The 72,089-nt window shown below is 39.9% G+C and overlaps 1 protein-coding gene and 1 non-coding gene across 2 annotated transcripts; one reads left to right on the forward strand and one right to left on the reverse strand.

Annotated features, from left to right (window-relative positions):
* The first annotated feature begins 18,723 nt into the window (after nt 1-18,723).
* On the forward strand, nt 18,724-18,796 carry TRNAK-CUU (transfer RNA lysine (anticodon CUU)). The gene has a single exon. It is a non-coding gene; the product is annotated as a tRNA-Lys (tRNA).
* A 1,650-nt stretch (nt 18,797-20,446) lies between these two features.
* Nucleotides 20,447-35,531, reverse strand: LOC147616909 (ubiquitin receptor RAD23c-like). The gene is made up of 12 exons (XM_086776547.1): nt 35,341-35,531; nt 34,429-34,590; nt 34,205-34,261; nt 33,896-34,080; nt 33,744-33,782; nt 33,380-33,554; nt 33,099-33,290; nt 32,895-32,957; nt 21,428-21,475; nt 21,230-21,342; nt 21,065-21,143; nt 20,447-20,811 (listed from the first exon to the last, which is right to left on the reverse strand). Exons 1-12 carry the CDS (start codon nt 35,404-35,406, stop codon nt 20,695-20,697), a joined length of 1,296 nt encoding a protein of 431 aa, XP_086632673.1. The 5' UTR covers nt 35,407-35,531; the 3' UTR covers nt 20,447-20,694.
* Between the last annotated feature and the right edge of the window lie 36,558 nt (nt 35,532-72,089).

Raw genomic sequence — 72,089 nt, forward strand, 5'->3', positions numbered from 1 at the left:
ATACTAGAAGAAGCACACTCAGGAATAGCCGAAGGACACTTCACAGGAGAAGTTGTAACTCGCAAAGTGCTTCAAGTGGGACTATGGTGGCCTACATGATTTGGGTACACCATAGAGTTGACATGATGCCGCTCACCCCTGTGATATTGTAAGACAACCCTTTGAGAAGTGGGGAATTGACTTTGTTGGACCCATTAGTCCAGCAACGCATCCGTCCGTAAGCCCGATATCGTGGCCATAGATTATTTCACAAAGTAACTAGAGGCAAGAGCCTCTAAGCGAGCTGATGCACGAACTTCGACCAAGTTCCTATATGAACAGATCATTTCTAGATTTGGCTACTTGCTTGAATTATTCAATGATCAGAGTTTGCATTTCATTAATGAGGTGATTGAACACTTACTGGCCGAATTCCTTGTAGTCCATCGAAAGTCATCACCTCATTATCCACAAGAAAATGGTCAAGCAGAGAGCACAAACAAGATTTTATGTGCCATCTTGACTAAAACATTAGAAGCCAGTCGCACGGATTGGGAACATAAGCTGACAGCTCTAAGTCATATTGTACATCGTATAAGGTGGCAACGGGTTATACTCCCTTCCGTTTAGCTTATGGCATTGATACGGTAATGCCTATGGAGTACTTAGTTCCAAGCCTGTGAATTGCAGTATATGAGAGGCTTACTAAAAATGCATTAGCCGAAAGATTGATTGATTTAGAAAAACTTGTGATGAAACCCGACTAATTGCATCACATAGGCTTATGGTCGAGAAATTGCGAAGAAAGTGTTGGTTTGACCATAACCTGAAACAAAAGGAACTAGAAATGGGGGGGACCTCATCCTCATGTATGGTGTCGGAAGCACCAAGAAAAAGAAACTCAAATACAGAGGTTTAGGACCTTTTAGAGTGTCCAAAATCACCCCTCAAGGGTCGGTCCAAGTTGAAACCATCAAGGGAACACAAGTGGAAGGATACATCAATGGGATCAAACTCAAGAAGTATTACGAACCATTGACCCAGGAGATGCTCACACATGAGCAGTTACTGAAACAAAAGAAAGTGCTGGCTAAAGAAAGAATCAAACAAGCTCAAGAAGAAGCCAAGGCAAGGGAAGCCAAGGCCAAACAGAGACTCCATGAGAGAATATTGCATGTGAACATGGCTTCACACACACTTCTTAATGAGGATGACCTGGACATTGAGCCGGGTACGACTCAGTGTAAAAGTCTCTACAAAAGAGAGTCATGCCAAGAGAATTGCATTGGTTGATATGGTATCAAGTTATAACTTGATTCTTATGAAACATGGGCAACTCTAGACAAACCTCACCTGGAAGCCACCAATGTTCAAGTCCGAAGTGTGCATCCAACTACAAAAGCCGTGGGATTTTTAAAAGTTAATATTTCTATCAGAAATAATCCCTTGGTGGGGGGAAGGTGTTTGTCATGCCTACAGGATCCATGGAAGAAGACATGATTCTTGGACGATCATGGGTTTGCGTCACCAGTAAAATTGTTATATCCAATGGGGAGAAAGAGCAACACAACTGAGTGATCGCAATGATACCATTATTGTGCCATTATGGAGCCCCTTAAACAAAGGAAAATAGGCAATATCATGGGACATGGAACCACCAACACCACAGAAAGCAGCAGTCATACCAGAGAAGGCATCCATGTCACAACCTCACCCCCATATGAGAAAGGCAATATCATGGGACATGGAACCACCAACACCACAGAAAGCAGCAGTCATACCAGAGAAGGCATCCATGTCACAACCTCACCCCCATATGAGAAAACCATAGAAATAACATCAAAAGTATCAAGTACGTGAACAGTGGGTTCCCAAAACCCAACTTCAAGCACAAGGATACTATGATACAAACAAGGTCTCATGGGGATTAAAGCAAAAAATTCAGACTATAGGCATGGGACCAAGAAAGCTAACCAAAGACAGAAAGCATTATTCCAATCAGGACCGCCATCCTCAAAGTATTCAAAAGCAATGGTTTCGAAAAAATTTACTAACTGCACAAGCTTATTATCAAGGAAATACAATAGTATGGGTACCCAAGTTCAACCCAAGATCCAATATTGTATGTACCTTCAAGAGAAACGAAAAGAACCATAAACAAAAACATGACCAATATCCATGTATAGGATGGTACAAAATTCGGTCTGGAGAAAGAAGCTTGTTCAACCAAGTGAACAGAAAAGTGTGACATTGCCAATGTTATCCACCAAGGAGAAAAAGCCAACCAAAGTGTTGGATAAGGGAATGGAAGACGTGCACTCATAGGAAACAAAACAAATTCCACAAGTTTCGGTGGATGCACTCTTCAATTGGATGGAGGGAAAAATCAGAAGCTCCCACTTTGAACTGAAGAAGCAATTGAAACAAGAAATTCCCACAAGTTCCAAATCACCACATTAGTTTGTGTGGCAATAAACAGAGAAGAATAAAAAGAGGTATCCATTCCCCAAAAATCGGGTACAAGGTAAAAAGTGTGATTTTCATATTATGAAGCATGTTCATTCGTTTCATGTGTATTCAATCCTTCTCTGAATGCATAACTTGTGGCTTTGGGTGTTTGATCATATAGGCAAGCATAAGGTATCAAAATTTGCATGCATTAAGGATCGGATAGTTTCACGTCATGAACAACCTTAGCGCTTCACGTCGTGAAATGTGCCGAAACGGTTCACGTTGTGAACAATCTTAGTGCTTCACGCCATGAAACATTTCAAAATGGTTCACATCGTGAACCACCCTATCACTTCATGCCATGAAACGGTCACAAATCATGGACCAACCGTGTGCTAACACGTGGGTTGCCCATTTAAGTTAGCCACCGGGACCGGCGGGGCTAGAACATAAAAGCTTCTTTTCCCCTTTTTTATGGATTTGCCTTCGTCATGCTCGCCTGCTTCTGATTCTTCATCGCTTGCATTTGTGTTTGTCGCCAATGGTATTGCGCTCAGAGGTCCACCATTTATCATTGCTTTTTGCAATCTTTGCTCAGGTAGGAGCTTGCCCCCTAACTTGGATTGTTTCCTTTATTTTCTTGTTCCCTAACATGAAAACAATCGAATGCATTATTATCCTGCTAGTCTGCATATGATCATCGTTCTATTTTAAAGTCACCCCGTAACTTGTATATATTCTACTTACATGCTATGTGTATCATCACCCTTAATCTCCTCACAAGGGCAAGGGTTTCATAAATCTCCTCACAAGGGCAAGGGTTTCATAAACCCATGAAATAGCAGTCTACTATTTCATGGAATTTAGACGAACCCTTGGGTAGCACTAACCAATGCATTTAATCGCACTCTGATGTTTCTGACATGTTATAAATACACACTTACACTGATTTTCACTCAAAAACATCATACATAAAACTCTGATAGTTTACGGATTTATCACCTAAGCTTTCACGGGCACACTTGAACTTTCACGGATTAAGAACTTTGATGGGGTAAGCCTTCCACAACTTAAGCCCCACACCTGAACTTTCACGACTTAAGCCCCACTCCTGAACTTTCACGCATTAAGACTTTCACAGCTTAAAACTTTCATGGCTTAAGACTTTCATGACTTAAGCCCCTATTATGGGCTACTACACCTCCCAAGAAGGAACTCCAAGCATTCATCATTGGAAGAAGAAATAGATCACAACCGTTGTAGGGAACTACTTACCAATGCTTCGAGCTCGTGTCCCTTGAGGTCTCCAAGCTCACTTTGAGAAGCTCCAATCCTCCACCTCCATTCTATCACTGTAGAGTCGCTCGCACCACCACACAAGGTGATCTCTCTCTCTCTCTCTCTCTCTCTCTCTCTCTCTCTCTCTCTCTCTCTCTCTCTCTCCTCTACACAAGCATACAAGCATAGAGAAGGCACATGTTCTAGAGTACACTCACACTCTCTCAAGACAAGGCAAGAGCTCTCATAGCACAAAGGGGGATTGTGTCCATTCATTATGAGAAAATGACTTATATACAATTGGCCCTTATTTAAACTCATCCATGGAAATACCATTTTTAAACACAATGTGCCCTAAGATTACACCATGTTTGACCTAGAATTGGCATTTCAAAGGATATACAATACAATCGACATCACTCAAACACCTTTCTCAACAAACAAGCCAAATTTTCAGTCCAATGAGAGTGTGCACACAGATCATCAATGAATACCTCCAGCCACTTTTGCAAGTAGTCCTTGAAGGCTGTGCACATCAACCATTGGAAGGTTGTTGGGGCATTGGTGAGTCCAAAAGGCATAATCTTATAAGCATATATTCCCCACATCGTATTGAAGGTTGTTTTATGCTAGTCTTCTGGTGCCATGACACCTGATTATGGCCTAAAAACCCGTCTACGAAGCTGTAAGCTTCTTCACCTGCTACCCATTCCAACACATGTTCGGTATATGGCAGTGGTGAGTAGTGGCCTTTCCTAGTGGCTGCATTAACCTTTTTGAGATCAACACAGACCCTCAATTTCCCATTCTTCTTTGGCACAATTTCATTTGGGGAGAGCCAATATGTGTGCTCAATCTCATAGATAAAATCTCCAGTGACGATGAGTTTGTCAATTTTCTCCTTTACAATCATTGCATATTTCAGATTCATCTGGGTACGGCTTCTGCCTTGATGGCCTTGATCCTTCCATGATCAAAATTGTGTGTTGTACAACTTCGGGTGGTACACCCTTCATTTATGTGTATTTCTAGGCAAAGCAATCCTTGAATTCCTTGAGAAGAGCTATGAGTTATTCTTCCTCATCCTGTAGTTAATCCTTAGCGCAATAAAGATTTGTTTGGTTTCCTTCCCTGGCTCTGCAATATCAATTTCCTTAACTTCGGCTTGATCATCATATAATGTGGATAGACCATCTTCCTTTACTCTTTCTGCCATCGATTGGACCACTTTTTGTTTGTCAATTGTGTATGTTTTGAAATGGTCCAACATTGAGAGTAGGTATGTTTTATCTTCATCCTCTTTTTTTGTCTGAGTTGTTGCCTTCTAAGCCTCGCGTTCAGCTTCAACTAGATCCTTGTTTTGTTTTTGACGCCCTACTTTCGTGAGTTTAGGCGTTTCTGACTCTTGAGGCATAATTTCCTCCTCTTGTTTTCCTTCCAAGGATATCTTACTCAACTCTCCACCCTAATTCTTAGAAAACTCCTTGTGTACCTCAATGGCTTCAAGATACCTCAGCCATTGGGCATCCGCCCGCGGGTTTATTTCGTAACAGTGCATTTTTTTTGTTGAGTGATATACCTTTTTTGCTTTCACCATTTTTTGAGGCATTGGGTACTAGTGTGCGACCTTGAGATCCAGACCCTTCCGTGTGGGAGGCTTCATCCTCCGTATCCTCTTCTCTTGGTTACATGTTTACTATGCACATTGAGGTGGTAGGAAACATTCCCTAATTCAACATATTGGGTTCCTCTAGGCTGCAACACATCTATAGTGACAAGCACATGCATCCATTTTTCACTAAAATCTGGAGGTGGAAGCGACGCATACATTGCAGCCTCTTTATCTTCCTGTGTATTTTCTACCATTGGTTGGCAAACTTGTAGGGACGCAGTTCGTTCAGTGGTGACAGAACCTTTTCCAAAAAATTACCCTTCCATTGGTGGGTGTGCCTTCCACATTTGTAGATCAATCTTTAGAATTTGCAAATCCTTTCAAACATACACGTGATCTAATGCCCAATCATGCACCAATTTGGAATCCCTCATGAAAGACATGCCCAAGATGATATCATATGAATCCGGTTGGTGCAGAAAGTTCATTACAATAAATGTATGATGGTAGCGAAACAAAAAGATCTTAAGTCTTACGTTTTTCAACAGCCCCATAGGTCTTGAAGATGTTCCGTCTGCCATTTTAACAATTAGATCCGCTCTTTCCAAATATGGTTTACCCTAGTTCTCCCAACAGCATTTTGTAATGATGCTAACCCCAGCTCCTCCATCCAGGATAGCGAGTGTTTTGTACCCATTATGATGTATTGGAATTGTAGCATTTGTGTCATCACTCTCATAATACCGGTCTAGTTGATTGACAGGTATTTTGACGAATTTGCGAGTTCTCACCTCAGCATGCTCTAGGTTTTTCTCTGCTAGAGGCGACTAGGTCTCCTCTGCAGTGGACATTGGGTTTAATATTCCCTCTACCCAATCCTTTATATCTACCCACAATGTCGGTGTATTGCGTAACAATGGTCCCAATGGCATTTGGACAGTGGTGGATAGTATGGCTGCAAGACTGCCTATGTCTCTTGGTTCCCTGGCAAGTGAAGGCTCCTTCCATGTGTTTGTTGCATACTCACCCCTAGGGAATGAATGAGAGGACAAATCTTGCTCTGCTTCTTTTAACATTCTTGCCATAAACTCATTGCTGTGAGTCCCTCCCTCAGCCTCTTCTAGAATTGGAGTAAGCATATCCAATTTCCTTTCCTTTATCATCTCAGTTCTTGGATACATTGTATCCCTAACCCTGTTAGACCTCAGTTTGGCTTCGTGAACTTGTTGGCACTCCCCAACCCAAGGCCTAAGCTTCTTCAAGCTTCCTTATCTCTTCTTCAGCATTTGGATATTCGCCAATCCCCTTAGGGGTTACTGGTCTCTCTCTCTTTGTATGCTCATCTAGTTTTGGCGCTTGGTCACTCCCTTCCTTTGATTGGGTGGATCTAGTGTTAATGGTATCTTCTTCGTCCTGGATTGTGACCATGGTGTCACCCTTACCCACTTTTTTCACTCTTCTCCTTCTCCTCGCTTTAGAGGTTGTAACAAACGGGAAGCTTTTTCCCTTTGTCCACTTGTTTTGCTTATGCTCATGTCAGAACATTTAGTGGCGTGATATTCTCGAGTTGCACACTTAAGGTCCTGATAGTAGCATGGTTAGAAGTGAAAGTAGAACCTTTGGCGCGATATGGGAAATCTTTGATCAAATGATCAACCCCACACTTAACACAAGTAAGTGTTGGCATGTCATTAGGATGTCATTAGGATGTGCTGCCATTGGTTGAGCTTGGTGCGCATGAACCACATTCTTATTGAACAGTCTGCTATTCGATGAGGCCCACCATAACCAAAACACTGTAGTGGACCCCTTCTCATAGTTGAGTTTATATCTTTACCTTTCCATTGTACCGTGGTTTGGAACACTGGAACTAGCGTGTTATTCTGTAAGACATAAAACTTCGGTGCAATCTCTGTGGGCTCTTCATATAGTGATCATTATTGATTTCTACCTCACGCATGACTTCTCCCTTGTCCAAGGGTTCCTCAATCAATACCTGGTTGATTTTAGCTTGTGAAGGTAGAACAGGTGGTGGAAAAGACGATGTATCATGTATCCAAAACATCCCTCTTGGTAAGTAGAATGGGCTTGGCTGCCCAGCCACCACAGTGGTTTGCACTGGTGGTGCTGGTAAGGCTAGTGGCACTTTGGGTGCCGGTACTTATGCTACAGGCTAGAGCCTCAGATACTTGCACATGGAAGTGTCATGGTTCCCTAATCTCACACAATGAGCACAATAGAGTAACTGCCTCTCTTAATTGAGGGCATTCGGTAGTGGTATGATTCACTCTGCAAAGGGAGCACCAAACTAAATCTCTCCAGGGGGTAGAGATGAGCATGCCATGATCCTTCTCTCCCATCCTTGACTTTTAATTTATCCAGTATGGCATTATTGAGCTCATCCACAGTCATATTTCCAACTTGCTTGCTCCGGGCTCCTATGTCCTAGTGACTTGAGACTCGCGATGTTGATGCTACTAAAGCTGCCTTGGCATCTTCAGGTTGTGGCAATTCAAGCATATTGTCTTCATATTCTATTGCTAGCTTACAGCATGCATATCTAAGGTAGCCAGTCGGGCTAATACTAGATAATCATGTATTTTATGATCTCGAACTCCTGTCCGAAAGCATGGCAATAACTGATCATCGGCGGTTAGCCTCTCCTGTAACTTGCATCATGAATTCTGAAAGATCCCTGCCCCCTCCGTGCAACGGATTCGGGGGTGCTAGCAGCGGAAATAGCACTTCTTGCACGGGGCAAGATCCCTCACTCGGGGCCTCGCCCACGGATATCCGGACAAGAGACTAATCCCTTGGTTCTTCAAAAACCAAACCCGAAAAAACTTCCCCGTACCGGAAAGCACGGGCGATTCCCCCAGGAAATTTATACTCTAACGTAGTCAGGGTCATTACTGACCAAACTGATCCGACCGAACCTGTGAGTCACTTGGTCAAATCAAGGAAGAAACTTGCACTTGGATCATAGAAACCAACGCTTTTTCCCCCATCGAGAGCGAGGCACAGCCGCCGTTGATTCTTTTTCTATAGAACAATTACTATCCGGGATTTACTTCATCTATCATACTATATCTGTCCACATTACTTAATCCATATCCAATTCATATGTATTCCTATTCTCATCCAATCACATCATTTTTCATTTCATCACATCTTTCCTCATTTATCCCCTCATCACATCTCATCCACTCGCATCTACCCGTATTCACATCCCATCACACCTCATTCATTTACATCACATATCATTCATTCACATCTATCTCAATTTGCATCACATTCATTTCACATCTCATCTCATTCATTCTTATCCCGATTCACATATCATTCATTCACACGTATCTCAATTTACATCACATCTCATCACATTCATTTCACATCTCATTCACATCTTATCGCATCCTATTTACATCTTATCACATCCATTTCACATGCTACTCCCATTTAGTAGCTTTTTCTAGTTTGATTCCGATAATGGGACTTTTTCTAAATTTCTACCAATTGCTTGGCCTAATTAAAGGTTCCTTTTCTCGAACGACTATTTCTATATTCCTTCTCAATTTCTCAATTGGATTATATTCAATATTTCTCTTTTGAATAAAATAATTTATGAAATTTACAAAAATCAATTCTACCCATATTTTCACTTTTGATAAATAATCATAAATTGAATTATACTGAAAATTCCTCTTCTTTCCATTTAATTTCTTGGATCTCAATTACCATGGGAATTCCTCTTTTTGCATTTAATTATTTGCATTTCAATGTCATGGGAATTCCTCTTTTATCATCAAATATTTCTCATAAAATAAATTCATCTAAAATAAAATTATCCATTATTTCAATATGCTAGGAATTTCTCTTTTCCCATCTAAATGATGGAATTCCAAATGTCATAGGAATTCCTCTTTTACCATTTAAATATTTCTCATAGATAAAATAAATTTATTTAAAATTTATCTTTGAATTTAAATAAAATACCCATTAATTTCAATATACTAGGAATTTCCCTTTTCCCATCTAAATGATGGAATTCCAAATGTCATAGGAATTCCTCTTTTACCATTTAAATATTTCTCATAGATAAAATAAATTTATCTAAAATTCATCTTTGAATTTAAATAAAATACCCATTAATTTTAATATACTAAAAATTACACTTTTCTCATTTAAATATTTGAATTCCAATATGGTGAAAATTCCTCTTTCATCATTTAAATTTATCTATGCAAAAAGATAAATTTAACTAAAATTCTTCTTTGATTTTTAAATAAAATATATATTCTTTTAGCATCCCAATTTTTCTCTTACTTCATTGGAATACATGGATTCCCATTGTCATGGGGATTACTCTTTTAATATAAAAATGAATTACTAGAAATTCCTCTTTTTTCTAATTAACTATTTATGCATAAACATAAAAATCAAAATTTCCATGATTATAATGAGAATCATTCAATTAATCTAGGATGATTAATCCTAGAATATGGTAGGAAGTCCTCTTTTCATATCATGAATGAAAATGATTTATGTGTTAATTTTTTAAAAATTTTACCATATCTTCACTGCTATTACTGATAATTCTTAATAATTTTAAAAGCATAAAGTTTAGTAATATCATATGATAGAATAATGATTAATTGGATCAATATCCAATTATGGACTTGATTCCTAATTTTTCCATGAATTGAATAGCATAAAAGCATTAAAAAGCCACTTATTTAGCCTCAATTTGACAAGCATAGAAATTACTTTTAGATTAGAGAATTGCTTCATGAGAAGCTTCATTTGAATATAGAATGGGTAGGAATGACCATTCTTTGGGGGAGAGAGAGACATGCTTTAAAAAACATTTAATTTAAGCATAAATGAAAATTTATGTGTTTTATCACTACAATTCATTAAAGAACTTCAATTGTATTAAAAAGCCATTCAATTGAATGCTTCTCAAGCTTGAGTGGGGTTGAGAAGAGAGAACATTTGGAGATTTTTTATTTAAAAAAAGACCATAAACCACACTTTACCTCCTAGATTGCTTGATTCTTTAATCAATGTAGAGGCCCCCAACCAATCAATTGGTTTGGTATGTTGATGAAGACTCCAAGGAGGATTGAAGAGAGAGAGAGAAGCTCCAATCTCTTCAATTTGTAGAGGATTTTTAGAGGATAATAGAAAATATCATTATTTAAGTATAATACTGGCATGGTATAGTTCTCATATTTTTTTACAAAGGGCTAAGGATCCATTTATAGGTGAGGGAGGCCTCTAACCAAGTCCAACTAGTTTCTAGAATTTTCCAGGTTCAGTTTGGCTGAATTTGGACAAGATTTGGACCTAGTTTGGCTCCCTTTTGATTTGGTTTGATCTAGGAGAGAGGAGAGATAAAAATATCACAATATTTTTGAGTTTAAAACTCCACTACACATGTGAAATAGGTGCCTCCTTGAAGAGCCCCCTTCTCCTTACCAAGGTGTCAAAATTGAATCATTATACCCAAAATATCTCATTTTTTTAGTAATATTCATAGTTTTTTACTAATAAACCTTGTACTTAGACAACTCTTCATCTTAAGTGGACATTTACTCATTTTTGGGTATTTTTCTTTTATAAATTGGATTTATCTCCTCCTCCCCACACTTGGATTGATCCTATTGGCCCATAGGAACCTTAATTGGACCATAATCCAAAAATTTCTGAAAATCTAGACCCTTAGGCTAAGGTCCTTTATACTTATCTTCAATTAATTCCAAATGCACATTGGAAAGTTCTTTTTGAATTTTTGTTTAGGGGAAACCATTTTTGACACTAGGAGGATTTTTATATCCAAAAATGTCTCAATTTTGGATTATCTCTCTCGACATTTTCTCTCTCTAGATGAAAACAGGGTAAAATAGAATCTTTCTTTTATTTCAAAGAGGGGAATAATTACAAGATCAGAAGGGGAGGTTCTTACACCTGTAAAACACCTCAAAAGCTGGAGAGAGAAATCTTACAAATTCAAGTGCTTGAGTCAAGATACATAATCTCACATGGACTCATTTTCTTTTTGCTTAATATTATGAAGCTGAGCCACATGACTCCATCTATCACCACTTCGAGCAAAGCTTGGTACAAACACATTCTAAAGCCTAGTGAAGTTGACTTTATCCTCTGGCTTCTTTAGGGTACAATACCATTGATGAGATACATAATCTCACGTGTACTCATTTTCTTTTTGCTTAATATTATGAACCTGAGCCAAAGGACTCCATCTGTCACCACTTCGAGCAAAGCTTGGTACAAACACATTCTTAAGCCTAGTGAAGTTGACTTTATCCTCTGGCTTTAGGGTTCGATACCATCATTGATGAGCCTTTCCTTCTAGGATCAGTGCGAGAAAGCATGGATCATGGTCACATCACTCACTGGCCCCCACAGGTTTTGTAGGTTGACTCAAAGATCTCAATATGTTGGATCGGGTCCCCATCCCCCGAGAACTTTTGTACAAGCTCGGAAATGATATATGGCTTCATCTGGGATAGTCTGGATTCTAGAGCGGTGCCTAGATCCCTAACCATCCCTCGGCCCATTTTCGCAACCATATTCAGTAAATCAACCCTTGTGACTATGTTAAGATCTGCATTTAGATCCACAATTGGTCTTTGAGGAGCTACTCCCCCCTACCTAGACCTCGTCCTCTTCTTGCATTTCTTCTAGGCAATTTCGATCTATGGCTAGCTACGGCCAACTCCTCATGGCTTGGCTCATTTTATTAGTAGCTTCAGCCCGCCTTTGTTGGGTTAAGAGCTCCATGCTTTGCAAGAATGTGGAATCATCGATCATTTATTGTATGTCCACTTGTATAGAGACGATCCTCACCTTTAGCAAATTCCCTATGTAAATTCTCCTCCTCATTTTGCTTATCAAGGCCTTCCTCTACCCTTGACTCTTCATTTATGGGAGAGTTGGTATTGCTCCTTCAGTCATGCCCATCCACATGATATTCGTGGCATTTCTAGACGTTTTTGGTTCCTTGCCACGTGATTGAAATGGATTTACATTCTCCATTTCCCTTTGTTCTGCCCTTATTCATCGAGTATCAAGCTCTTGTTTTCTTAAGCTCAATAATCGCAGTTGTCGCTCCACCTCAACCCTCTTTAAGTCCATTTCTATTTCCTCCGATGTAGGGAAAAAAACTTGACCTGTCCTGGCCGCACTTTCCTTATCCCTTCTAACCCTGGGGGTTGTTTCATTGATCCTCACAATAATGTTAGTCTGCTTGGAACCCGAAGGTCGGGTTGGTAATTTTGGTCTTGAACCGTAGATTATGCGTCTTCTTCTCTGTGCTATGTTGGAGACCAAAAAATCCCCTGGCTATATCACAGATTCCACTGGATCTTGTAGGGGAAGATGGTTTTTCTTCCTCTCCTAAACCAGAGAGTCGTAAGCCTTCCTCCATGCCCTTAGTTCGTGAATTAGATGCGTAACTGACAGTTCATGTTGTGAAACCGCAGACAGTTCACGTCGTGAAGTAGTAAGCAAGGATTCACACTGTGAAAGAGGAAATGGTTCATGTCATGAAGTTTTGAATGGTTCACGCCGTGAAACCTGAAATGGTTCACATCATGAAGTAGTCAACAAATCATGCCGTGAAACAAGGAATATTTCACGTCGTGAATTATCTCACTGCTAATTCACGATAAGATTTCTTCATATTCATTGTGTTAGAGGTGTCAGGATAAGGTACCCTATTTTTGGCAAGGTAATCCCAAAACTTGCGGCACTGATTGCGGAAGGCGGTTCACGCCGTGAAATAGCAAGAAATGGTTCACGTCGTGAATTGTTTTCTACACTTTCACGTGTTAAGTCTCCATGTCGACAAAATGAAGTTTGGAGTGTAATTTACCTATCCAAGTATTCCAGAATGGTTGTGCTAAGGGTTAAGAATGTAATGCAAGTTATAAGCACAGCCATTGGCTCCTTGTTTTTGTAATTTTTATGAATTTTTTAGAAAAAACAAAAAACAAAGTATCACACCTGCTCACTCACGGTCGCAAGTTTTGTGATGAAAACATCAAAATTAAAAGAACAAACAGTGCATCTTTCCTCTAAGCTAAACTGAATACTCACACACACACTCTAAAATACACGATTTCTCACAATTCTTCTCTTCCACTCAAACCTTATCTATACATTTTCTTCAAAATGCACTTCCCAAATGCAAAAGCAATCATGAGTCTTACATAGTGGGAGCTGAAGCTCAAGGAGGATAGAATAAATAATGGTGTTTCCCTGACAGCGGTGCAAAAAATGTTATGGGCTACCATACCTCCCAAGAAGGAACTCCACACAAACACCAATGGGAGAAGCAATAGACGCAACATCGTTGGGTATTTACCAATGCTTGGAGCTCATGTCCCTTGAAGCTCCCCAAGCTCACTTTGAAAGCTCCACTCCTCCAAACACCACCTCCACGCTGTCACCGTGAAGTCGCTCACACCACGTATGCAAGGCAACCACCTCTCACTCTTTCACACATACATGCATTGAGAAGGAACATACACTAGAGTACACTCTCACTCTCATACTCTTTCACACATACATGCATTGAAAAGGAACATACACTAGAGTATACTCTCACTCTCTCTCACACACACACACAAGACAAAGCAAGACCTCTCATAGCACAAAGGGGGATTGTATCTTTCCATTATGAGAAATTACCTTATATACAACTGGCCCTTATTCACACTTGGACGCCCAAAACTTACTAACTAAGGCCTTGGGTGGCCAGTATCTCATAATGTACAACTTTTATAATGCCTTTGCATAACACTTATTAATGTCCTCAAATGGAGGAGCATATTTGTTAATCCAAAATGGGATTAACATGATCACGGATCACGATCTGTGATTTTTTTGCCTGTGAGTGATTAAAAAACATCACGCCCATAATTGCCATAATAGCATTTATCACAACATGATTTCGGTCACACCGTGATTGACATGTCACCCATCATGGTGACAGAACTTAACAATCTGATATAACAATGTTACATGTAACATTGTAAGTCATAACCTCTATGGAGACACTCATTATTTTATCGAGGATACTTCAAGAATATTTTATTTTGGATGCGCCTTTTATTTATATCATTTTTAGGATTAATCTGTTTAACTAGATGTGTGCGCTCATATGATATAGTCAGGATTAATGTCTTTAATTGACTTTATGTACTGAGTAATACTATTTTGGATGCAAGCGATGATTAAGTGGTGGATTATTTATTAATTACGGGTGAAACATTTGTTGGACCAAAATGAGATATTTTAGAAGACGTGTAATCATCTATTATGGTTATATATTTTGGCATTAATATTTTTGGAAGGCTAAGGTCTCAAACCTTTGTATATACCAATTAGTATTTATACTTTTGGTCGGCCCAAGACTTGATAATTATAGCTTGCTATATTTTTGGAAGAGCTTTTATGCTCAAAAACTTAAAAATCTATTATGCTCTGTTTTTGGAGTTGTCTTTTTGAAAAGCAAGCTTTAATACATATGAACATGGGTAAGTGGTATGACGAGCCACACTCATCCAGGGGAGACTGAACCCAATCTTGTGTCGACCCGCGATGATTATCTCTCTCTTATTTTCAAGCTCTCTTGTTTATTTTATTTTGTTTATGTAAGGTTAATGCTTTTAATTTATTCCAACTCTATGGTTTGCTCTAATTTTCATGTTTGAGAAATAGAATTCTTCTCCAAGTATCATATAAAGGTCTTGATAGTAGTATCAGAGCTTTGGGAAGCACTCAAGGAAAAGAATTTTTGGAGAAAAATTCAAATCAAACTCTTAACACAAGATTTTGGAGCAAAGGAGGCCAAGAAAATAATTTTTGAAAATTCTTAAGGCTTCAACAAAACAAGAATCATTTCACGAGAAGAAGCAAAACGCTGCAAGGCACTGTCAGAAGCACTTGTGAATTGAAAAGGTTAATTTACATGTTTTTGGAGACCTTTGGATAATAGCAAAAGGGTTTTTTACCATTGGACAGAGCTTCTCTTCACCACCTTCAAGAAAACCACCTTCCAAAACCATGCAAGCTCAAAAGCCACCTTCCTCATCCCTTAAAATCAGAGGCCATGGATGCAATTAGCAAGATTTGAGCATCAATCTTCTATTATCAAATTTGCAAGAGCTTCACAACAAAGATCTAAGCAAATTCAACATCCTCATGAAATTTTTCTCTTCAATGTTTCTTCAAAAAAAATGGACTTCTTTCCTTTGCACATTGCTACCGCCGCCGACAAATCCTCTTTTCTTTTTGTTTGTTGTGCTGACTGCCCGACTGCCACCTTTGCTTTGACTAGCCAAAGCTATTAGCTAAGCCTAGCTAGCCTATAAGCTTTCTTTACTAAAGCTTAAAAGCTTTATCATTTCAAAGCTTTCAAGCTTACACTCTAAAGCTTATGCTTTAAAAATCTTTAAAAGCTTTACATTTCAAAGCTTTTTAACCTTCTATAAGGCTTAACACCTTAGCTCTAGAAAAATTTTATAAAATTCATAAGCTTCGTAATCAAAGCTTGCTTTTCAAAAAGACAACTCCAAAAGAAAGACATAATAGCTTTTTACGTTTTGTAGTATAAAAGCTTGTTCAAAAATATAGCACGCTATAATATTCAAGTCTTAGGCCTACCAAAAGTATAAATAATTGGTATGTACAAAGGTTTGAGGCCTTAGCCTTCCAAAAATATTAATGCCAAAATATATAACCATAATAGATGTTCACATGTCTTCGAAAATATCTCATTATGGTGGTCCAACAAATGTCCCACCCGCTAAATAAATAATCCACCACTCAATCATCATCGCCTACATCCAAAATACTATTAGTCAGTGTGTACAAAGCTGATTATACACATTAATCCTGACTATATCATACCAGTGCACACAGTGGATTAAACACATTAATCCTAAAAAATGATATAAATAAAAGGTGCATCCAAAATAAAATATCCCTAAAATATCCTCTTACGGGGATACCCATTATATTTTATCAAGAATATTTTGAGGATATTTTATTTTGGATGCACCTTTTATTTATATCATTTTCTAGGATTAATGTATTTAATCAGCTGTGTGCGCTGGTATGATATAGTCAGGATTGATGTGTTTAATCGACTTTATGCAAGCACTGATGACTAATAATATTTTGGATGTAAGCGTTATTATTTGTTAATCACACAGATGGAACATTTGTTGGACCACAATGAGATATTTTAGAGGATATGTGAACCTCTATTATGGTTATATATATTTTGACATTAATATTTTTGGAAGGCTAAGGCCTGAAATCTTTATAAATACCAATTAGTATTTATACTTTTGATAGACCTTTGATAGACCCAAGACTTGATAATTGTAGCTTGCTATATTTTTGGAAGAGCTTTTACGCTCAAAAAGCTATTATGCTTTGTTTTAGGAGTTTTTTTGAAAAGCAAGCTTCAATATGTATAAATATGGGTGAGTGGTACGATGGGCCACACTCATCCAAGGGAGATTGAACCCAATCTTGAGTCGATGGTGATCTCTCTCTTATTTTCAAGCTCTCTTCTTTATTTTATTTTGTTTATGTAAGGTTCATGCTTTTAATTTGTTCCAAGTCTATGGTTTGCTTTAATTTTTTTGGTTGAGAAATAGAATTATTCTCCACGTGTCATAAAGGTCCTGACAAATATCCATCACGGTGATTGATAGTGTAACCACATACATATCAATTACAATATATAAGCTTGATGTTTGTCTCATTGGATAGAGATTATCATGGATGTATTATGCCTTTGAATAAAGGCCCCTGGTAAATATTGCAAAGCTAATATTTCAATGATTCACTGTTGGATTGACTTGAAAGATAAAATGAATAACTCCTTGTTCTATATCTTTGCTACTAGGAGCTTGCATATATATGAAATATATCTCACGATAATAAGGTTCATATAAAAGCCGATTTAAAAAAGTAGGATCTACCCACCTCAGTTTGGCGAGCTTCTACAACCAATTATAATCATTGGTGGATGAAGATGATGTCTTCTAAAAAGTTTTGTATATAAGTTTGTTCCTACCTCACTTGTTGTTGGCAAGCTTCTAGAGCCAAATCTATCCATTGGGACGAAGATGATGATGTCTTGTACAAAGGATTATACACATAACGATCTATGATCTGGCAGTGGGGATTAGCCAAATTATCTCATATGTATTCGCCAACAACCTAATAAGTTAGCTCCTATATAGCAGAAGCTAGTAAGATAGATTAGGTTCTATATATAAGAGCTAGAGCTCTTTATATAGAGTACATAGTAGTTTTATGATCAGACTTCATCATAATTACTCTTTATATAGGACCTGAAAAATCAGCTCCTATATAGAAGAAATTAGTTAGATAGACTAGGTTCTATATAAGAGCTAGAGCTCTTTATATGGATCATCGTAGTACATGTTATTAATGTCTTTCATCATTGATTAGTTGATTAAGCTTAGATTAACCTATAATTCCCCTCTTATGTTCATTTTGTCATTCTATTGTATCATTGCTTTATTGGTGAATACACATTTTTCACAATTCACACTACGCAACGAGTATAATTTCCAAGTTTTATTGTTTTTATCGTACTCCTTTTTTTGTCTATGCTTTCTCGTCACCTTTAAAAAATCGGCTTTTGCATATATTTTACTTATGGCATTCCTATCTGTGTCTACTTTGGGTTTAGGGGGAGGGGTGTTACTTTGCATAGACATTAGAGCTATATTATCACAATTTGACAAACCACACTCACCATAAATTCATGGGTAAGGATCTAGAGGATGAATTCATGACCTTCAAGATTAGCACTTTCCCCATTTTCAACACAATTCATCAAGAAAATACAAATAATCGACATACGTTAGCAAGCTATAGGAGCATTGATGATTGTTTTTCAACAACAAATAAAGCTAGACTAGGAAACATTTTCAAGCTTGGTGATCTCTAGAAGCTAGTTTTCTCCTTGAATTGTTTCAATCAAATATATAGCCTACCTTCATTTGGATTCCCAAGGGGAAACTTGCCTAATTCCACAAAGGACCTAGCCAAAGATAAATAAAAACAAAAATGCCTTTATGACGGAATGCAATAATTATGGGTTTGTAAGTTATGATGAATTTAAGGGTGTAATAAGCTACATTTTATACACGTGTAATTGAATTGATTTGGTCTTGGTCATATATTTTGAAAGTATACGATGAATGGCAAAGACCTTGCTTATTTTCGCATAGCTAGTGTGCACAAAAAGTACCAACGTTGAAGGAAAAGGCATTTACACATAAATGGGCATGAAAATTGCTCTCAGTAACGTTTGCATGCGAGCCGCCGGCCTAGCTCAGTTGGTAGAGCGCAAGGCTCTTAACCTTGTGGTCATGGGTTCGAGCCCCATGGCCGGCGCTTATATATAGGTTTCCGTTTTCGTAACTAATTTTAGTTGCTTAAAAACGAGATCTTGGAACAGATGCGTGTCGGTCTTTACTATTTTTTTCCTAGTTCAGATGCGTGGAGCAAATGCAAGCACGCTCTATATCATAATCCAGTGTTCCAAATCATAACAGCCAAGTCACTGTGGAAGGTGGATAGTGCATTATGACTTTTACGTTCTCAGGCACATGACATGACTTGCATTGAAGAAAGTAGTGGTATCTGTTCCATGGCAAGAGCCACAAGCATGCACATACAGCTTGAAATCCCCGCACATAATAGCCTACCACAAGTTTGCCAAACCTAACTCCTAGGCCATATCTGATGTGATTGGGGTAATCACCACCCCAATATGGTATGGGTCTTCTTGAGGTTCAGTGCACTTGAGTGGTTGAGCTGCAGCCTTTGGTCCAGGCACTCTGAGAATCAAGGTGGAAGGTGGTGTGCGAATTGGATTAAAAAGGTGCCCCAACGTTGATGTACCGTTTCTCAAAACTAAGCCTCCCACTCTCCGACTCTCTACGTGCCAGCCCCATGTCCTCTTAATACCCCACCAAGTGATTCTTCTACCTTCAAGATACCCACTCCATCTCACTGCAACAGATTAGTGCAGACCCCTCACCACGATAGCTACACACCAGCATATCCCCTAACAAATACACGGGGCACCTAAGTGTAGACATGTTAACCTCAAAAAGCTCCAGCATGGTTGATCATAGCCAACCTGTCATGATGATTCATTAAGCTTCAGCCGCAACAAAGGGGTCTACTTCAGCAATTTTTGCCCAAGTCAAAGGTTTGTGTCATGCTGTCTCCCATACGTTGAGTACTATGGAGGCCACAGAATAGTACTCGCACACAAAAACACGCACACAGTACACACATGCTTTCAATCTCCCTTCTTGAAGAGAACCCTTACAAGCTTGTAAATTGAGGGAAGTGAGACAAATTGGATGTTTCGAGGCTCTTACACACTATGCTTTCTTCTGCTGTCTAAGTAGGACCGTCACCTTGATTCACTTCCCAATGCCCAATTGAATACGATGCAATATTCAAAACCAAACCTTATCAAGTTGCAAAATACTCAAACTTTCAAGATTTCGTATGGATGATTGTAAGGCAAAGTGACAACGATACTAGTGCAATTCAAACGCGTAAGATACAGCATCCTTTCCGGGCTTCAAAGAACCATAAACTCTTGGATCACGAAGTCTCAGGCCAAGAGCAGAAGAGTTTAGACCCCAGAATTCTGTCAGTTACTCATGCCTTCACATTTGATCTACCTCACTTCTTCTCTCAACGAAGCTAGTTGCTTGAATAGAAACAGTAAGAAAAGAAACAGTAACAAGGATGCTAAGTGGAGCACCAACGCATCAGACCAACTATAGAATCAGTAGTCATAGTGATTAACCAAAAATGATCTGAATCTACACAGGAAACTGGAAGCAAGCACAAAGAAATTAAAGACTGCAAGCAAACCAGTTGATATCTCCACAAATGACCACTTGGGCACTCTTAAATCCTCAAAAGCATCAAGCAAAATACAAAATACCCACTAAACAAGAATTACCTAAGTTGAATCATGGACACAATCTATACCATACAGAAAGCAACAATAACAGGTTCAGGCTGACACGGTCTCTTCTATAAAGTGTGGCCAAATGAATTGCCTCTTGTGAAATCAGATCTTCAGAGGTAAAGCACATTGAAGTTGTTCCTCTCAACACAATAGTTTTCAGGATATACCCTGTGTATAAGGTGATGAATGGAGCAACCATTGTCATTCACACCTTCATTTCCAATCAATGTGACTCTTAATCTGGACTACATTCAAATACCCTTGAGACTCCCCCATGCATCCTCAATCCTCCTCATTCTTCATTCTCACCAGGATTCTCCAAAAGATAGTTGGCAGCAAGAAGCTCATTTCTGTCACACGCCAAAAAAGCTTCTATAACACGGGCTCTATCAAATCCCAAGGCTTCAAGCTGCACAAACGCAAATCCAAAAAAAAAACATCAGATTTTATTCCTTCAAAGAAAACCTGTACTGAGGCTGGATGCACATAAAGGTCGCCCATCCATGGGAGGGACCCATCATGATCGCCCTGAGGCTCGGACACAGTCTTGCCAATCCAAGCCCCAGCCTGTTGCACACAGGTTGGGATCAATCTGTTTCCATCCTGAGCCAAAGTACATTGCATGAACTCAAAGGTTCACACAATTGAATAAGGATAATTACCCGCTGAATGGCTTCTCTCTCTTCAGGTGTAACATTGATTGCCTGGGGCATTGCTTCTGCTATCTGCCCAAGAAGATCCCTGCAAAAATCAGAAAAATGCATCAGATGCAAGGCATGCATGCTTGCAAGCTTTGCATACTAATTGATGAAGACTTTCAGACATACCCTTCTGCTCCTCCTGCACCCGGTTCATTTATCAGCCTAAGAAATTCAGGCTGGTTGTCACTGATTAAACGTAACAATTGCGGGTTTTGCTTCCCAAGCTCCAGCAGCATAGGCTGTACCACGCCAAATCATTAGTAAATAGGAGTAGAAAAATGAGCTGCCTTCTAAAGCCTGGCAAAACGTGGCAAGAAAGCCAACCTGTAAAATCTGGGGGTTTGCTTGAACCATACTTCTTAGAGCTTGAAACTGTCACAAAAAAGGCAATCACAAGTGTTAGAAGTTCTTATCCCCAACAATCATAAATGGGCAAACCCTTAATGAGGCTAATGCCTTGGAAGACATATGGTTGAGCTAAACGTGTCTGTCATGACTCAACGCAAAATGAAAGAAAGAATTCTTTGTATCCTTTGTATAATAATTATACTTTCTTCTATGTTTTCCATGTTTTCCTTTGAATTTAGATAAGCCAGAAAATCCATTCATTTGGATAGATTCGTGCATAGGAGCTGGCTACTGGTGAGTGGCCATAGGTCATGGTGGGTCCACGCAGTGGGCTAGAACATGGATAGTGCACACTTCCACCTATATGACCTGATTGGGCGCCTATGGCCAGAACTCAAGCATACTAGGTCACACACAGAAAGGATTGATGCCTGGTAGTGTGGGCTAGATCCGCCAGAACAGACAGTTACAATCGATAAGATGGCATGACCAATTAAAGTCTATGTTAGAGTGATTGCTTGATTTTCATTTGACATGAGTTAGATGCATCAGATTGAAAAAAAACCATTACTGTTTTGTGAATGTGGATGGAAAGAGCTTTTATTTGACTCCCATATTGGGGGGTCCTTAAAATCTAGGGTCGGGTCCTAAAAAATAGGAACCTCAGTTTGCCCTAAGAAGGCTAACCCTAAAAAATAGAGATTTTCTAAAATTTAGGAATCACTTACTATATTTAGTAATCTTTGTATCCTGTGCTTGCTAAATTTGGAGGTTTCTATTTTTTTTTAGCAGTTGACCTCTCACCACAGAAAGTTCTAGAAGAATGGACAAGTGTCCCAACACTTGTCACTTGAGCTCCAAGTGTTCTAGAAAAATGGACAAGTGTCCCAACACTTGTCCCACCTGACATGTCGCTAGACACTTGTCTTTTTCAGCCTTACTTCCCTCTTAAGCCTTGAAGCTCTCTTTTCCTAAATACAACCCTTTCCTCTCATTCTACACACAACTCCCTTGCTATAAATCAGTCCCTACTCACCCTAAAGCAACCCACACCACTTGAGTACAACCCCTACCTCTCCATCAACGCTTCCACATGATGTAACTACTCCATCTTCCACCTTTTCCCATGCTGTCCATTATTGCAGCAAGTTTGTGAATGGGGTTTCAACTCTCTTATTACTCCAATTTCAGCTTTATAAAGTCTCTTTTCCCTTCATCTTTGGATCAAGTATGCATTTGCATACTTGCTTGTTTTTGTATGTTCATTAGCATAGACTTTTGCATGGTCTCTGAGAGTGAAGATTACTTCTTCAATCTCAGGTTGATTGTAACTGAACTCAATCCTAAAGTACTTGGATTGAGTAGAAATAAATTCCCATCTTGGGGCGGGCGCGCGGGGGGGGGGGGGGGGGGGGGGGTTGGGGCCCATCTTCAACCCTCAATCTGGCTCCATCATATGTCTCTCAACTTTACTTCCAATATGTATTGCTATCTTATGCACATGTGTTGTAATTAATTTCAGCATTGAGTTATTTGGAGTTAGTTTTATTATTCATCTATTTTTAAGTGTGGAATAACCATCGAAAATAAACGGGAACATTAATTGCTAAGCATACCACGTTGTACGCGGCGCTTACAATGGTATCAGAGCTTTGGCTCGATCTTATACCCCCTACACTGGTAGTGCTTGCAATTAGTATTTTCTTTAGTTACATGTGTAGTGTAACTTTACTCTTTGCATTTGCTTGTTTTCATAATCATACTCATCCACATGGAGACTCAAGCTACCCACGAAAACCATGTGGGAGAGCAGAGCACTCTTTTGATGAAAGCAATAGAAAGCCTTCGGGAGGAAAATCAATTGATTCGTCAGCAACTCTCAAATATGGAGGCTACTAAGAAGAATAGTGTGAAGAAGAAAAGAGGCAGATTAGTCTCAAAACAATCAAAGAGGCGTCATCAAAGTTCTTCTTCATCAAGAACGTTTTCTTCTTCTTCTTTCTCTTCTTCATTCAAACGGGAGTTCACACCATTCTCGCGGGTGAAGCTATCAAAGGCAGTCTCATCAACATCCTCGCAAACATCGTCGATCACCATCTTCTTCTCCATCTTCCTCTTCGACTTCTTCAGTATCAAGTTCTAGGCATAGAAGAAGGCAATCAAAGAAGACCAAATCCTTATCCCAGCTTGAAAAGAAGATAAAATTCAGTACGTATGATGGTTCTCATAACACCGATCTTCTTCTTAAGTTTATTCGTCAATTTCAAATTTTATATGGTCGTGATAACTATAAAGAAAAAGAAAAGATCAAGTTTGCGGCTCTTCATTTGACCGACTTAGCTCACACTTGGTGGACGGGGTTGGAGTGCAACCATGCTACCCCAAAATCTTGGAGGCCTTTTATTCGAATGCTGAAGGCCCAGTTTCTTCCCATTCATTTCAAAAGAAATGTGAAGACGGAGTGGGATAGGTTTTGGCAAAGAAAGATTGAGTCTCTTGATGATTATACGAAGAGATTTCGGGAGCTACTCTAAAAAGTTCAACACTTCAAGAAAATCAGCAACTCTGAAAAGATGAGGAAGTTCCAAGGTGCCCTACACTTCAAACTTCATACTGCTCTCAATCATTATCGCTGCTCCAATTTGAGAGAACTCATAGACCATGCAGAGACATGGGAAATGGAGCATGGCAACAACAAGGTGCTTCAAAAGAATGAAAAGAAGAGGTCCTTTGACAAGGAGGATAATTCAGCCACTAAAGAAGGGAGAAAACAGCAGCAAAGGCAGCCACCAACTCAAAAGAATATGAGGCCTTATGGACCTTCCAATGCCCCTCAATTCCGCTCCAATATATATTCCCAAACAAAGCAAATCTCTAAAGAAGAAAAGCAACGCTACATGAAAGAAGGGAAGTGCTTCAAGTGTGGACAGCCAGGTCACATCTCCAAACATTGTCCCAACAAAGGACAAAACAAACCCTCCAACAACTCCATACCACAAGTCACAATCAATGTGATAGGAGATGTGGTGGAGAACACAACTCACACCCCAAAGATGCGCCAACTATTGAAGGCTTGGGATCAAATGCAAGGAAAGCAAGCTCTTTTCCTAATAGACCCTGCAGCCAATGAGAACTTCATCTCTTGGCAATTAGCAAAAGAGCTTGGCCTAAGGAATGAAGATATGGATACTCCAATGGAACTACACCAAGCTGTTCATCCTGATGATGGAGATGCAGAGAAGACAGTTGTACCTTACATCGGCAAGCTGAAATTCCAGCTACAAGGCTACAGTGATCAAGATACCTTTTGCATCACCGATCTTGATGGTTCTGATGTGATTCTCCGCATGCCTTGGAATCACAGGGTAGATTCAGCTCTCTACTCCTGTCACGTGCATCCCGCACTTGGATGCCACGTAGACATTTCTGTACAGAAGGTGCAAGACCTGGGATGGTGAACTGGTCCCATGTGAGCCCAGTCCGGGACGAGTCAGCCAGGGATCCATCTCAATCGTCCAAGGTCAGGTGTGCATTGTCCTGCACATGAGTCCAAGGTCAGGTGTGCACTGTCCTGCACATGAAGCAGTGCCAGTCCGCGCTGTGAGTCTCCCTCTGGAATGATGTCAGATGTTCTGTGTATCTGGTTTGCAACTGGATGCCAGACCTCTGTAGGCATGTAGGTTTGCATGTAGAGATGGGGCCAGCCCATAGGGCTACCCCAATGCGAAGGTTTGCACTTGTAGTGTGGGCATGGGGGAGGTGTAGAACCACCCCCAAGGGGCCAGGAGGGCCCAAGCTGTGCACACGAGCCATGGCTTGGGCTGGAAGGGCTGTCGGCCAGCCCTAGGGCTGCTGGACAGGCAGCCGACAGGGTTAGAAACCCTACCCAGCAAGTCGGCCAGGTGTAGGGGGCAGTCCCACACCCATGCGCATGGTGCCCAGCAGCCTGGAAACTGTCCAGCAGGCAGGCGTAGAGTGGCCAGCATGTTATAGAATGTGAAAGCATTTTATTTAAAAAAAACCTAGTCGTGGGGCTTCATGAAGCTGGCCGACTGGATGATAGAGGGAGTATAAATACTCCAGCCAATAATCATTGAAGTCATCTCATAATTCACCAAGTGCATCAAGCAAACAAGGGCCAGGACAGCCAAGAGGTTGCTAACGCAAAGGGGTGAAGGACTGAAGGTCAAGGGCAGGTTTTCCAGCCAAGAAAAGGTCAAGTTTCTGTATTTGTTTTCAGATTTACGTCATTCTAATAAAGCAAATACACCATCCGTGGTGGGGGCCCTACAGAGGGTAATTGGGACCCAATACTGTCCTCTCCATCTCCCCTTTCTCTCTCTATTTTCTGCACATCTCCTTTTCAGTTTGTGCGTTAATTCCGTCGCGAAAAGAGTGCTGATTTTTCTGAGTTTTGAAGTACCGATCCTTCTCCGAAGCTTCCGCATATTACAGTGGTATCAGAGCCTACTTCAAGGACAAAGATTCAGCAAAGAAAACCAGAAAATTTTTTCGCTCGTGTGGTTGGTTTTTAGACGCCGGTGGACTACCCCTTTCGGAGTGACTCCTGTCCCTCGAAGGACGGTTGGTTTTTAGCCTCCGGAAGTCTCCCACACAGATAGTGGATGGTCAGATTGCGTTCCGGAAAGGAATTGCATTTTCCCGCTATGGCGAGTTTCGGCGACGAGAGAGAACCAGAACCATGGGACCAGAGTGCACCAGGCAGCCCAGCTAGGACACCCGGCTTGAGTGTCACAGACATGTTCCAGCAGATGATGCGAGCAATCGCAGACCAAACAACCAAGTTGGATGAGCAGAAGGCGCGGATTTTGGCTCTGGAGGAGCATTCTCGCTCTCCAGCGTCGCGTTTTCCATCTCCTCCTCCCTCTCCTTCCGTATCCCAGATACCAGATCCTCGTCACAGGGACCCTCTCGCGGGGTCACAGCCGCAGCCAAGCTCCTTGCTTGAGATGCAGATGCGTGCATTGGAGATTCGACAACGAGAAGACAACGCCATGCGACGAGTGGAACACGAGCGTTACCTCAGAGCTTTGGATGCCAGATTGACACCGGCGGCGCCCTCGAATCATTTTCCCGAGAAAATGAATTTCAGTAAGTATAATGGTAAACTCGATCCCACTACTCTGTATTCATGGTTACATCAATTTGAAGCTTACTTTGCCGCAGTTAGGAAAACAGATATTGACAAAGTGATCTTAGCTAGTTGGTACTTGGAAGGTGAGGCCATTCCTTGGTGGACTCAGTGGGCTCATGCCTACACCAGAGCAGGTATGGCAGCTTATGTGTGGGACGAGTTCGTCCGCGACCTTAAGCAGCAGTTTCTACTGCCCCATTACCTTGAGCGACTCGAAGACGAGTTCAGGGGAGCGCGTCAGAACGCGCAACCAGTCCTTCAGTTTGCCAATAAAATTTCGACTTTGTGTCTACAATTAGGCTTATCTGATTCGGACAAGAAAGGGCAGTTTTTGTATGGCCTGGACACGCAAGTCCAATGGGAGGTGCGTATGTTTAGGCCAGCCACCTTTGAGGACGCACTCTCGCTTGCGCAGAGTGCAGAAATGAAACACAATGGTGGCAAGCCCAAGACTTCCCAGCCGGCTTCTCCCAAGGCTAACGCCTCGGGGGGCAAAAGCCAGAACCAGACGGGGTTTTTCCCATGACAGAGCCCGGGAGCCTCTGGCTCCAAGAACTCGAACAAAGCGTCTAAGCTTACTCCAGACCAGAAAGCGAAGGCAGGCAAGACAGGTGGCAAGTTGAGTGCTGAGGAGCTTTCTCAGTTCAGGAAGGAGGGTAGATGTTTCTTTTGTCACACAAAAGGACATACTTCTCGGGATTGTCCGAAGAAGCCTCCAAAGGCCGCTGCCGCCTCCACAGCTTCCGTGGTGGTGAGCACAGCTCCCACACAGACCCCAGCGGCTACCCCTAGTTCTTCAACCCCCGGTGCTTCAGTTGGAGCAATTATTAGCCGGGAGCTCGAAGATAAGCAGAAGGGCGCCCATGACCAGGAGTATGAGCGCAACGAATTGCTCAAGTCCTTTGGCTACATAGGTGGCCAGAGAGTCGTTGTCTTGTTTGACAGCGGCAGCACGGAGGATGTGATCAGGGAACAGGCCGCTAGGCGTGCCCGTTTCGAGCTGACTCTGGTGGACAAACAAGTTGAGGGTTTTAGCACAGGTATGACAACGAGCGTCAAGTATGAAGCTCTAGGTGCTAAGTTAGTGATTCAGGGCATAGAGTTTGTGCGTGACTTTATGGTTGCCCCTCTTGTAGGAGCAGACATAATTTTGGGTATCCAGTGGTTTCACAAGTTTCTTCCTAATGTCAAGTGGGACAAGCACACGTTCCAAATCGATCGGAATGTGTCAAACACCCCGGTGACCATTAAGTGTGAGCCAGGTATTCCAAACTTTCCGCTCAGAAGCCACTTGCAGGCTAAGCGAGCAGTTAGAAAAGGCGCACAGTGTGCAATGATTTACATCCAGACAGCCCAGACGGTGGCCAGTGCTTCCAAGAAGTACTCGGTTCTCCATGAAAAGTTCCAGAAGATTTTTCTTCGGGACAGTCTCCCTCCCCAGCTCCCCCCGTCCAGACCAGAGGATCACAAGATTGACCTCCTCCCAGGCTCGGAACCCCCGAGCATGTTTCCGTATCGCCTTTCTAAGGCAATGGAATCGGAGTTGGACCACCAACTCCAAGAATTGTTGCAAGCTGGCTTCATCCGCCCCAGCATGTCACCATTTGCAGCACCGATCTTGTTTGTCAAGAAGAAAGATGGGTCTTCTCGGTAGTGTGTCGATTATCGTGCACTCAACAAGCTGACTATCAAGAGCAGATTCCCGATGCCACGAATTGACTATATTCTCGAGAGGCTGAATGGAGCTAAGGTGTTCTCCAAACTGGATTTAAAGAGTGGGTACCACCAGATACGGATTGTAGAGGGGGACATCCCCAAGACAACCTTCCGTACAGAACGGGCCCACTATGAATTTGTGGTTATGCCATTTGGATTGACAAACGCCCCAGCTACATTTAACCGCATGATGATGCGTATTTTCCGGGAGTTCATTGGCAAGTGTGTGTTCATATTTCTAGACGACATACTCATATTTTCAGCTATAGTTGAGCAGCATGACATTGATGTGGAGAAAGACCTTAAGTTGCTGGAAAGCAACGAGCTCTATGTCAATGAAAAGAAGTCAGAATTTTATCTGTTCCAGGTACATTACTTGGGATATATAATTAGTGCTGAAGGCATTCGACTTGATCCGGCTAAAGTGGCCGAGATTGTTAACTGGGAAGTACCTCAGACCGCTTATGACATTAGATCATTTGTGGGTATATGCCAGGCATATTCCACCCACATTGACAAGTTTTCTGATCTCTCTGCAGACCTCACCGATCTGCTAAAGGGAGTGAAAACAAGAAGGCAAAAGATTCGAATGACTCCACGAGCGTTGGAGGCATTCCAGAACCTCAAGGTGGCTTTATCAGAAGCGCCTTGTTTAGCCCTTGCCTCGTGGGACGAACCATTTCAAGTGATCACCGATGCGAGTAACATCGCAATTGGAGGTGTATTGCAACAAAATGGTCATCCGGTAGCTTACATGTCTCGTAAGTTACTTCCCACCGAAAAGAACTACTCGGTCTATGATTGTGAACTCCTAGCAGTTATACAGGCCTTGAAACAATGGAAAAATTTCCTGTATGGCCGTGACTTCGAGGTTCGCACTGACCATCAGGCATTGCGCTGGATTCAGACGATGCCAAGTGCATAGTGGAGTGATCGACAACACCGTTGGAGTCAGATATTCCAGCAGTTCGGTGGCATGATTGAGTACCTTCCAGGAAAGGCCAATCCAGTGGCCGATGCTTTGAGCAGGAAGGGACAAGTATCAGCGATTCAGACCACTAGACTTGACCTTGTTGGTACAGGACTAGAAGACATGAAGCACACGTACGCGGATTCCGAGGAATGCTATCGCATACTTGCTGCAGTGCGAGCAGGCAGAGGTCCATGTGCAGGCCACCAGGCAGCCACAGGAAAGCAAGGTAGGCGGCAGCAGCACAAGAAAAGCGGCAGCCAGAAAAAAGCTGGCCACCAAGATAAGCGCTACCAAGAAAACAAAAAAAAACCGGGGAAGCCTAGCAAAAGAAAGCATTGTTTTTTTTAAGGTTCGTTTTTATTCTTTTTTTTTGTAAAAATCAATATTTGCGATTTCAAAAAAAAAGAGCCGAAATTAGCATGCTGTTTTTTTTAAGAAACAGGTATGTTTTTTTTTAATGAAAAAAAAAACACCTACCTTCCCGAAGCTGATGGTGCGCGTGGGGGTTCCTTACCTGGTCGCCTGTGCTATAGACATGGGAAGGACTATCGATGGCACTGTCGGCGGTTGCAGGGATTGTCGGGGCTCGATGGGGCTTCTAGCAGCCCACATGGGACTGTACCTTGTTGGCGGGCACCCCTTTGGGGTGAGGAAGCCCAAGTTTTTGGGGCTGTTTCCCACGCAGCCACGCATGACGTGTGCACACACTCATGCAGATGCAGGGAAGTCTAGCAGAGCCACACATGCCATGGCCATCCGTGTTACCCGAAGTCTACATCACGCCGCCAAAGGTTGTGGACAGCCACATATAGGTTGTCCGGATAGAGGCGTACGATCGTCAGTGGGCTGCTCTACAGCAGCAAGTGATGGCGACATGTTTTTCTACGATCTCTCTTCAGATTCTTCTCTCTCCAAAATGTCTAGGTTGTGTACAGGACTGTGTGGTGTACTTGTGAGGTTCGGATGCACGTGCTTCATTCTATCTCAGTTTTGGATTAGTGTGTTATGAGGTATGTGTTTATTTTTTCACATGCAAGGAACATGCAAGATAGAGTTTAACAATAAAAGCAAAGTGTACAATAAAAGCACAGTGTTATACCGTGTTATGCAAGTACACATGTTTGTTCTGGGATACACCTGGGAGTTTTTACTCCAAGAACTTCACGGACACAGAGTTAGTCATGGCCTTGTACCATGCAAGACATAGACCTAATACCCTACAGATATTGGAATGACCATTGTTTTCATTGTTGGGCTTTGATAGGCAAGACTTATCTACATATGTAGGATTGAGGAATAGTTGACCACACATTGATACTGTGGCTACACAGATATTTGATAGAGGGCATCTAGATTAAATTTACGTGTTGGGATTCGTTGTCAGATTGCATGACAAGACGGTTATGCGACAATACCCAATATGTACGTTTTCAGCCTTCCAGTCCTTAAGGTTTTGATGGTCCTCTACATAGCAAGAGTGTGTACAGATATTCACGCTATTCGAAGTATACCCGCCTATTCTTATACCAAGACTATTGAATCATGGTTATTCAAGAATTTGCGTGATGCGGATAAGTTTTTGGAAGCAAGTTTTGGTTTCCAAGATTTTCTAGGTTTAGACAGATGCTTTGACTGGGACGCTGGTCAAGGTTGTTCTTCTTTGTGTACACAGATGTTGTCTAATCCCTGGACCGAGTTATGATCACTAGTCTCGTTTGGAGTTCTTCCTTTCGAGAACTTGTTTCAGTTTGTGGCACATGGTCAGCCATTGGCATTTATTGTTTCTAATAGATCGCGACAGATCCACAAACTAGTGTTTTGTAGTAATCGTAGCACAGGTATGGGGTGTATCATGGTGGTATGGGACGCCATGATCCATCGCATGTTACGGGGCTACGCCAGATTGTCAAGACTTTATTCAGACTCTGCGCCTACAAACACAAGGCTATCTCAATATTTTTGAGGGATAGATGCTTTACTTTTGATACAGACAGTTATGATAGATGCTAGCTTGAAGCATAACCAGGTCTATTGGAACAGTTGTTCCTTTCATGTCCAACGTACTCACAGACTTTCTGAGGTCTGTTTGGGAAGTTAGACTTCCGAGGTGACGGAGGACAGATTGATGATCTTTTCTAAAAGATCGGTTCTTCTCTTGTTTGGGAAGAGACTACTGTTGTGTTCCACTTGGTTCAGGCTTCAGTTGTAAGTTCTAGGATTTCCCAGTTTTGTGGTTTTTTACAGACCAGATTTACAGAGGACATCAAGATGAAAGCATGGTGGTCAAATGGAAGATACTTTTGGTTTCGGGATAACTTTTTAGGATAGTGGTTGCTTACTTCTGGTACTGGTAGCATTGTGAACTTAGAGTTACCCAGATGATCCATATGCTCCGGATTAGGCTTTTGTGACTAGGAATTGACGCTCATGTGATGTTACTTGAGCAGGTCGATCTCTTAGTCAGATTGTCCTTGAGAGTATTGGTTTCGACCAATAGAGGGTGTTTCTCTAGTGTTGCGAGTGTGACAACTTCTCCTTGAGTTCTTTTTCTTGAGCTCAAGAGTGAGCTCTTTTGAGGAAGGGGAGTATGTCATGTGCACACTAGGGGCAGGCAGATTGGCGAGCTAGAGTATGATATGTTGTGGGCGGACATGTGTTTTTTGGTCCGCTATTGATAGCGTGTGCTTTTTGGGCGTTCCTTCCCTATTTATTGGGGGGAGGGGTACCAGTTGGGCACACACCGAAGGATGGAGCATAGTAGTGCAAAGCGCGCGGAGCAGGTGCACCATCGCGCAAGAGGCCGACGTCCTTGGGGGACAACCCCAGGTGGTAGAGGACACCGGACGAGGACGATGGCATGGCACTCACGAGAGCATGACGCTCTAGCTCGTGGCTCAGTGGGGACAGCCAAGTCTTGTGGGCTTGCCCACGGCTGTCATGGTTGGGTGGCGAGTATGCCTGCACCCAGATATGTTTCTTCCGCTTTGCCTTCTAGGGTTAGGGATCGTTGCTTTGTCTTGCTTTTCAGGGCTGTTTTGCAGATTTCCCTCGGAGTGATCTCGGGATTTCACACTTGGGTCCTCATCCCCTAAGGAGTCCTCCGTAGTGGAGATACGCACTTATGAGCTATAAACTCACTTATATAGGGCTTGGGCTATGAATAAAGAAGGAAAGCACACTTATTGGTAATAAGCCCTTTCACACTAACCCATGCCATAAGCATCTATACGTCACTTATTACCCATTCAAGGCCGCCCCTAGGTTTAAGACTAGCCTCAAATTATATGTCAGCCAAGTTATAACTTTTAGGGTCATAACACCAGCTCTCCCAAATAAAGTACTTGTGTAGGATTTGCAAGCCAAAACTGGTTGCCACACTCTAGTTATGGGACTGTGACCCTAATCATTTTGTACTTGTCTGACACTTTCACATTCATAATCAGTTTTTTTTTTTAAGCAAGGCCAAAAACGATGTCTCTCTTCCCAAAGATTACATACAAGCCCTTGAGTCCTTTGGGAATGACACCATGTCAGACCAAACTAAATTTGAATGGCTAATGAGCTTTCCAATAATAGCTGTCGTTTCATAGCATAAGTACCTGAGGATTGTTTCTCAAAAAATCCAGAGCCCCTGGAGCAGCACCACCGAGACCAGGCATGCCCTGAAAGCAATATCACAAACTGGATAAGAAGACCACATTGTGGCAGGACATAATCTTCCAATGGAGGCAAATTAACTTGTAAATGAAGAGAAAATACTACTGCCACTAATCCAAAAAATACATGTCCATAGTGCTCGCAACCTGAGGAAAGAGGTCCAACGGTGCTGCATTCGGTCCTCTGCCAGGGGCAGGCTGGGTCACGGCTGCAGGAGCTGGTGCAGGAGCTGGAGCCGGAGCCGGAGCCGGAGCCGGTGCCCGTGCCAGTGTCGGAGCCACAACCCCTGTAGCTGCTGGAGCCACCGAAGGAGCAACCTCTGCTGAATTTGGTATACCCTGAACAAAGACAAACAAAGACACAATGAATTGTAAATGGACCTTAATACTCAGGTTTGTACATATAATGTTGTAGCTAGAAGGCATACACTATAGAGATATTCCACAGCTCTCTCTGGATTGTTGAAAGCAGCACGCAAAGCTCGTAGAACTGTTTCCCGCTCCCAGCTCCCGCCACCCATGTCCATGATCCATTCAACTGTTTGCTCAAGGTTTGTTCCAGCAACAAGATTGGAGGCAGCCTGCCCATACAAATCTGCAGGCCTGCAATTTACCTCTTATCAGCCTTTAAAAAAACTATTTGATTCAATAACCTACTCAACTTAGCAAACCAGCCTAGATTCTTGAAGACTGCAGGAGCTTCAGTACTTAAAAACCCTTGCAGATGGTAAATGTAGTTATTATTTTTGCACAGAGCTTGAAGACGTATGATATCAACATGGATATACTTACTGCAAGGATGAAGCTGCCACAGGGGTCGCAACTGTCGATCTGTATAGAGCGCAATACACTGACATAAATGCAATGTACTTACAGTAGCTCCGCTATGTCCACAGTACTTTGATAAACAATAAAATAAATCCAATCATAAATTGAAGACGCACAGAGTAGGGGCCAGGGCAGGGGCAGGGGCAGGAGCAGGAGCAGGGGCAGGGGCAGGGGCTGGAGCAGGAGCAGGGGCAGGAGCAGGAGCAGGAGCAGAAGCAGGAGATGGAGATGGGGCTGCTGCTGGTGATGCAGGTGCAGCCGGGCTAGGAGCCGGGGCAGGGGGGAATGATGTTGCAGAGACCTGCAAAACTCATAAGCAATCCTGAGTCAGCATCAAACAACATCCCTTCTACACTGTAACACCAAACCATGCTACCTGAGTCCAACATCTAGATCCAGGAAAAACTTATTGAGCTTGCACTAACCTGAGCCACTCCACTTGCTGAGGGAGTTGCTGACGGTGTGGATGTTGCTGCTTTGGTCTGGAAAAGAACCAACAAGGGGTAGTGCGTTGGTTAGAAATGCAGCATAGAAAAAGAGAAGGTTAAATGCAGCAAGTATGTGTCTCTGTTTGTGCTGATGGTGGGTTGGATAGTGTGATGTGTCTGTATGTTTGTGCTGATGGTTTGGGGGGGAGGGGGGCACGTACCTTTGTGAGCATTATAACTAAAAAACTGTTCTCCACCACGCTGTTCTCCTCCATGGTAGTCTCGTCTTTCATCACTTTCCCTTTATAGATAAGCAGCTGCTGAGAACGAGGAAACGCATCCTTCCCCTGAATATCTTCGATTCTCTCTTTGATAGCAAGAACCTGCAACGACACACAGCTGGGTTACACGTCCTATTGAGGATCTGTAAGGTAGCCAGCCCAATGCCGTAATTGGACACCCAAGCTCCTGGTGGCTGATCAGAGTGTTCCCAATGGGCATTCCTGTTCCTAAGTCTTTGGCCAATTCTATTACCACAAGGATACTCCACATGGCTGTACTCATATCGCCCAATATAGGTGCAGTTTTCCATACAAATGTATGTACTAACTTATGAGTTAAGTCAATAACGTATGTGCTTTGTCTGCTGAATAAGACAACAGGACCAATCCTATTCGCTTTGCGCCTTCAAGATGACAGGGCCTGCCCTTACCCTGACAAAAACACATTGCCGGGGGACTGACTACTGACAGCTCTGATGATATCTCACCACATGGTAAATATCGTATACATAATGATCAAAAACTGCACACAACAAGTACATGCTATCATGCTTTGGGTCATGAATCATGCAATGTTCAACTGCGTAGCACTTATTTCCACGTGTCTCAGATGTAGTACACTGTTCTGTAACCCTACACTATGTGAATAGTGCATCATACATACATAAGTGATCTAGGGAAGAGATCAAACCGATGCTTTATCTTCCCCGTTTTATTTTCCCTTACTCAGCCCTAATCCTATACGCACAAACATGCATCAAAACTTGGGTTAAAGTTTTCCTGTTTCTGAACCTAGCCCTAACCCTAAACTTCAGCCTAACCCCAACCCGAGGTGAAGAGAAAAGGACTAACCGTATCTGTGCTGTTGACGTCTATGTCGAAGTGATTGCCTTTCAGGGTTTTGACAGAAACCTTCATCGCTGCTGCAACTGCTGCTTACGACGACTATGACTGGTGATCTCCCACTGAGACTGAGAGAGAGAGAGAGAGACGGCGAGAAAAAAAAAAATAGTGAAAAAACTGTGATAAATCGGAAGAAAAGCAACTTATATGATGATCAATTACGTAGCACCATTCACACGGGGCGTAGTACAGATCGATTCTAACGGCGCCGTCAAAGTAAAGCTGTCGGCCTCCGGACGCCGTCGAGACTCGAGTATATCGTAGTGTTTATGGATTTTAAGATTATAGTTGTATTAAGATTAATCTAGTAGCCTCCTAGACTATATCACACATGTTTTTGTTTTTCCAACCAGGGTCTAACATGGCTTCAGAGTGCCGCCCTTAGACTCGAATAGAGAAACGATTTTGCCATTAGCTTCATCGCCTCCCAACGTGAAGGTACTTGGTTCAACGCTATATCCTAATGGCATCCAAATGTTGTACCACTCTATCATTTCATTTTTTTAAACTAATTCAGTAGTTCTTGGTATATGTGGGGGTGACAACTCACGAAATTGCACTCAATAACCCATTGAGAACGCAACACTTGCATATATTGCCAATCCCTCTACTGCTACTACATCATATATGCCATCTCCGTCAATATGATATCCCCTAATCGTTGCTTCGTAAGTGCTTAAATGCTACCTTGGGTTGATTGGTGAATATGCGATGCATGAAGGGTAGCCTAAACTATGTGCTAGCATTGAATGCAAAGACACAATATCAGCTGAAATTGCATTCTCCAAGTCGATCAGACTAGGGCAAAATCTTAGCCCAATCTTTTTTATAGTCTTCTCCCAATTATAATTGCATCATTACAATTGATTAAACTAGGGCAAGGAGTGGGTGTCATGTCATATTGAGTTTTTTCTTTTCAAAAAACTCGATGTGCGAGATATACATCTAACAGTTCTATGTGCATGAAGTTCTCTTATGTATTGCCTATAAAAACTCAAAAGCAATGAATGTGAACAATGCCAATGGTTGCAAGTTTTTAGTAAACACTACTTAGGGCCATGTTGCATGTAAATGCTAAAATGGAGATAAATATGGTGGGTTTTCAACCGTGGCCAAGAAAGGTGAGTCCCCTTTATGTTTATCATGCTATACTCAAGTGTAAGAGAACTCCCCTAATGCACATGTGTATGCTACTCAAGTGTAAGAGAACCCACCCTAATGCACACATGTATGTGCATGTGCCTATTACGCTTGGTGTTATGGACTCTCACTTGATGGGGGGAAGTATGGGTCCCATATTCGATGAAATGCCACTCGAACCCAAAGCTAGCTAGTTCTCCTCAAAATATGTTGAGGTGTAGTAGTTAACTAGACTATCTAGGGGTTAAACACTAGTGCATGTGCATGCACACACACACAAGACAAAGTGGAGTATCCTAGTTATACATGGTTAGGGAAATATAAAGACAAATGTGGCAAACCCAATAATTAGCACCTTTATCTTCAATTGTAGTGGTGATTGTGTGAGTAGCAATCATGACTTGAAGCTATTTTACACTAGTCTTAGAAAAAGGAGAGTATCCTAATTGTAAAAGTTTGGGAAATAGAAAGACAATTGTGGTAGTTATTGTATGAGTAGTAATTATGACTTGAAGCTATTTTACATTAGTCTTGGGACCACCCACATTAGAGGAGTGCTTTAACAAAAAGAGTAGCATGCAACCTTTTCAGTTATTATTCAAAAACTATTGCAACTTACAAATGACACAGATAAGAGTTATATGTATTAAGTAACCAAAGTACTCAATGTTCTTACAATGTATATTTTCATGTGAGTGATATATATGTCCAACATGGCCTTGATATTTACCACCAACAACCATGTTAACCTTGGGTAGAAATAAGAAGGCAAGTAGCCTCATGTTAACTCAATGTTCAGGGCTTAACAATTGTTTCGCCTAGCATTTACTACACAAGCATGAGTCTATGGGGAATTCGTGAGCAAATCTCACCCTTGGATTGCATAATAATTTGCCATTAAAGTTTTTAGGGTGAGTATCATATATCCTCCTCATGATTTTATTTCTTTTAACTTTTCTTTTCACTCGACTGAAAGTCTTGAGTACTATTAGTCATATAGCCACGTGGCTTTACACAATTAAATTAATAAGAAAATAATCGAATTAGTGATAAAGCAAGTACATGGATCTAGCTTACACGTCAAAAGTGTAGCTCACACACAATCAACAATATAACAACAACACATTATAACAATGAACACATGTCTAAAGTAGGTGTCACACTATCAAGGTAAACAATGTGTCATTATCAAAAAATGTATCAAAAGAACAAGTCAAGTCAAATATGATTGCTATGTACATATCAAAAGAACAAGTAAAATATGATTGCCAAATAGGTGGGTGGTGCAAAGGCAACAAAATGATACAAACAATTTAGCTAAGTATACTAATGTTAAAGACCACCACTTAAAATAAGCTACCTCTCTAAGGTTCTTACCCATAGCTAGTGTGCTTTGCTTTTTGCTACTATGTTTTGCTTTTCACAATTGAAATGTGTGGTAAGAGATAATGATTGTTTTAAGCTTAGCAAACTAGTGTGAAGGTTTACTCATAATAGATGCTGGCATAATCTTTTGCTACCAATTTGGCTTTATCCTTCTGATAGTTCCATAACCTTTTAAGTTTCACGTTGTGGATCCACTTATTTCTAGTAGGAAAGTTAAGCTAATCTCCCAAGTTAATAAAGAAGTCCAAGTCTATGTAAAAGAACTAGAACTAGCAAACAACGAGGCTGCCCTTTGGACGGCGGTCTAGTGAGAAATGACTTATGGAGTATTTAAGTCAATTTTACCATGTTGTCTTAGAATATTTCCATTTGTGCGATAGAATTTAGCGTTCTCTCTCTCCTGCCTTACAACCCTTCTTTATGCTCTCTGTCCCTCCTTGCAACCTTTCTTTAGGCTCTATGTCCCTCCTTGTAACCCTTCTCCCCCCTTTCTCTGAGTGTTCTCTCATCCACACTCTCTCTCCCCGCTTTTAACCCTTTGTGAGTGTTTATGAGAGCATGTTATTGCTTATGGTTTGGGAGGCAATGCCCTCCTCTATGTTCTTGCAATCGCTTCTTGTCCCCTTTACTATGTTCTTGCAAGTCTAGGCATTGTGGGCATGGGATTTGGAGCTCTTGGTGACTACTCAAATCATTTACTTCACTCTACGATACTTGAAGTTGGGTGCAATAACAAGCATGTTAAAGCAACTTTCAACATATGAATGTAAAGCTCCATCATTGTAAGCATGGCAATTTTGTAAGTCCCTTGCACAACAACACTGAATATCTTTAGCTCTATTGTTGGGGATTACCTTATTACTTGCAAGTGGTGGATTTCATTCCACAGTGCATAGAGTCTACCATTACTCAGTATGAAAAAGCAATGGATTGTGAAACATGTTTAGTTTTAATTGGATGTGGATGTGGTAAGACTAAAAACATAACACTCACTGACACATACTCTCACAAAGTGGAGTGCACTTACCTTTCACGTGTCGTTGGGAACTTGGATGCTTACTGACCATCTTGGAGAAGAGGTAACACATAGAAGCAAGCTAGCACTTGCTCTTTGTGTCACCTAAGGAGCTTCCTTGTTGAGCTTGGGACTTCTGTGGCTTGAAGATCTCCAAGATAGCATCAATACAATGGCTTTCTCCTCACACCCACTCTCACAATCTCACTAACAATCATGGCAAGGCATATGGGAGAGAAGAAGAGACATACACACTCTTGCACTCACACACACAAGCATAGCACTGCCAAGAGGCAAGATAGCATAGAGCTAGAGAGCAAGAGCACGCAAGATCTTAGTTCTTAATCCAACCCACAAGAAATTCCCTTTGTCATTAGACAAGTTCACTCATATAAAAGTTCACTCAAGTCACTTATTAGTTTTGGGTGTTTAGATTTCATTGACTTTTGGGTGTGCCCAACAAGACCTTAGTTTTGTGTCTAATGTAAACACGAGTGTGGGTGCATGGGATGTCGGCTTCACATAAGGCCTAGCCATCCCTTAAGTTATTACAATTTGAAGTGTAATTTATGCAAGATTACAACATAATAGAGTTGATCTGATCTTGTTTAGGCAAGCATGTACACATGAGGTATGCCACCTTGAGTCCATAGCTACTTCATATCCTACATGACCTTGATTGCTTAGGTTTGTTTGGCTTTGTCCATTATTGCTTGATGATGGCTTCTTTCGCTTTCTTTGCTTAGTGTTGATGTGACATGGGATCTCAAATCCTTTTTGAAGAATAATACAAAACTCACATATACAACAAAGACTAAACCATAGAATTGAATTTAAATTGACAAGATGAGCATAAAATAACATAAAAACAAGAGATAGAATAGATATCACCTTCAACACAATATTCGGTGCAATTTCCTCTCCCGCAAGAAGTGTCGGCATCCTCCCACTTCTTAGGTATTTATGTCTTTATTCATCAAAATAGCCCACATGCCAAAAATAGTTGCACTCTTATGCATGCTCTTGCACGCTTATGCATGGGCTTGCACTTTACAAAAATAGGAGTTGCTTTTACCAAAAGCTTAGATAAATCCATCCTATCTAAAACCACTAGAAGAAAAAATACATAAAGAACCCCAAGGGCTAATTCACATGCAACAAAATTAATAGGTCCATGCCCAAGTATAACAAATGTGGGCGGCCAACAATAACACAAAATATCTCATAGTAGTAAATACTCTCGGGGGGTTCACCTCAAAAAATGTTAGTGTACCACGTGAGTTCAACAGGAGGGGTTTTTTAATTAGATACATTGAGAAAAATTAACACGATTACATTAACAGGAGAGGTTTTTTAATTCGACTTTAGAAAAAAATCATTTAGTTCATAAGTAAAGAGGGATTATTTATTGGGTAAATTTTTTTAGCTAAGGGGTTTTTTTAATACCTCTTGAACACACGTGATACCTAGGGTTTTCTAGTAGTGCACCCCTTGAGTAAATACTACGGCCAAAATACCAAAAATGAGAACCTTCCCGGTAATTGCTCATGCCATATCATTGCCATCACGTCCCAACCATACCGACTTACGAGCACAAAGCTCATCAATCTCACGAACCTACGAGTTTTCCATTGAATCAAACACATTACAAATTAGCAACACATGCTAAAATTACAAAACAACACATAAGTATTAAATATAACACTTAGTTCCAGCCATCCCTAATTTAATATGTTCTACGCATGGAATATTTGAAATCACCCAAGGACCATGCTACAAACATAGTGGTAAATTAGGCGTCCCCAACCAAAGAAGGACGGACAATGAACAAAATGTAACATCTCTCATGCCTGGGATAGCAACCGTCCTCAGTTGTGTCATATCAACTAGCCTGTGATTGAAAGTAAGATTGGATGAGGTTGGAATAGGCGTGGAAAAACCACTAGGGAACACAATGCATATATGCAACGAACCGATCAAATGAACATATGTGAAACAAGTCAAAGTGTCCTGTACCACAAAGGTGCATTCCACATACACACACAAGATGGTATAAGATAGAAGACATAAATGTGTCTGGTGTAAGTATATGTAATGAATTTGATGTCCCATACCACTAGATTAACTCCACATATCACGCCTTCATAAAAGAAGTTTGAGACGGACTGGCCACTAATTTCCTCTAAAACTTAAATTCTGGCACAAATTTTATTTATCTTAAATTTGTTTAATTAATACCTAAAGTGTGGAAAATATGTAAAGTATGTATGCTAAAATCTATTCTTACTTGAGAAATGAATGATAATCTAATGAATTAATTTTCAAAATTTTATTGCAAAAGTATAGATGGGATCTAAATATTTATTGATTTTTTTTAATTTGATCTAATTTGAATGTTGAATGTATGGTTTGGTAGTGTTTACTGCTTAGGTCTTTAGATAGCAGATATGATAAAATAAATGCAAAAACAAATGTGAACCATTTGCAAAATAAAATCAACACATACCTCCATCACGTTGATAGTGTAGTTGAAATTATATGGCAAGAAACAATTTAACGCTCCAAAAACATACATACTTTCTATGCATAAGAAATATAAATTTCTTAATTTAAAGTGAAGTATTAAAGAAGGAGAGAAATAACAATTAAGTTATTATTGCAATAGTACTAGAAACAACAATTCATGAGAAACTTAACATCCTAAAAATATAATATAAACTGATTATTGATATCAAAGTTGGAGAAACTTACCTTGAGTTGAAAAGTTGTTTGCACGTCCATTCTTCTGTGGTTAATTGGGGACACCTAATTACCACTATGTTCATAACATGGCACTTGGGTGCTTCCATGTGTAGAACATTAGGGATGGCGAGAACTAAGTGTTAGATTTTATGCTTATGTGTTGTTGTGTAATTTTAACATGTGTTTCTACTTTGTAATGTGTTTGAATGGACAACCTATAGGTTGGTGAGATTGACGAGCTTTGTGCTTGTAAGCCGGTATGGTTGGGACATGATTGTGGCGATATGGAGTGAGAAATTACCGGGAAGGTTCTCATTTTTAGTATTTTGGCCATAGTATACAAGATATTTTGTATTATTGTTAGCCGCCCATTTTTGTTATACTTGGGCGTGGACCTATTAATTTTGTTGCACATGAATTAGCCCTTGGGGTTCTTTATGTATTTTTCATTCAGTGGTTTAGATAGGAAAGATTTATCTAAGCTTTTGGTAAAATCAACTCCTATTTTTGTAAAGGGTAAGCCCATGCATAAGCGTGCAACTATTTTTGGCATGTGGACTATTTTTATGAATAAAGACATAAATACCCAAGAAGCCGACACTTCTTGGAGGGGGGGAGGGAGATTGCACCCAATACTGTGTTGAAGGTGATGTCTATTCTATCTCTTGTTTTTATGTTATTTTATGCTCATTCTGTCAATTTAAATTCAATTCTGTGGTTGTCTTTGTTGTATATGTGAGTTTTATATTATTCTTCAAAAAGTATTTGAGGTCCCGTGTCGTGATGTGGCCCACAAGTGTGGAAGTAATTTTGAGCACCCAATAGTTGACCTTGGGTTAACATTCCCCTCTTTCAATTCTAGGTCCATCTCCTTGGGCCTAGGTAATGGAGGTATTGATGTGGTGAGGTGAAGGAATATTAGAGGGATTATTGCTAGAGATTGTCAATGGCGAGATTACAAATGTTGGTGCAAATGCATGTGCTTGGGTGCATACATGTAAGGGTGCAAATGCATGTGCTTGGGTGCATACATGTAAGGGTGCATAATGCATGTGCTTGAATGGTGCAAGCACCTACCCACTTATATGCTTTGTAAAAGAAAAAACAATATACGGTGTAAGTAAGAGTATTTGTAGGGGAGGGTATTTGTTTTCAAGGTTCTAACCATAGTGCACATAGTGTGTGAGTATCAGTGTATTGTGTGTGAGTGATGGAGAACCATGAGCTATTTTTTGTAATCTATACTACTCCTCCCTCCACCATACAAGTATTGTTTGAGATTTCATGCTTGTCCATCTGACGCAAGCAACTTGACTTAGACTTTTACAAATGTCTCTCTAGCATGCAACTTGACTTAGACTCTTATGCATGTCTCTCTAGCACATGCGACTTGAACAACGATGAGTAATGAGAAAATCAAGAAAACCTTTACACAAAAAATATTATAAAGATTGAGTAGGACTGAAAGCTCTTCACCTTATTTTGGGCTTTGAGCAAACTTTAAATTGTTAGGGGGTGCACACAGTTTATGATCTCTTTCAAAGTAAATTTGTCGATGATTGAGGACAAGCATGTGTCAATGGTAAGCCACTTCATGTGTTTTCCAGAAGTGAGTTTGCATCATATCTTTAAAGGTTATATGGTAGTGCCTAGGTAGGTACTAAATTGGTAGTAGTAGAAACCTGTGTTCCAAATCCAGGCATTCATTGAGATCAAAGCTAAAGTGCAATGTATCCCATGATGTTGATCATTTGGGGTCATTAAAATGATGATGAGGTTGAGGAAGCGCCATGCTCACAAAAAAATCTGGGTTAATAAGGATATCTTTCTATTGTAGAAGTAGTGCAAGTATGTATAGAGGCTTTGAATTCCCAAGAAGGAAAATTGATGTACCGGTTGGAACCTCGAAAAATTATACACATGGTTAGGATCCTGTCGTTGGAGCTTACAAAATTCCAAGCGCCTTCTTCCATATAGCATGTATGTAGGCTCAATTCTATAGGAGAGTGATGCTCAAGCGTAGATATATGAACAATATTTCTTTTCTAACCACTTGATTCTCCATTCTCATTGGACACTATGCCATCCTTCTTTCTATGCAATCCTATCTTCTTTTATGATTTCAAAACCACCCCGCTGCTTCTCCACCTTTTAAAGCACGTGTGAATTATAAAGGTTACCAATCTGATGTCTGGTAGATCTACAAGATGAGGATTTTAGAGATTAGCATCCCTAGCCACTATATCCCATAGTGATTTTGCACCTAATGAGGGCCATAACTCCAAAAGAACCTGACTTGTAACTCTTGGCTATCCTAAAGGATCATATGGGATTACCTTCCTTACAGCTCTATATAAAAGATCTAGCCTTTGATGGATCTTGCCTCGTTTGATGATGTCATATTCTCAAGCTTCCAGACTGTCAAAGATATTATCTTCAAGATGATGTATCAGTACTTTGCATCTGTGATATGCTCTTTCTTTGTGGCTTGAGTGACTAGGCTCTAGATCTATAAGTGGTATTTCTTGTGTAATAGGAGGAGGTGCGGGTTGCTTCTGGTGTGGCCTTTGACATTTTATCTAAATAAACATCCATGTTAATGTAATCTACATCCTCTAGTAGAGCTTCCCTTAGCATCCTTATCTATCTGCTTGTGAAACGTTGCGTGTGCCAACTTTATGGTGGGAAAGTTAGTGTGGTCAACACAAGTTATGCCTCTATCATATCCCCATCTCCAAGACACACATGTGGCTATCGAATAAGATAGGTCCTTTAGTGAGTTTTCTCTTCCACTATTATTTGTGGGTAGTTGACATGTTCCTGTATGAAGTGACCATTAGAACTAGGATTCTAAGCTAGATGAAGTAGGTGACTAGTGATAATAATGGAGTAAATCTTTAGGATTCCCAATGGTATGTACATCTGGAATGAGATGAATCTAGATGATTATGCGTTGATTAGGCTTCCTATAGGCCTGAGGTTATCATCCATGCAACACTATGTTTCAACATTTACTGAGAGCACTCACTTCATTCTTTAGTACATCGGGAACCCTAAGCTCACGGAGGAGTTCATCTTCTTTAAAGATCTTAGAATTTGTGAGAACTAGTGCCCATGCATTGAAGTTGAGAACAATAGGCTCATGAGATTGATGATACTTTACATGTTCTTGATTATATGATAGACCATGGGGAGTATAGACTTGAGTTATTGGTGTTAGATGTGTTAGGCCACTCCTCTTAAGGATTTCACATTTGGAGCCAATCCTTATATGATCACTACCCTTAGTTATCATCATAGCTTAATTGGTATTGTTTGTGTTAGGATAGTTCATGTGTTTGAGTAGTTAGGCATAGTGCATGAGAGTAGTGATGAGTTTGTTGTGATTCCTCGCAGGAGAGAAAGATTTATACACATGGATCTAGAGTGTTTCACTTTTGATTTAGAGATCTTTTTAGATCTAGTATTGATAGAGATTGAATTATCATGGGATATAGGTCATATAGGAGTACCATTGATAGAAATAGGTCATACCTATGGATGATCTTGAAGATACTACGATTAGTGATGTGGTTGATGATGCCACTTATCTCTTATGTGTGGATACATTGTCGATATTCAGTGATGATTATGATGATTTTGATAATCATACTTCTACTTGGGATCACCATATACACATAGGGGATTTTACATACAAGGATAGGGTGCATAGTTTGGATCATGCTTATACACATATTGATGCAGTGGGTCATGCCTTTGATTATTTGAGCGATGCTACATGGGACGATGGCATGGATTCACATTTGATCTTGCACACAATCTTGACTTTGAGTCATGTTCCTATGGCTTCCATGATTGTATACATGATCCTATTTTCATTGGAGCTAGGAAATTATCTTTGGGTGCATCATGTATCATTTGATATGTATGGTATATGATTACATGGCATATCACTTAGATGCACATGTGACAAATCTTGGGCTTGGCCTACACGATGGTTTTTTTATATCAAGATCATTTGACATTCTAGCCATGGGATATGATTTCCTTTGGTGGATACCTTGGATGTTGGCTTCACACTGAGTTTTCCCTTTTCTCTTCAAATGAGTAGCTATTGCTATATGAGTTTTAGGGATCCGTGATGCATACCACAGCTATCCATTTTATCCTAGTCGATACATGGCTAGCTTTGCCATAAGCATTGGTTCTTTATATCTTCCATTTGATCGAGGTGGATGGAGAGTCATTGCTTGGAGCTTGCATGGATTGGATTTCCCTTTTATCCAAGTGGTAGCTTGGTTAGCTTCATCTCATCAACGGGAATATGTTATCCTTTCCATACTACTAGCACGTATTTGTTGCAATAAGCCCACATTGGGGGATTTTTTTGGCGAGAAATTTGAGGCAAGTAGTTTTTCCAAAAAATAGCGATAATAGGGGGATTTTTAAAAGCTACTTGTGTGTGACATCTACCTCTCTTTCGTTATGCTCTTGCTAGCATCTATATCTGTCACTCTCTCTCCCCCCACTCTCTCTAGCATTTCCCTCTCTCTCTCTCTCTCTCTCTCTCTCTCTCTCTCTCTCTCTCTCTCTCTCTCTCTCTTCACATGAGTATGTTTATTATTCTTTTGACTCAAAGAAAAATAAAAGTATTCCATTAAAATGATAGCCCAAAACCATTTTGCACTAATTCCATGAGCCATTACACAATGCATTTCACCAACACAATGCATGTCACCAATACAATGCTCTTTAGCATATATATATATATATATATATATATATATATATATATATATGTATATCTCACATCACATGAGTATGTTCATTATTCTTTTCACTCAAAAGCTGAATAAAAGTATTCCATTAAAATGACAGTCTGAAACACTCTTGCACTAGCTTTAACTTGCTAAAACTTGTCAACACACTGTCAGAAAATCCAAAAGGCACCGCAACAAACAAAAAGCCAAAGCACAAGTTATATCTTGATGGATCCTAATCAGTTTTCTTCAAGCTCAAGGCTAGTACAAGAGTAACACATGGATTTGGGTGCCAAAGAGGAGGTAGATGTTTATAGCCTCATCATCCATTGATGCATTCAATGGCGGCCAATCAACCATCTCTACCAACCCTAATACCAAAGGAGAAAAGGGAAAACAAAATGATGAATCTTCATTGCCAGCATCTCGAAAGATATGGATTCTGAAAGCTTATTGCTACATGAGTTTCAAGGATCTGTGATGCATACCACAGCTATCCATTTGATCCTAGTGGATACATGGCTAGCTTTGACATCGGCATTGGTTCTTTATATCTTCCATTTGATCAAGGTGGATGGAGAGTCATTGTTTTGGAGCTTGCATGGATCGCATTTCCCTTTGATCGTGGTGGTTTCTTAGTTAGCTTCATCATCATCATCAATGGGAGTCTGTTATCCTTTCCATACTACTAGCATGGATTTGTTGTTGAAATGATGTAGTAATGCTAGAGTCCATCATGACGCATTGCGAATCAACTCTCACAATTTGGAGATGTTGATCATAACACATCGGGGGATTTTTTTGGCAAGCAATTTGAGCAAGTAGTTTTTTCCAAAAAATAATGAGCGATTTTAAAATAATAGGGAGATTTTTTTTAGCTACATGTGTGTGACATCTACCTCTCTTTCTTTATGCTCTTACTACCATCTCTATTTGTCACTCTCTCCTCCCACTCTCTCTAGCATTTCTCTCTCTCTCTCTTTCTCTCTCTCTCTCTCTCTCTCTCTCTCTCTCTCTCTCGTCACATGAGTATGTTCATTATTCTTTTCACTCAAAAGTAAATGATAGTATAAAACCATCTTGCACTCATTCCATGAACCATTACACAATGTATTTCACCAACACAATGCATGTCACCAATACAATACTCTCTAGCATATATATATATATCTCATGTCACATATGTAGACCATGTTATAAGAATTTCTCTCTCTCTCTCTCTCTCTCTCTCTCTCTCATCACATGAGTATGTTCATTATTCTTTTCACTCAAAAGCTAAATAAAAGTATTCCATTAAAGTGATAGCCCAAAACACTTGCACTAGCTTTAACTTGCCAACACACTCAGAAAATCTAAAAGGCAATGCAACAAACAAAAAGCCAAAGCACAAGTTATCTCTTTATGGATCCTGATCCATCTTCTTCAAGCTCAAGGTTACTATGAGAGTAACACATGGATTTGGGTGTCGAAGAGGACGTAGATGTTTATAGCCTCATCATCCATTGACACATCCACCGGCCAATCAACCATCTCTACCAACCAAGTTTATCGGCGGCTTTTTAGGGCTTGAGATGCTTAACCACCTTACCTATAATGTCTATGCCATTTTATAGCTAGAATGTATTGAGACCATTGCCTACTCATCCAACATCAGGTTATATCTTAGAAGGCCCAAGTGAGGAGGAAGATCCACTTGGTGATGTCGAATCAAAGCTTGCTTATGAACTATGGTTATCTGAAGATGATGAGCTTGTTAGATAAAGCTATTTTATAGGTATTGATTTGCAGTCTAAAGACTTCCATCACGATGTATCAAGTCCATTTTTACAACACATGTAACCTCGAAATGGATTGAACTTTTTGACTTGCTTAAGTGTATCCTAAACTGACTTGATCTTTCAAATTATTCTTCACTTCATCTCCATGCATTCATGACATTAACTAAATGAATTTATGACTGGACTAAAGTCTCCTATGCTTGTCGCTTAGAGGAACTCCAAGGCATATTATTTCTTACATTCAGTAATACGCATGTCACCTGCAATATCCATGGGCTCTACATGTTATAGGCATATAGGCACTATTCTTTCATGAACCTCATTGAGCCTCGTCACACTGACCTGTGTCTAGGTACATTTCTAGATGGGGGGACTGTGATGGGTGCAATCTTGGCCCATGGTATGACCCATCGCTTGGACCTTCCTACTATTAGTAAGGACCTTCTGTGCCTCATCTTTGACTACCCCACTCATTAATCCACCCTACCTCTCTAGCCCAAGTGCTCAACAATGCCAAGTCTATCAAGCCACACAGAGTCCGCCCCTAGATCCATTATAGCTATAGGCATAACCATGCACAAATCCACTATTATGCCTCTAACATGCTATTGGCCTTGACTCCCTAAGAAAAGGGATGTCAAGTAAATGTCAAAGAAAGAAGTAAAGAGAGTTAAAGAAAGTAATTGTGTTGGAGAAGTTTTTGTTTGAAGAAGTGTACCCACATGGGCACACTTGTCGTCCATTGCTCATGCATGTCACTTGCATACTTGATGATGGGCATTACATTTTTTTTTCACTTCTCATATCTCATGACACACACAAACACCTGCACTTGCAACTAGCCTCGTTAATGTAGATAGGGGGACCATGACAGGCATAAGCCTAGCCCATGGTACAACCCATAACCCTTGACCTTGCTAGGTACCTCCCTCAAGCTTCCATGCCTATATCCTTGGCTTGACTCTAATTCACCTCCAACAAACCTTGCCTAGCCCCAACGTATTCGTTAAGCAAAGCCCCAATGGGCATACTACCCTATCATTCCAAGTTGTCGCACCCGGTCTTCATCTAGCAATGCTAATCATTCCATGGTTGTCTTGGCACTGATTCCAACACTCACAGGGTGCAGATTGCTTCTCCCGGCTACCTCATGCTGAAGAGTCCACACCACTTTTACAACCAATGGAGGCCCGATAAGAAGAAACTCTACATTGCCTATCACTTTTCATGCCCTCGATAAGCTGTTTGGGCTATTGTGAAAACTAGTGACTTGTATATAAGTCATTTTTTACAATAAGAAATACACAATCATTCCCTTGCAACAATAGTTTACTTGTGAGCTCTCCTTCTTCTCTCTTACTACTTGCTTAATGGATACTTACCTAAGGTAAGAGCTTAAGAGTAGAATAAAGCTTTTCACTTGAGAAATAATTGAATTCCCTCATTTACATTATCAAAAGTTAGATATATACTGAGCTCTCTTAAGTGGGTGCCCAATTTATATATCTACCCATATGTAGATAAATGGGCTTTCCTTAGCTACCCAATTTATATCTCTGCCCATATATATAAGGCTTTGTGGATATGGTTGGCTTTTGATACATCATCAGCACACGGTCTTACATAATGTGAATATATCCCCTAGGCTATAGATGGGGATTTTGGATATGCAAAAGAAAAAAGTTAACCCTCCCTTGCCTAGAACTATTTCTATCCTCGAAAGATGTGAATAATGGGTACATCGATGAGAGGACATTCTCTTTATCTTCATGAAAACTCCATCATGTGCAAGTGTGTGTTGCACCATCTTTATATGTTGGATTAGTTTTCCATTATTGTGGGTGAACACAAAATTGTAGCCAAAGAGGATGAACTATGAAGAGAACATATCCTTAAAGACTCGCATCCTAAATGTGAGCCTTCAAGGATAACATTCTTGAGGTCTCGCATCTTGAATGCTTTCAAATCAAATCCATGTGAACAACCCATAAATTTGGCAAAATGTGGGCCCAAGTTTGATGTCGAAGGAAAGGCCCTGCACATGAGATTCATCGTGCTTGTGCTAATGTATGTGTCCCTTCTCATCTTTGAACTCTTGTAAACAAATCCATTTTGATGGTAGCTTAGATGGAAATATCTAGGGCATCTTGATATGAGGTAATATATTGGACTATCAGCGTGCACATCCATTCCTCTAGTGACTCAGACTCCAAGAAGTTAAGAAGGAGAGGATTTATCTTCTCTTTAGCTTCATATTCCTTCCACCTCATGCACCTATGTACATTGGATTGCCTCTTTGGTTAACTAGTGCATCACAATATGTGGCCTAGTAATCTAGATTACAAAGGTATCATAGCCACCAATTGGGATAGTTCTTCATCTCGGGGGCTATTAACTCTTTTTTGTACATCCAAAATCCCCACCTCTAACTTATGATGTTGTATTCACATTATGTAAGGACATGGGGCCAATGATGTATAAAGAGCCAAAGCCAGAGCCACAAGCCTTGTATATATGTGTAGAGATAGGAATTGGACACCCACTTAAGTTGGGTAACTAGGCAAAGCCCATTTATATATATATATATAAATGGGTAACTAGGCAAAGCCCATTTTTATATATATATATACAACTTTTGATAGTGTAAATGGGGGGATTCAATCATTTCTCAAGTGCAAAACTTTCTTCTTATCTTGAGCTCTTACCTTCTTGCTTGCTTGATTTTTAGGATGCATGCTTGTGTGTATGGATGCAGTGTATTAAGTATGCATGCTTGCTTTGTTGAGTGAGTGTGATTGAGCACGATTGGAGAAGGAGGTGGTTCAAGCTTTCTAGCTTAACCTTTGCCTTTGTAAAAGGATTACTTAGTTTAGAGAGTATAGGAAGGGCTCAAACAAGAGGGATTGGCACACTTCTTGGCCTCTTTAGCCTCTCCAATAGGGGCTTTCATAATCTAAGACAAGTGGTCTAACCACTAGCACTATTGTACCTTGCAAGAGAGCAAGAAGGTTCTTATAACATGAAAAAATGGCATTGCTGCCGGTGATCAAACTAGTCTTGGATGAGGTAAGGATGTAGAGCTATTTTTCTACTAAAAATTCTTAGCGACGATGGGTTGTACCATGACCTAGTTATTTGGTTTACATCTCCCCACCCTTGCTGCAAAGGGCTCTCCCACAAATCCTCTAGGTGGAAGATCTCATTGTTGTTTAGCCTCCTACAAGATTTCACATCATGCTAAGACAAAGCTAGGTTAAATAGGTGACTCCACCATAATTTATATCTCAGTTAATAACCTAGTACAATCATGCCATCACACATGGTTACAAATCTCCCTCCCATGACCAAAAATGTTACCAAAGGAATATTCTTAAAGAGCAAAGGAGCACACGAAAACACCTTATCGAGCCAAGTAAGTCCATGCCATTTGCCATGGCTCATAATTACCATAAAAGTAGTGAGCTCTTTGAGCATCATGCCCATGGTTTGTACTATTCCAAAGAGAGTCCCTAATAGTTTACAAATCCTAGGCTTGGCATATCTTTTCATGTCCATGATCCTAAGTTCCACCACCCCATTATTTAAGTGTGTAAACTTTGTGCCATGCCACAAATGAACAAGGTTTCTTTCCTTTCTTGCCCTTCCATAGGAAAGCCCTCGTGATGGTAATCAACCTTCTTTAATTCACATCCTTCAAATCTATCAAAGGGGTGTAAAAATGCAAATAGACCATTGATACTAAACTCAAAATCACTATTTTGGAGTGAAAGGTAAAGCTTATAGTATCCTATTTATTCATTGTGGTTGTTATCATTTCCAAAAGCCAATTAGTAACATGCATCTCTTCATCCATTATTTGCTGAGTGATATTGGAGTGAGAGAGAGGAAAAACCTTCTTGGTGGAGTCTTTGTGGAAATTATTATACATTGTGGGAATGAGAGCATTTAAGCGCTTAATATATGGGGTGAGTTTTATAAGTTCTCCTCCATCCTCTTTGTGGGAATGAGAGAATTTAAGTGCTTAATATGTGGGTGAGTTTTATAAGTTCTCTTTCATCTTCTTTGTGATAAGAGAGAGCACATTTCATTGCAACTCTGTTTGAGTGAGAGAGAGCACATTTCATTGCAACTCTATTTGAGTGAGAGAGAGCTTGAAAGAAAGCATTTCTATGCAAAGAGAGTGAGATTTCAAGCCCTTTTTTAACATCCATTGAAGCTCTTCATTGCTTCTATAAGGAGCACCAAGCTTAGCTAATACAGGTTCTTGAAGTGAGCTTCAACAAAGCTTATCCATCAAAGATGGCCAATTGATAGCAAAGTGGCGCACATCGGCCATTTCATCTCTGAGCTCTGTGTGAGCATAAGTAGCAGTACTCTTGCTGAAGTGCAGTTGTGATGGCCATGTGAACTACTATGAAGTGTGGAAGCTGCTCTTTCTTGGAGTGAGCTTCTCTATGTGGTGTGAGCCAAAAGACAGCTTTCTATGAGTTGAGCAACATGGCATTTTGGAGAAACCTAAAACAAGCCAGTAGTGCTACACATTGGCGTAACTTCTAAATGTCTTCTATGCTTCAAATTGTCAAAATAACAATGCATTATTAAAAGGCTAGCATAAGGCATGCTTTTATAAGGTTTGATAAGTGAAAAGATTATGAAACTACTTTGTGAAAATCACCTATTTGCCTTTAAAAGTCAACCATAAAGAGGGTTGTGGAACCTTAGGGGAGGGATGACAAAGGGATAAGAGCCTCAATTTCCTAGCTTGAATGAGATAATTCTACTCCTCCTACAAAGATCCCTATGCCCTCCTCTTTCCCAGCCTCCCTGATCACTACTTGTATTCCCGTGCAAATCCCCACACTTACTAAAGCCCCCTTACTTAGCTTAGCGATTGCTAATGTTGTCTTGGTCAAAAACATCTCATCCTTCAGTAAAGAGTTTTTGACAATGAGTTTCCTTTTAGTAGGAAAGGGCACCCTTGCCCACTATTCAACATCTCATCCTTTAGTAAAGAGTTTTTGACAATGAGTTTCCTTTTAGGAAAGGAAAACCACCCCACTATTCAACATCTTCCCAAGACCATCTCAAATGGAAGTGGTTTGAGAAAGAAAAAGTGTAGTCCACCCACCTCCTAAATGTATAATACATCCATTAGATTGTCTCATCTTAGATGTATACCCACCTCCTAAATGTATAATGCATCCATTAGATTGTCTCATCTTAGATGTATAATGCATACATTAGATTGTCTCACCAAGATAGATCCTACCCAACCTAGAAGAACTATTCCTTTATTGCAAAAACTAAAAGCATGGTATGGGGAGGACACCTAGTCTCCCAAGTCCCATCCATGAATCAAACTTTTTGCTTGACCACTTCTCCTAAGCTGTTATGGCTCACCCTAACCCTCTTTGAAACATATCCAAAAAGAGATTACCTGGTGAATTGCAACGGTCGTGAGGATCTTTCCAATGGCCGAGTTCATAACCCTTGAGGTCTCCAAGCTCTACAACTCCTTGAGAAGCAATTCCACTGTGTCTCCTGTGAGCATTGTCACACCGCCACGTTGCACTATGGGTCCTCGTCCCTCCTCTCACCTCACTTCACTACATTAGGGAGAGAGATTAGCAAGAGCAAGACTCAATTGTACAATGGGAGAGTATGTTGTATTATGAGAGAAATTCACTTATAGACATGGCCATAAGTGTTCACACTTAAACTATGGCTGGCCGGACACTTTAGGCTCATAAGAGGCCTAATGCGATTATAATGACTACTCTCATAATATATCCATGAAGGACATCACTTACGACTTTATCCTAACTTGCTACCACATGCTCTTGAAGCGGGAATCTCCATAAATACTCCGTCACACCATTACGGGCATCTGTCCAAGTTGTAGCTTCGGACACTATTGCTTCATATCTTGAATGTACGACCCTTTGGTGTATCTATCGTGACTCCTTGATGTAAGATAATGGTGGTAGCTCTTGTTAATCCTAGAATTGGATTAACATAAGCATATGATACATGCTAAGTCTCCCATGTCCCATTCCATCAACCCGCCTTTTTTTCATGGCAACTTTCTATCATCTCTTCTTCTTTGCCCCCACTAGTACTTTGCTAGAGCTAACTTAATCTCTTTACCTTTCCACAATATTCAAATCTCTTACCATTATAAAATTCCTTTGATACTCCATAATTCCCCTCTTTGTTTAAAAATTAAAGCTCCATACCAATCAATATTACTCTTCACTAGCATTCACCTCAACCACTAGAAACCTACCAAAAGGATGATTAGCCATAACAATTGGATTTAAAGAGCTGTATACAAAAGTCATCACCCCACTATACCCTGATTTTAAGCCTCAATGAAATATTTCAAAACCTTTATTACTAGGCTTCCCCTTGGCCTTTTTTCTAAAAAGTCTATGGTCTTGGATCATTAAAGACTTTTCTCATTAGCATGCTTCTAAGAAACATTCCATCTTATGCTTGGCAATTAGCCCCTTCACATTATCCAAGAGCAAACTTTCTATATTTAAACCATCTCTACATTGTGCTCCTAAGGTATCCCAAGAACCTCCTCCTTATTGCCAAATATCATCCCAAATGTATTCTCAAAATCTGTGGGAGAACCTTGTATTTGAACCATCTCTACATTGTACTCTTACGGTATCCCCAATAACCTCCTCCTTATTGCCAAATATCATCCCAAATGTAATCTCAAAATACGTGGGAGAAGACACAAAGATAGCTAGGGTTTTGATTTTAAAAGCCTTCCTTTCCATGTAGCCATTTATATGGCAGTGATGTGAGGATGTAGGCTAATAATGGGCTGAGGTACTTTTTCCCTCCTTATTAGGAGGTTTTTCCCTTGAGTGTATATACACACTCCTATGAGTGAGTGTGTAAGTGACCTTATCATGTCACGTCACTTGTACTTCATTCATTCTCATTAATCTACTTTGAGTGTTATGCTTCTCTCTATCTTTGATTGCTTGTTTGTTGCATTTGCGTGTATGTTACTACCTTTGTCTCCAATCCAACATTCTAGTACAACTTCCATTTTATATATGCTTGCTTGCTGGATCTATGTGTGTGTGTTGCTACCTTTGTCTAGCATTCCAGTATAGCTTTCACTTTGTCTCTTGAATTAGATTCTTATGCTTCTCCTTAGCCTTGTTATCCCTATTCATTCTTGTCGTGGAGAAATCTCCCTTTAAAAGCCTTGCTCGGTGTATCCTTCCCATTCAAGATTCCTTTTGTTATTAACACTAGTCTTATAATTGTAAGATAGAGAAGCTTGAGAGCACACAAACTCACTAGATTAGAATGAATAAATGTGTGCCACAGATACAAAAGATAAGTACACACTCCAAAATGAGTAGATAAGAGGGTGTACATACACACGGGGAAAAAAGCCTCCTAGTGAGGGAAAAAGTGCCACGATGGTCCTAAGTGTGTTCACAGACATCACTACCATATAATGCTACAAATCCCATGTACAGGGTATGTTCGATCAATCCTGAAAAGGTAGTAAGCCCAAAGCTTTACGAAAAGCTTCAAACTTTTCACGAGGAAGAGCCTTCGTGAATAAATCTGCCATGTTGTCATGTGTAGGCACATAGACCACGAAGTTAATCTCTGCTACTATAGAGAGCCTTTTCCTGACAAAGTGGTAATGCACCTCAATGTGCTTAGTGCGAGCATGAAACACTGGGTTCCTCGCAAACTGTTAATGCGCTCTGGCTGCTATCAGTGAAAATCGTAGTGCTAGACGATGACTGTCCCACCAACACCCAAATCAACCATAAGATGTCTAAGCCACACACACTTAACTGCAGCTTCTGTAAAAGCTGCCCTGTACTTAGCTTCACAACTGGAAGTGGTCATTGTAGGCTGCTTCTTGCTGAGCCATGATATACATAAATCACCAAGGCGAAAGCAAAACCCACTAGTGGACACTTATATGTCATAACATCCAGCCCAGTATGAATCACTAAAAGCATGCAGCTGTGACTCACCCCCTTTTTGGATAAAACAATCCAAAATACTAAGGGCCTTGTAAATAGCAAAAAACTTGCTTAACAGCCTACCAATGCTTTGTACTTGTGGTATGCATAAATCTGCTCAACTGTGAGACCACATACTATATATTTGGCCTTGTGTTGCATACATAAAGAAGGGATCCAACAGCCTACTGATACAAACTGGCATCAAAAGAGTCTCTTGCATCTTGAAGACTAAGTCAAGTACCTGTCTCCATAGGTGTAACCTCCCACAGGTTTACAATCTTCAAGATTAAACCTCTTCAATAGCTTTTATATATATTTAGACTGCATCATAACGCATCATTGTGCTACATAAACTGAATCCCCAAATAGTAATGCAAATTTGATATCTCAAACGATGACTGCAAATCAGCATTAAAGGTTGAAATCTGATCTATATCGGGTCGCGTGAGCAGCATGTCATCAACATATAGAACGATGACCAAAAATGTGTCCTTACTCCTCTTTACATAGAGGGTACTCTCTATTAGACTATTGCAAAAATCATTTGCAACCAAGTGTGTATGAATCTTCTCATACCATGCTCTAGGAGCTTGCTTAAGGCCATAAAGAGCCTTTTTCAACCTGCATACTTTAGTCACTTCACCTTTTACAACAAAACCAAGAGGTTGTGATACATACACCTCCTCATGTAAATCACCATTCAAGAATGCAGTCTTAATGTCTAACTGATGTACATTCCACCCATGATGTGCTGCCAAAGCAATGAGACACCTAATGGTAGTCATACGAGACACCTAATGGTAGTCATACGAGATGTGGGTGCAAAGGTCTCATCTCATAATTAATGCCCTTTTGCTAGGCATACCCCTTTGCAACAAGTCTGGCCTTGTAGTGATCAATGCTACCATCCGCTTTGTGTTTTAACTTGTAAACCCACTTAGTACCAATGGCCTTCTTGTCCCATGAGGTAGATTTGTCAAATGCCAAGTGTCATTCTTGAGTATAGAGTTATACTCATCCTGCATAGAATGCATCCACCAATGATCATCATCTTGTGCTTCCTCAAAGGAAATAGGTTCCTCCTCATTACATAAAGTAGAAATGAGAACATGATCCATATCAGAATAATCACATGATGAGAACCTGCACGAGTTCTGCTAGGTAAAGGAGCTGCCAACTTGCTATCCCTCAATGTCTGCACAAGCCATTTTGGCATAAGCCTAGATTCTTCTATGGCTGCTCTCTCCTCATCCACTACATCCTCAATAATCGCCTCATCAAAAGGCTGATTTTGCACCTACAAAGGCTGAATTTCAGCACTTGGTTGAGCATTCAATTGCTCTACATATGGCTTCCCTCCATTAAACAAAGGCAGGAGCGACTCAAACATGTCCTCTGAGCATACATTCTGCTGTTTTTTGCATGAAAGCATGGGCTGAACTGAGTTTTTGACAAAAACAATTTCTCTACTTACCAAAATCCACTTTGAGGCTAGATGGTAGAGTCTATATCCCTTGTTTTCTGAACTGTATCCCACAAATATGCATTTAGCTGCCTTATCATCAAGCTTACTGCATTGTTGCTCAGGCACAAGAGTATAAGCAAGACAACCAAAAACATGCAAATGGGCCACAGAAAGCTTTCTGCCATGCCAGGCTTCATAAGGAGTTTTAGACTATGAGGCCTTGGTAGGGCATTTGTTCAACACATAGTTTACGCACATAGTTGCCTCTAACCAAAAACCATGCGGTAAATCTTGGGCTTTCACCAACATCATGCCATCTCCATGAGAGACCTGTTCTTCCTCTCAGCCACACCATTTTGCTGAGGTGTGTATAGCATTGTACATTGATGCCTTATGCCTTTTCCAACCATATATGCATGAAATTCCTTAGACATATACTCCCTCCCTCGATCTGAATGAAGGGTGCCAACTTTACATTCACATGCATTTTCACCTATGGATACAAAGTGCCTAAAGCACATAAAGCACATAAAAACCTCTCAATTCTGCTTTAATGGATACATCCAGCTATATCTAGAGTAATCATCAATAAAAGTGACGAAATACATATATCTCCCAATAGATGGTGTCCGCATAGGACCACATACATCACTATGTATAAGCTGTAATTTCTTAACGGCTCTCACAGATCCATCCTTTGGAAATGATGCCCGATGCATTTTACCAAGAATATATCCCTCACATACATGTCTAGTAGGGGTCTCAAGAGTTGGCAACTCAGACACCATATCATGCCTTTGAAGGTGTAACAACTGCCATAATTCAGATGGCCAAATCGTGCATGCCAAAATTCTGCATCACTTATAGCATGAGCTGTAGAGACTGAGCAAGCATCATGATGCAACTTCTCAAATACATCCATCTTGTATAGGCCATGAAACAAGGTACCTGAGGCAATGATATAGAATAACCATCATTTCTAACCTGAACTGTACATCTATCATCCACAAATTTCATCGTCAAGCCTGACAAGGCTAAGGCTGAAACTGACAGCAAGTTCTTCTTAATGCCTGGAACATGTAAAACTTTAGAAAGAGAAAATGTGCCCCCATTTGTAGTAGTGAGCACAACTCTACTAACTCCTTTGACAGGATATGAAGAACCATTTGTACATGTGATGGTTCCTGCACTCGGGACATATTCCAGAGATGAGAACAAATTTTTTTGTGAAGTAATGTGCTTACTAGTACCACTGTCAAAGTACCAAGCATCCAATTCTGCCACACATACATCATGAACAGAAGAGTCATAACTGTAATGTATAGTCCATGCCCAATCATTTTGAGCAAAACTTGCAGATTCCTTTTTCTCTACACTTGGTGTAGATGCATTAGCCACAGCCATGCCTGATTCTTTTTTTAAAATCCTTCTCTAGCCTTTTCTTGCACTCATGTATGTAGTGCCCTAGTTTCTTGGCAATAGTGACACTTGTCCTTCTTTTTAGGCTTATCACCTTATTTCTCAGCATCCTTACCCGAGGATTCTGATTTTGGCTTATAGCCACCATGCGAAGAAGCTTTACCTTTGCCTTTTTGATTGGCAACAAAAGCTTGGCCACCAACTCGCATATTAGATCTGTTTTGCCTAAACTGCTCTTCTTGCAAGAGTACTGAAACCAGCTCATCAAATGTAAGGGCATTTCAATTTTCCTTCATCATGAGTCTAAGGGTAGAGGCAAAACTTTGATAAGAATCCAGCAATGCATTGAGAAATGTGGGCACCAATGTACTATCAGGATATATCTCATCCACACTAGCAAGCTGCTCCTTAAAATCTTTGATCTTGGTTAAGAAGCTGTCCATTGAGTCTCTCTCATTCATGTGCTCAGACTCTAACTGTTTGCACATATGGTCTAATGTAGCAAGTGCATCCCCATGCCTATTTTGAAGTCTTACATGACCGAATATGAGGAATAATGCTTTGCTTCATAGAAAGTGCAAGTAATGCATATGCCTGAGCATCTCTTCCATCCCATCTCGTTTGAGCAATAGTGGGAGGTATTGGTGGTGCATGTGGAGGAGCCACATCTGTATTAGATTCTACTTCAGATGTACCTACAACACTTGGTGGCACTGGTAGTTGTGAAACAGGATGAGTTTCACTACCACTGACCGTATTCCAAAGGCCTTTAACAACCAATACATGCCTCATCATATAGGACCACAATGGGTAGTTAGTCCCATTAAGTTTGTCCTCAGCAACATGTTGAATACATCACTACTGCCAGCCATGACTTTCTACCAAATGCAAAATCTTTCAACACACTGCAAGTACTCAGATTTCACTAAATGCAACCTTGGATGGCTGCCAACTGCTGACTGAATCACATGTAAAGTGTATGAAAATTAACATAGAGGAGAGAATAGAGTGTTACTGGCAAAAGTATGATAGTCGATGTTGAAGACATTATAGATGCTGCTGCACACCAAATCTTTACCGCTACACAGCCCAAACACCCAAAATTGAATAGAACCAATCCAAAATGACGCCTCTCTACAATGTCTGTAGAAATCTTGCGATGCCCAAAACGCACCCGAATTGCACCGCAGACCCCAAATTTAGTATACTTTGTATACAGCACACTACAGTATATACCTTCTTCTCCTAAGAGCGTATCTTAATCGGAGACAGAAAAATAGGGTCGTGAGGAGGGAGGCAAACTACTAGATCAAGTGTTAAGGAAGCTAGCTTTGATACCAATTGTTGGAATTAGGGTTAGGGTTGCAACAATGCACACACACAAGATAGAGAAACTTGACAGCACAAACTCACTAGATTAGAATGAACAAATGTGTGCTAGATACAAAAGATATGTACACACCCCAAAATGAGTAGATAAGAGGGTGTACATATGCAGCACGGGGGGAAAAGCCTCCTAGTAGTGAGGAAAAAAGTGCCCTGGCAATCCTAAGTGTGTTCACACACACATCACTACCATATAATGCTACAATAATTGAGCCAAAAAGTGGCGTAACGTTGATTTACAAATTTTTTATGAAGAAATGAAAAAGCAAACAACTGAGAAGTCCATGAAACTTAGTAGTACGTGAAACTTTTTAAAAATGTTTATATGCATCTACTCATGGCTAAATTCACAAATTTGTAAATGGCTAAAAATAGAATAAAAAGATTATAATAGCATTATATTCAGTTCATGTAAGATACATGCCAATGGAATAATTATATACATAATAATTTTTATATTACATTTATAGTGTGCTTAAACATTTATTTAAGGTATTTTCATTTTTTTTTCTAAAATAAGGTATTTGAATATGTTTGTATTGCAATTATAGTGTGCTAAAATTTTTGTTTAAGGTATTTCAAAAGTGAAATTGAAAAATTACGATATTCAAGGTATAATTTTTATATTGCATTTATAATGTGGCTAAAAAACACTTTAAGGTATTTTCAAAGCAAAAATTAAAAATTAGTTTTTTAATTACAAAAAGCACTTAAATAATAACTATGAGAAACTATGTTTTTGAATATTTTGATATATTTCCAACTAATATTTGTGTTGAGAGGATTTTTCTAGTAGGAATTTATTTGAAATAGTTGGTATCTTTTTTTTTGTATATTTCCCTAGTAGGAATTTATTTGAAACAATTGGTATCTTTATTTATATATTTTCAACTCATATTTGTGTTGATAGTATTTCCCTAGTAGGAATTTATTTAAAACAATTGGTATCTTTATTTATATATTTCCAACTAATATTTGTGTTGAGAGTATTTACCTATAGTAGGAATTTATTTGAAACAATTGGTATCTTTAGAAGACTACTATTAAAAGACCTTATATTTCCTTACCTTTTAGAAGACTAGTGTTAAAAGACCCTACATTTCTAACTAGTATCTTGTGCTGAGAGTATTTCCCTAATAGGAATTTCTTCATAACAATTGGTATCTTTAGAAGACTAGTGTTAAAAGATCCAACCTTTCCTTATCTTTGATAGCCAAAGGTCTCCCCTACCTTAACGATGCTTTGTGAGAACACATTGAATCCAAAGTTACAACCAAGATCAAGGGAAATCAACTAAGGTAGTCAATGGTTTGTTAAATCCACATAGGAAGATTACTTGATAGATGGCGTAAAGATGGCTTGGGGAGGTAGATGAAGGCATTTAAGATGAAAAATTAACTGTAACCATACCAATGGATGAGGCTTCACAAAAGATTAAACATGTCTTAGTCCTCACCTACAACCGCAAATCTTACAACATTGAGGTTCTCAAACAATCTAAAAAACTCAAGGGCACTAAGATATGTATTGTCGATAAATGGACCCAAAGGAAACTCAAGTGAAAGAATACATGCAGAAGTAAATAAATATTTGAGCAACTTCTTATAAAGAAGGAAAGTTAACAATCAATTTTGTATTTCTGGTTCTATATTAATTATTAGATACTCCGTTTCTTAATTAGATGATCAATGCATGGTTCCTTCTCCCTCACTGTTTTTTTGGCACCATTTTAGAATAGGTTGTCATGTTGATTGGTGGTTCTTTAAAACATCCATTCTTTGTGTTCATGAAGATGGCGTCTTAGGGCATGCTCACAATTACAATTTTTTCTTTCCTTTCAAAATCCTAATTTCTATCTCTAGTTGCCAAAATCTAAACTCTAATCCATAGTTTAAGCTTTTGGTATAAATGTCAAATAGTAAAGACATATCTTCATAAGCTTAATGTGAAATAGGGAAAGTCTAAAGGCTTCGTGTACTGGTAATAGTGGCAGGATTGGTTGGCCTATTGTGAAAAGTAGTCACTTGTATATGTCATTTTTGAAACTAAGCAATATACAATCATTCCCTTGCTATAGAATACTTGTGAGCTACCCTTCTTCTCTATTGTTGGTTGTGGGAAATACACAATCATTCCCTTGTTGCTATAGAATACTTTTGTGAGATCCCCTTCTTCTCTACTCTTGCTTGCTTGTGTGCTACTGGATTCTTTCATGCTAGATGGATGCTTGCTTAAATAGGTTTAATTGTAGGTTTCCCTCTTCCATTATATTCTTCCTTTCTCACCTTTTGTGAGAGAGAACCATTGTAAAGGACATCCTCTTTTTGCCTCCATCTAGGCATAGAGAACTCTACCTTCACCCACATTACAATGTGATAATGGAGTGAGGACTTGACTAGCGCACCCACATTGGGGAGTTGAATTGTGGCTAATACAAGGTCTAACGACAAATATTCGGTAAGGCTAAGGCAAGGGTAAGTTTTTGACTTGAATATATTTGGCACCTCCCAACATGGGGACTAGCTTAGGGCTTAGCTTTGTTCATCCACACCCATTCCAAGCTGTTGGGATCACCTCCCAACATGGGGACTAGCTTAGGGCTTAGCTTTGTTCATCCACACCCATTCCAAGCTATTGGGATCACCCAATATTACATGGTGTTTATTAAGGCTTAGCTCTATTCATCTACCCATTCCAAGCTATTTGGATCACCTAATATTGCATAAAAAACATACGATTTTGGAGCCTTGGATGAGTTAGATTTGTTGTTTTTTATTGTGTTTTAAAGTTTGATTAAGATAGGTATACCTCATATTACACCAACTAATTGAGATAGGTATACCTAATATTGTGTTTTAAAGTTTAATTGAGATAGATATACCTCATATTACACCAACAAATTGAGGTAGGTATACCTAATATTATACCAACTAATTATAATAACTTGAAGACTTATAAGGACATACTCATGTCCTTTAATTTTCTTTCCTACAACTACAAATTCCAATGAAAATTATAATGTAGCTACATACATGAGTCTAGAGATGTGAACTTACAGATGTGAATATGTAGACATGAGTTTACAGATGTGAATATGTAGACGTGAGTTTGGAGACATCAGCCTAAAGATGTAGACATGAGTTTACAAATGGGGAGACAAGCTAGAAAATCTTAAGCTAAGAATTATTCTACACTGCCAATAAAGATGGGATGTAGCAAAGAGCATGCGTCGTTTACATGCATGATATGGGGAAATGGGATGGAATTGCAATAAAAATAAATCAATGAAAGTATTTTTTCCACAACAAGTTTCTCCTAAAGATACGTTAAAGCAACGAGAGTAGGTCTAGAAAGGTGGTATGCTAGACACTCCCTGATAATACAATTCTTGATAGTCTGGATCCATAATAGGTGCTTGAGACCTTAGAGTTTTAATTGTTTCTTATAAGGCAACTACATTCCTTTGATCTCTGACTCTATGTTGTTTAAAGCTCACCCACCATTGGTATATCATGATCTTTTATGGTACTTGCATATCCTAATCTTCTAGAGTTTTAATTCTTGCTTAGAAGGCAACTACATTCCTTTGATCTCTGACTCTGTGATGTTTAAAGCTCAACCACCCCACTGGTATATCCTGATCTTCTATGGTACTTGCATATCCACAAGTTCTAGCTCCATCACAGCTTGTAGAGATGGTTATTGAACATAAATAATTTGTGGATCATCAATGGTTGTGGATTCTCTGACACAATTAGGTGGAGAGGAAGGTTTTATAATAGATAAATTAGCCATAGGTGAAGTGGAAAATTTGTTTAGTAGATGTGGTTGGACACCATTAGATGGAGAAGATCAGACACGGTTCTTATAGCAGTGTGAATTGGTGATGATTGGGCTATATAGTTAGGATTGTGGCTTATTTGCATTAGAATTTGTGTGTGGAACTGGAGAATATTGCTTTACTCCAATGCCATTATCTCCCAATCTTCCTTTGCTTTAGCAGGAAGAGAATGTTATGTCTCATTCTTGGACATAATGAGGGTGGTAATTAGAGACCGGCTAGACACAATTCTTATAGTAGTGTGAATTGGTTATTGGGCTATATAGTTGGGATTTTGGCTTATTTGCAATGGAGTTCATGTGTGGGACTCTACTTTGGGAGAGGGGCCTCCCAAGGGACCCTTCTTGTGGTTATCCTAGGGGTGTGAGTGATAGTTGTGAGGAGTGGATGCCTAGTATGGAATATGCATGCCTTGTGGATGTGGCCTTCTCCTAGGGTTGTCTTGGTCTCTCTAGCTTGGGGATAGCTTACCCCACTAGATGTGGTTTGGAGCCTACAATTGGGTTGCAAGTGCTTGCTGAACCCCTTTATGTTTCCTTGTTTATGTGTTTGTGTGTTGATCAGATGTGTGTGGTTATAGTGGCTTAGATGTGCTTTTTAGGCATACAATTGTGAGTAACAGTCTTGGACACACATGTAAGTGGACTCTTACTTGGGGTGTCACAATGGCCATTTCATGATACACTTGGGTTGGGAATGATACCCACCTATGGGCGGGCACATGTAAGCTTTCACAGTGGCAATTTCATGATACACTTGGGTTGGAAATGATACCTACCTATGGGATTTTTGTGGGAAACAGGCTAGATTTGGCTTGGTTCATGAGGAACGTTATGCAATGACATAGGAAAGACTTTGCAGTTGCGTAATGGTTGTTTCTTGTTACACTTGAGTTGGAAATGACACCCACCCATCGGATTTTATAGGAGACGGGTCGTCCACCTTGAGTTTGCTAAATGCACTCTAAGGATTAGTAATGATAAAGCACCCAATTTTTATTTGAAAAACGACCCAAAAATTGGAGTGGTTGCACAAAATGGATGCTTCCAAATCAACTCTAGATTTTACAAAAACTTGAAACACCCAATTTTAATATTCTCCCAATTCTCAATTTCTCTTGTTATAGGCCCATTCGGTTGTAGCATGTATTTTGAGGGTAGTATGCCTTGGACAACATGGGATGGAACACACACGAAATAAGTGACTCATAGGTGCTTATTTTCAAGTATAATGATTTATAAGTGTGTTTTTTTTCTTTATCATTAGCCCCAAGCATGTATAAGTGAGTTATTGGCTCGTAAGTGCACATCTTTCAAAGTGGGATCAAGACCCAAGCATGGCCTAGACCTTGAGCTCTAGGCCACACTCCGCTCGTGGGGGCGTATGGGGGCATGAAACTCTGTTGCTATGTGAAGAGCGAGGTCAATCTAGCCTCATAGCTTGGGGGTGCACCACTGGAGCTATGTTTGGGACACGATCAGCAATGACTCCAAAGACAACTGGCATTCGCGAGACGAGCAGATCCAATTCAATAAGTATGATGGTAATATGGATGCAAATGTTGTTCATTCACACTTGCATTAGTTTACTTCTTAGTTTTTTGTTGTTCCTAAATGTGTGGGCCCTCTGGCCTAAACCATGTTGTTGATGCCATCTAGCTTGCCCAAGATATGGACATGAAATACAATCATAGGAAACCTAAGCAGTCCTCGAGCACTAGTAGCCAATCTAAACATCAACCCCTGAAGAAAAGAACGACCATAAGTCCCAAGGGTAAGGGTCCTCCTAGACCCAAGCCCAGTCATCCGCCTTGCAGCAGTCAGTGTACCAAGTCCAAATCCAAGGAGGCTAATCTGATGCATGACTAGAAGCATGTTCAAAGTGGGTGGTAAATTGTCCCCTAACGAGGTAGGATAGTTTAGCAAGGTAACTTTGGTTTTTTTTGCCATGGTAAGGGACATACCAAGGCCCACAAAAACTTTGGTTGTAGCCACTGCCACTCCATTTGATTCTCCATCTACTCCATCATCATTTGGACCTACTTTCACAACATTCTTAGTAGGGAGTTACAAGATAAGCAGGAGGGCATTCCACCAAACTATGAGCCCAGTGAGCTTTTCAAATGTTATGGGTCGGATGGTGGGAAATGTGTCATGATTTTATTTGATATACACAGAGGATGCTATTATGGAATACACCGCTCAACATGCCCATTGTGGGTTGATTTTATTTGATATACACAGAGGATGCTATTATGGAATACACCGCTCAACATGCCCATTGTGGGTTGATTCCCATTGACCATGAAATATCTAGGTTTGGGGAAGGCATGAGTATCCACGTAAAGTTTTCTAGGCCTGGGGGGTGTAGTTTCTCATACAGGAAGTCGAGTTTGTCAGGGATTGTCGTTACCCCTCTAATAGGTTGTGACCATCCTTGGCATGAAATGGTTCCATAAGTTTTGACCCATTTTTTGTGATTGTGAGCATAACTTGTTTTGGGTCCATACTAGTGTTTCCAAGCCAGTATGCTTGAAAGGGGAACCATGCGTTCCTTACTTTCCTCTCATTTGCCATGTGCAAGCAAAACGAGAGATTAGGACGGGTGCTAACTATGTTGTTGTCTTTGTCCAAATCGTAGAGGACCAAGTGAGCACCTCAAAAATCTCAATTGGTTGCATCTTAGTTGCCTCTAAGGGTAACCACAATGGTGGCATGGACCTCTCTATCACTTTCAATTTCATTAACACCTACAATAATAAAGACAACACTGGAGATGTGTTGAAACATTGTTGAGAGGAGGGTAGCTGTCAAGACCTTAAGACACTTAGAGAAGGAACTCTAATTTCTCAACACAAAAATTAGAGCATAACATATACTTGCACAAATTAAAAGCATAAACCTTAATTTTCAAAAAAACATGAGAGAGATGGAGAATAGAGTAGAGGTCATCGTCGACACAAGAGTGGGTTGAATCTCCCATGGGATAAGTGTGGCCCTTTTACCACTCACCCATATTTATATGTATTAGAAAAAGTGTTTGCTTTCCAAAGAAATAATTCCAAAAACAAAGAACAAGTGCTTTTGAGCTTATGAGCATGCAAGCTCTACAAAAATATAGCAAGCATTAATATAAAGTCTTTCGCTAACCAAAAGTGTAAAATACTATTTGATATATACAAAAGGTATGAGGCCTTAGCCTTACAAAAATATTGATGCCTAAATATGAAACCATAAAAGGTGTTCACATGTCTTCCAAAATATCTCATAGTAGTCCAACACATGTTCCACCCGTGATGATTAACACATAATCTACTATTCATTCTTGCCTACATCCAAAATAGTATTAGTTAGTGTAAACACCTGATTAAACCATTAATCCTGACCATATCATACCAATGCACATAGCTTGATTAACCACATTAATCCTAGTAAATGATATAAATAAAAGGTGCATCCACAGGGGAGGCTGCAACTATTATGTTCTGTATTATTAGAGCTTGCTGTCTATGGGAAATCTGGATCTCTAGGAACTGTATTGTATTTCAGAATGCTTTAGCTGTTGGATTAGATGTGAGAGAAGTAATGCATAAGTGTGTATACATGTGCAAGTCTATGGTATGTGTGAACAAGCTAGATATTGATGGAATGGGTCTGATGATAAAGAGATTGCAGAATGGCATCAATTGATTATTGTATTTGCTTGGGGGCCCTCATGCATACTAGGGAAACCTAAATTTTGTTTGAAATGATGCAGATCTATTTGGATGTGAAGCCTAAGCAAGCTAAGTTTGGTCCCAAAACCAAGAGGTGGTATCTGAAAGAGAAGCAGATGGATTATACATTTGTGGCCTTTATAGAGAACCCCGTTAATAGGGACAAGGCCTACTATCAAGATATGATCTAGAAAAGTGGATGTGTTGGAAAACAAACTCCTAGAGTGTGTACCACTAAAGCTATGATGGAGGCTTGTATTCAGCTTGGCTGCCAAGTGTCTTGGGGACAGTCCTCTTTTGTGATGGATGAAGATAGATGGAGCTTCTTATGTAAACTGCTGAATGTTGGCAAGTAATGAGTAGAGATTGAGGGGATGGAAGGGTTTGTTTGGTTGTATAAAGGGTCTTGATGTAAAGAGGATTTTGCATATATATATATATAAATACATATGTATGTATATGTATGTATGTACATATATATGCATATGTATGTATGTACATATATATACATATGTATGTATGTACATATATATACATACACATATATATATATATATATACATACATACATACATACATACATACATACATACATACATACATACATATATATATATATATATATATATGTATGTATGTATGTATGTATGTGTGTGTGTGTATGTATGTACATACGTACATACATACATACATACATATATATATATATATACATACATACATACATACATACATATATATATATATACATACACATATATATATATATACATATATATATATGTGTGTGTGTGTATGTATATACATATACATATATATATATATATATATATATATATATATATATATATATATATATATATATACATATACATATAAAATTATTGGTCCCAAAAAAATATCATGAACTAAAATAATAGGCGTTCCCATAGACGTTATGACTAACATTTCCTCTTACTTCAGTGAGACGATTGACCTCAATTGCATGGATGGTACGAGTGGATGGGATTTTGGTAAGAACGAATAAACTTTTATGGAATCCATTTGGCATCTTCAATAGGATAGTTCTTGAAAGTCACAAGATACTTCACATAAGTGTTACCCATGTGTGTAGTGGTGGTCTATCAAGACCTTTCAAACACTTGAAGAAGGAAACTCTAATTTCTCAACACAAAAATTAGATCATAACATATACTTGCATAAATGAAATGCATAAACCTTAATAAACCAAATAAAATAAAAAAGAAAGAGATGGAGAATAGAGTAGAGGTCATCGTTGACACAAGAGTGGGTTGAATCTCCCTTGGGTGGAGTGTGGCCCCCTTGTACCACTCACCCATATTTATATGTGTGAGTGTGGGTTGAATCTCCCTTGGGTGGAGTGTGGCCCCCTTATATGTATTAGAAAAAGTGCTTGCTTTCCAAAAAGATAATTCCAAAAATAAAGCACAAGTGCTTTTGAATTTATGAGCATGTACACTCTACAAAATATAGCAAGCATTAATTTAAAGACTTGGGTATATACAAAGGTATGAGGCCTTACCTTACAAAAAATATTGATGCCTAAATATGAAACCATAAAAGGTGTTCACATGTTCCACCCACGATTAACACATAATCCGCCAGTTAATCATTGCATTCATCCAAAATAATATTAGTTAATGCACACATTTGATTAAACATATTAATCATAACCATATCATACCAGTGCACACAGCTAATTATACATATTAATCCTAACCATATCATACCAGTGCACATAGCTAATTATACATATTAATCCTGGTAAACATCATACCAACACACACAACTTAATTAAACACATTAATCTTGGTAGATGATATAAATAAAAGGTGCATCCAAAATAAAATATCTCAAACTCATTGTTGAATAAAAGATATCGAAGAAGTGAGAAATCTTGATGTTGAAATTGCTCTTGAGGCTTTGATTTAATGTGTAAAGCAACCTTTGAGAAAAACTTTTGATGTGGCTCTTGATTTGCTAGAGATGTAGCACTTTGGATGTAGCCGTTTGGAAGAAGTGTCAAAAAAGCCCATAAGTGGTATTTGAAGCTGTTTGGGACATCATAGCATAGCGGAGGCTACACTCCAACCCACACACTTGTCAATCCGTGAAAGCAACCCGGTTAGCGCATAGAGGCTATCCCGAATGGGAGAAGATGAGTTAACCACATACTAATGACTTCTAGTCCTACTCAATCCTTCTTCAACACTCATGCAATCAATCTAACACAATCAACACATCAATCTAGCATTATCAAAGCATCAAGATTAGGCTACACTTAAGCACAAAGATACAACTTATGCAAAGAACCTAACATGCAAAGAGCTATCACACAAGCCTCAACTACACATCATTTCATGCACAAGCTTCATCACATGCACAACTCACAAATCAAAACATCATTAAGAAATCTAGATTAGCAAGTGTGTAGACCAAAACCTCATATCATTGAAAATGTAGAGAGTAGAGAGTACAAGATTAAAGCATGAATGGAGATGGAGAGCTTTGGGAGAGCACATGAGAAGGAGCTATGGACAAGCTCTCTCTATGAGCCTCTCAACCAAATGACCAAAGAGTGTCCTCTAGCTCTCAAATGGGCCACCTTTTATACAAAAATTCTAGAACTCCCAAAAGTTCCCATGTGGGATTATTGTCAAGCCCTCTCCCACATTCATCTACAACTTTGAACTCTTTTCAAGAGCCCTAAGTGTCTTTTTTGTTGCATCCTTGTATTGATCTTCATTTGTCATGCAACACTCCCCCCTTCCTATTTTGCGCACGTCCTCGAGCGCGGTAGTAGCAAGAGCTGCAACAAAAAACAATTGATACATTAAAGTCTTTTATTGAAAAAAAGAAAAGAAAAGAAAAACCAGCAATGATCATTTCACACGTGAGCATACAAGTGCAAGGCTGATTAAAGTTTTAATGAGTACTAAAATGGGTGAGTAAAGACTGGTCAAAGTGAGACTTAAGTAGTAGATACTGCTATGTAAAGGCAAGTGTGCTTTGTACACTGCCGGTTATGACCGTAGTCTCAATGTCCTACCAGTATGTAAGTTACTCCTAAATGGCATACCTACTCCTAAATATGAGCAAAGATGATTGGAACTCTCGTTTTTTTTTTTTTATGATATGTGTGTAGAAGGTGATAAAGATTAAGTTTCTATCCCAAAGAGACCCAAGCAATGGCCAAGAGACCTCCGCCAAGAGAATCTAAAGACCGCTAAGTATCTCAAGGGCGACAGACCCTTTTTCTTTCTTTTATGACCTAAGGAGTACCCCATGAAGATGAGGGCATCGGTCTCGAGGGCCCATAGTGTACCCCCGAGTCCTACCAACATCTATCAAGGCGATAGATTCCTCAAAGTTCTTCTTCTGAAGTTTTTAGACATCAGTGTTCACCCCATGGAAACCAAGGCATCGGCCCCAAGGTGCTAAGACAACCTCAGGTCCTACCAAGCATTTCACATGGCGGTAGACACTTCCTGTCTCAATTCACTTTGTATATATATATATATTTTTGGGTATATTTTCATAAATTTTTATGACTCCTAGCACCTAGCTCATATCTAAGAGGTAACTACCACTAGGGATAACTAATATACCTTGAAAACATAAGTACTTGGCATACTCCATTGGTATATATCCTACACTGTCTTTAAATAGAAATATCTTTTACTAAGTCTTCTAAGACTCTAGAACTCACTCACCATATTTTAACAACTAATCAAAAACTCAAACCAGCCAATATTGTGTGAACATGCAAACCATATATTCGAAAGATAAGAGCACATAAAGAAATAAAGATTAAGATTTGAATACACCTGTTGTAGTGCCCTGTTGATGTTGTTTGTTTGCATTGATGCATTGCTGATTTTTGGTGCAGATTGCTCCTCCTTGATCTTTGTAGGCGTAGCATGTCTCCCCCCTTCCTAATTTGTGTGCAAGGTAGGTGGACTATTGGGGCGTGTTTGATGCTTTTGTTTTTTACGGAGATCTCTGCAAAATT

The sequence above is a fragment of the Cibotium barometz genome, chromosome 37 (genome assembly GCF_041138505.1).
Source record: "Cibotium barometz isolate CiBa-2024 chromosome 37, ASM4113850v1, whole genome shotgun sequence".
Lineage (NCBI taxonomy): Eukaryota > Viridiplantae > Streptophyta > Polypodiopsida > Cyatheales > Cibotiaceae > Cibotium > Cibotium barometz.

Coding starts and splice junctions, on each gene's coding strand:
- LOC147616909 (XM_086776547.1), bottom strand. CDS start 35,406: ATGAAGGTTTCTGTCAAAACCCTGAAAGGCAATCACTTCGACATAGAC. Junction 34,262..34,428: donor TAGTTATAATGCTCACAAAG/GTACGTGCCCCC, acceptor GTTCTTTTCCAG/ACCAAAGCAGCAACATCCAC. Junction 32,958..33,098: donor CGTTGGACCTCTTTCCTCAG/GTTGCGAGCACT, acceptor TATTGCTTTCAG/GGCATGCCTGGTCTCGGTGG.